We start from the raw sequence: 52,493 nt of genomic DNA, 5'->3' as shown, positions 1-52,493 counted from the left end.
CCAGTCCTCTCCAATGTATACAGACCCCCCCCCCCACACACACCAGTCCTCTCCACTGTATACAGACCCCACACACACACCAGCCCTCTCCCCTGTATACAGACTCCACACACACCAGCCCTCTCCCCTATATACAGACCCCACACACACACACCAGTCCTCTCCCCTATATACAGACCCCACACACACCTGTCCTCTCCCCCTGTATACAGACCCAACACACCTGTCCTCTACCCCAGTATACAGACCCCACACACCAGTCCTCTACCCCAGTATACAGACCCCACACACCAGTCCTCTCCCCTGTATACAGACCCCATACACCAGTACTCTCCCCCAGTATACAGACCCCACACACCAGTCCTCTCCCCTGTATACAGACCCCACACACACACACACACCAGCCCTCTCCCCTGTATAGACTCCACACACACCAGTCCTCTCCCCTGTATACAGACCCCCCCCCACACACACCAGTCCTCTCCCCTGTATACAGACTCCACACACACCAGTCATCTCCCCTGTATACAGACCCCACACACCAGTCCTCTCCCCTGTATACAGACCCCCCACACACACACACCAGTCCTCTCCCCTGTATACAGACCCCACACACACACCAGTCCTCTCCCCTGTATACAGACCCCACACACACACCAGTCCTCTCCCCTGTATACAGACCCCACACACACACACCAGTCCTCTCCCTGTATACAGACCCCACACACCAGTCCTCTCCCCCTGTATACAGACCCCACACACCAGTCCTCTCCCCCTGTATACAGAACCCACACACCAGTCCTCTCCCCTGTATACAGACCCCACACACCAGTCCTCTCCCCCTGTATACAGAACCCACACACTAGTCCTCTCCCCCAGTATTCCCCATGTTGCTGCGAATATTGGAGCTTCTTTTCCTCTGTTTCTACACGAGTGAATAGTGCAGTATCTCACTGCTTCCTACTTCCTGTTAGCAAGAGCAACACTACTGGAAGAGGCCCCGCCCCCTGCTGACATCACACTGAGAGGATAGCATACTCTGTAGCATCTCCCGGCTTTTCCCCGCCCCTGTAAGAGGAAAACAGGAAGAAGCAGGTGATGTGCAGCCGGCAGAGGAGCTGCAGCAGCGGCGACCAGAACAGCCAGAGAACCCGCAGCATCGGATGAGTCCTCCCAACCAGTGAGTACCCTATAGCTGTGTGTGTGATATAGGGGCGCCCACCAGGGAGCGCTGTGGGCGGGGGCAGCGCTATCAGTGTATGTAGTGTCTGACAGAGGGGTCTCCACACAGGCACTGCTACAGCAAAAGCATCCACATATAGGAGACCAGTGTGTACCCCCTGCAAATAGAAGACCAGTGTGTGCCCCCCGCATATAGGAGACCAGTGTGTGCCCCCCACATATAGGAGACCAGTGTGTGCCCCCCGCATATAGGAGACCAGTGTGTGCCCCCCGCATATAGGAGACCACTGTGTGCCCCCCACATATAGGAGACCAGTGTGTGCCCCCCGCATATAGGAGACCAGTGTGTGCCCCCCGCATATAGGAGACCAGTGTGTGCCCCCCACATATAGGAGACCAGTGTGTGCCCCCCGCATATAGGAGACCAGTGTGTGCCCCCCGCATATAGGAGACCACTGTGTGCCCCCCACATATAGGAGACCAGTGTGTGCCCCCCGCATATAGGAGACCAGTGTGTGCCCCCCGCATATAGGAGACCAGTGTGTGCCCCTCGCATATAGGAGACCAGTGTGTGCCCCCCGCATATAGGAGACCAGTGTATGCCCCCCGCATATAGGAGACCAGTGTGTGCCCCTCGCATATAGGAGACCAGTGTGTGCCCCCCGCATATAGGAGACCAGTGTGTGCCCCCCGCATATAGGAGACCAGTGTGTGCCCCCCGCATATAGGAGACCAGTGTGTGCCCCCCGCATATAGGAGACCAGTGTGTGCCCCCCGCATATAGGAGACCAGTGTGTGCCCCCCGCATATAGGAGACCAGTGTGTGCCCCCCGCATATAGGAGACCAGTGTGTGCCCCCCGCATATAGGAGACCAGTGTGTGCCCCCCGCATATAGGAGACCAGTGTGTGCCCCCCGCATATAGGAGACCAGTGTGTGCCCCCTGCATATAGGAGACCACTGTGTGCCCTGCATATAGGAGACCATTGTGTACCTTACACATAGGAGACCAGTGTCTACCCCCTGCATATAGGAGACCACCGTGTGCCCCGCATATAGACCACTATGCCCCACATCTGTGTGTCAGGCATCCTATGCCCTCTCTGCGGGCTCTGTCATTACCAGGACAATTGTGCAAACTAATTCTTATTAAAACTTGGAACTTTTCTCATCACTTTCCAGCTTTTACAAGTGTTAAAGCGACTCTGTACTCACAATCTGACCCCCCCCCCCCTCCCCCCCCCCCTCCCCTCCCCCCCCCCCCCCCTCAAACCACTTGTACCTTCAGATAGCTGCTTTTAATCGAAGATCTGTCCTGTGGTCCGTTTGGCAGATGATGCAGTTATTGTCCAAAAGACAACGCTTAAACTTACAACCCCGTGCCCTACGGGAGTATCTGTGGCCTTACTTAGCACCACCCCTCCGTTCCTTCTCCCCACCCTCTTAATCATTAGGAATGCCACTGGAACATTTTCTCCATGCTGAACATTGCACAGGTGCTTAATGATCCAGCCCCTGTGCCGGGCTCTCACAGCTGACGAATAGTAGGCAATCTGCCAGGAGCATTCCTAATGATGAGGAGGGCGGGGGGAGGGACAGAGAGGGTGTGACAGCCTAATGCATACACAATCTAGGCCACTCCCGTAGGGCACGGGGCTGCCAGTTTAAAAGTAAATTTTTTGCACAATAACTGCATCACCTGCCAAACGGACCGCAGGACAGATCTTGGATTAAAAGCAGCTATCCGAAGGTACAAGTGGTTTGGGGGGGGGGGGCAGATTGTGGGTACAGAGTCGCTTTAAGCGGGTACTCCAGAGAGTAATAAGTTTTTTTTCTTATGAATATATTTCCTTATTGCAGGTGTATAACTTTGTAATATAACTTCATTAAAGGTATATTATTGTATTTATACATCTTTATAAGCTGAGTGACAGCAGTAGGGGGAGACACCGGCCTCTCTGCTGCCACCATCGTTTGCATGCAGAACTGCAGGTCTATGCCCTGCTCCTGCCTCCATTGCTTTGTGTCAGTATTGTTGTGCAGTAGCACTGGATTAGAGAAGGGGAGTAGGGACCAGGGCATAGACCTGCAGTTCCCCATAAAAGCGATAGTGGCAGCAGAGAGGCCCATGTCGCCCTTACTGCTGTCACTCAGCATACAGTGTTACCTCTGTTCTCAAACTGCTTGGAACTCAAAAAGTTCAGATCTCAAACAGTATTTTCAAGGAAAGTTTGCTTTGGTTCTCAAACTCTTGCTCGGTTCTCAAACACTTTTTGGTCAGCCAGTCCTAAGTTACTGAAGCACAGACGTACTGCGGTATTTGAAAATTTACCTGGAAGTAACGTTCAGAATTCAAACTTTGCCCAGTATCTGAACGTTTTTGCGAGCATGGATGGTTGGTTGTACCTGGTGAGTTTAACACTGGTGAGGATTCACATACAGTAAAGTACGTTATAAGACTGCTGGAGTGCATATACAGCACAGTAGTAGTACAGTCAGTGCACCACCATCTTCCATACTTTACAGTGCTGGGGGGTGGGGGCTGATGAGTGAGGAGTTGGTGACTACTGGACTATAATTGCTGGTTTTGTTGAATGTTTCTTGTGTAAAATGTCCTGTACAGTATAGTGCTGCTTTGTAATGTCCTGTACAGTATAGTGCTGCTCTGTACTGTACTCTTCTGTAATGTAGTGTACAGTATAGTGCTGTACTGTATGGATTACATTGGGCACTATTCAATGTAATCAGTATTGTGGGTGCTGGAACCAATTAAACACATTTAGGGTGCCTTCACATGTACCGGATCCACAGCGGATCTCAGTTCTGCAGATTCGAAGCGAGAACCGCTGCGGATCCGGTATCAATTCACCCCTATGATAGCACATATTTGCAGCAGGATTGACATCCCGCTGTGAATATGTGCTTTAACTCCCTGGTGCCCACAGCCCCGCCAACGCATCCCCCATGCCCGGCGGCGGCACATCCCCCCATTTCGGCCACATCCCCCCATCAGCCCATCTCCGGCCCGCCGCCGCGAGCATACATTACCTGCTCTGTGGCGCGGCTGCAGATTGAGGCTCCCGGCTCAGATCAGCTGAGCGGGACCGGAACCGGCAGCCTCACTTCAGCCGCGCCGCCGAGCAGGTACTGTATGCTCTCGGCGGCGGCGGGCTGGGGGTGGGCTGATGGAGGGATGTGGCCGGGATGGGGGGGATGCGACGGGGATGCGACGGCGGGGCTGTGGGCACCAGGGAGTCAAAGCACATATTCACAGCGGGATGTCAATCCCGCTGCGAATATGTGCTATCATAGGGGTGAATTGATACCGGATCCGCAGCGATTCTCGCTTCGAATCCGCAGAAGTGAGATCCGCTGTGGATCCTGTAGGTGTGAAGGCACCCTTAGAGTGCCTTCACACTTACCGGATCCGCAGCGGATCCTCACGCTGCAGATTCGCAACGAGATCCACTGCGGATCCGGTACCATTCACCCTAATGATAGCACATACCTGCAGCGGGATTGACATCCCGCTGTGAGTATGAGCTTTAACCTCCTGGCGCCCGCAGCCCCGCCACATCCCCGCCTCCTGCAGCTCCACCACTGCCCCCATCAGCCCCGGCGCCCGCATCCCCAATCGCCGCACGCAGCCTGCACGCATTCCCCATCATCCCCGCAGCCCGCCCGCATCATCCCAGCAGCTGCACCGAGGAGCAGGTAATGTATGCTCTCGGCGGCGGCCGGCGGGCTGCGGGGATGATGCTGGCGGGCTTCGGGCAGCGATCGGGGATGCGTGCCAGCTGCGGGGATGATCGGGGCTGCGGGGATGATCGAGGATGCGTGCGGGCGGCGATTGGGGATGCGGGCGCCGGGGCTGATGGGGGCAGCGGCGGGGATGCGGTGGGGCTGCGGGCGCCAGGGGGTTAAAGCTCATACTCACAGCGGGATGTCAATCCCGCTGCGGGTATGTGCTATCATTAGGGTGAATGGTACCGGATCCGCAGTGGATATCACTGTGAATCCACAGCGTGAGGATCCGCTGCGCATCAGGTAAGTGTGAAGGCACCCTTACATTATTTCCTATGGGAAGACACTGCTCAGTTCTCAAACTGCCTTCCTGGACCAATTAAGTTCAAGAACCAAGGTATCACTGTATAATGATGTATAAATATAAAATTTATAAATTTATTTTAATCAGGTTATATTACAAAGTACGGTAATATAGTTTTAATAATTTTATGTATAAAAATGAAAAAGCATTACTCTCTGGAGTACTCATTTCCACAGGTATATGTCTGATGTATTGTTGGTGCTCATCCTGCGGCCAGTCATCGCTGAGCAGGCACTTTTCATTTTTCCTTATACCTTAGAGACTATACCTTTTTAAAGGCTAACTATCGTTTTGAAAATACTTGACATGGCATAATGACACGTTAGAAGGTTTGATTGGGGGGGTTGGGGTGTCTGGGCTAGTGATACATGATGTACCGAAATATCGATACTCCAGGCAAAAAAAGAACACGGCTCGGCACCAGGATTTTCTTAATATTCGATACTTTTATGTTAAATTGCGTAATAGTACGGCTTAACATAAAGTATAGTACGGGCTACTTTCCTGTTCCTTCACTGTCCTAAACTCTTTATTCACTCTTAAAAAGTACTGAAAGTCTTTGAGACGGCTCTCGGAAGTAACTAGTTACACGCTGTAATAGAAACGGGGAAAACAGAAAAGGAGAGACAAGAGGCTACAGCTTGTAAGGTTATATGTCATCCCATTTCTGGATTTACAGCTTAGGCTGGGTTCACAGTGCATTTTTTCTATCTGTTTAACATATCTGTTTTTAATTGGTTACTTTTAACGGACAGAAAAACGTAGTCAACACTATTTTTGTGTACGTAAAAAGAAAAATGCATCTGTTTCAATCTTTTTTTTGTTTTGTTTTTTTTTAATAATGGAAGTTAATGGAAAAGGGATCCAAAGGGATGGCACTCAATTGCATCTGTTTTTGCTTCTTTTTTTTTTTTTTTTTTTTTTTTTTTTTTCCCCTCACAAAACGGATATGTTAAATGGATAGGAAAAATGCAGTGTGAACCTAGCCTTACACTGCACAGTACTGCTCTGGCATGCCCTCTATGCTATTGATGTTCTATTAAGATATAGGGGAGCAGGATCCCCTCTTCTGTGTGTATGCAGTGTATGGGGGACATCATGGAGGCTCCCCCCACTAGCAGCACTGCGATAGCTAAAAATTACTGAGGGGAAAACTGGTGAAAATGCAAAATGCAAGTTGCGTAGTGTTTAATGGTGTATTTTCTTCTTATCTGATGATTGGACTTGGCTTTGGAATTGTGTTGTGTTATTTCATTTCTTTGTTTTTTTATACATACAGTGTCCGAGGATCATTTATCCAGCACAAACTCTTTTTATGGTTCGCCGGACACAAGTCTCCACTCAGGGGGAGAAGAAGACCCTCTCATGGAGGAGCACAAAATAAACAAGCACTATTCTCGAAAACCAGTGGACCATTATAATGGGACGTATATTATATTTTTTATATTGGGAGTGGGTTCTTCACTCCCTTGGAATTTTATTTGCACAGCAAAACACTATTGGATATACAAACTGAGGAACTGTTCAGATCTCCCAGTCATAGAAAGTCCTAAAAGTTCAGACTTGGGTGTAAGTATCCTTTAAGATTTCTGCTATCACACCTAGGGTACTTTAGTATTGCAATACTATAGATCAGCTAAGCTGCTTGGTTCAGGTCTAGGCACAATGGATTGCACATCACAAATTTTCATCAATTTATAAGTGAATAAAGTGTAAAAACCCTGTTCACATGCACCGAAAATAATCACCGTGGAGTGGATTTTAAAATCTGGAGCATGCAGAGGACCACAGCGGAGAACTGGCGTGAGAATAGTCAGCAGCAGCGGTGGCCCCGTGTGTGTTTGTGTATGTGTATATATATATATATATATATATATATATATATATATATATATATATATATATGTGTATATAGTAACTTAGATCTGAAACAATCAAATACAGCTTTGGCTGGTTTGTCACACTTGCACATTAGAGTGTGTTATGAACAGGAGGGCAAAGGACCTTATAAGCCCTCCCCCTGATGACACTCTCTAATGAGCGAAACTAGTTGACGGGCTATGCTGTGTTTATTTTAAACTATCACTCTGTCACTACCCAAAGATAAATAAGTCAGTAGTCTGCAGCCTATTTGGCTTTTGTCACATGCCAGCATGACGGTTATTACACATAATATCAGTTAGTGCGTTTTTATTATTTCATTTTTCACATTTTCAATTTTAGTAAGATCCATTAAAAGTTATATGTTATGTTGGTGGGAGCATAGAAGGCGTGTATTAGGGCTTTTGGCCCTTATAAATGGTGATCGGTTGTATATTCAGCCTTAATTACAAAATTAAAAACACATCACAAAGTTATATAACTTTGTAATATGCTTCAATCACCTATCTGCCCCCCTTCCCCATTTTTTCCCCGCTCAAATCCCCACCAGGAAGTAAAGTAGACTCATTCTTACCTAATGACTGTTGACCCCAGGCTTTTCTGTGGCAGCCATTTTGTGACAATGACTTCATCAAGAAGGCGGGTCTAAGCCCTGTTAAGCCTGCCTCTCTTTTTTAGATGAAACAGGTTGCTCAGCTCTGATTGACTTACAAGATGTAAGCCATCTAATGACCGCTAAATGGCTGAACTGCCTTGAGAGATCACGTCTCAAGCCGCAGCTTAGACCAGGAAGCCGCAGCCGGACGGGAGAGCGGGGTGGCGCGATCTGGGACTCGGCGCTGGAACCGGGGTGTTAAGTGACCGGTGGCTTCTATATCCACCACCTCCCCGGCCGTACACTGAAAATACACATAGCCCAAAGTATCCCTTTAACTCTTCTTATTGGACACATAGGTGTTTGCTTCTGGCCTGGTGCCCCAGTTTTCCCTTTTTCTCCCTTTCATACAGGACTCTGTGAGTGTTAATACATCTTGTTACAGATGTGCTGCTGTGCCTGCATAAACAGGGAAGGGGATTGCTTTCATTGTCTTGTCAGTTGGGGGCCGCACAACTATGGATCATCACAGATCAGACATGATTAGAGATGACTGAACTTATAGGAGTTTCCAAATCTCAAACTACAATGGTCCATTTGTGATATATAGTGATGTCTTGGATTACCAGCATAATTCGTTCCGGGACCGTGCTTGTAATTCAAATCACTCTTAAACCAAAGCAAAATGACCCTTAAGAAATCATTGAAATATTGAAAATTGGTTCCTTGCCCCTAAAAGTAATAATTTTTTTTTTTTATTCTGAATAACATGTAAAACAAATGAAATATTATATGTTACTGTACAGTATAGCAATCAGCATGTGGAGTATAATGTATAGTAAGTGCATAATCCTGATAACGCAGCAGCAGTTTTTAGGTGCATAATGGAACTGCAGATCCCCATAATGCAGTAGCATAGTACAACCAGGGCTGTGGAGTCAGTAAGCCGCAGCTCCGCCTCCTGAATTTTATCAGGGCCGACTTTGACTCCTGACTCCGAATCCTGCTCCTTCATAAATAGACAGTTATATACCAGGGGAGTTATTTATCACACTGGCTCAGCAGCTTCCCCCTAATGCCCTACATGATCCTGGGACGACTTCTGAGCGAATGAGGATATAAAGCAGATTATCCTGTGTGTGTGCAGTGGATGCCGCCAGTCTCCAGCCTCCATGTCCTGACATACTCACAACTAGACTAGATGGAGCTGGTGGTCTTTTCCTGCAGACAATCTTGTATGTTTCTAACTAAATATTCACCATGCACACAGAAACACTGCTAACAATGCCCAATTCCTGTAATATAGAGGTCAGCCATAATCATATGGAAGGGGTCACACATAGTGATATAGAGGGGGCACTGTGGGTGTGGGGGCACGCCATAGCACACACACACACACACATACTCACCCAGCCTGCTGCAGCCATAGCACACACACCCAGCCTGCTGCAGCCATAGCACACACACCCAGCCTGCTGCAGCCATAGCACACACACACAGCCTGCTGCAGCCATAGCGCACACACACACAGCCTGCTGCGTGTCCTGCTGAGGACAGAGGTTACTGCTAGACTTCTCCTCCTCCTCTATATTACACAGGATATGTTCATATTACACTGCTGCTCAAATACAATCACCCAGCATCCAGGGAGAGAACAGCACAGATCTCCCCCCACACAATGGACTCTTCCAGCTCAGAAACAAATTGCCAAATAGCGACCGACCACTTTTCCTCGACCACCCTTATCTAATAGGGCCAGTGTCCTATTAGAATGTTGCTCATAATATATATCGATGAGCAAAACTCTAACTCCGATTCCAGCCAAACTAGCTTTGACTCCTACTCCACAGCCCTGAGTACAACAGGCTAGCATAGAGAAGCGTGGCTGCTGTCAGAGGTCTATATGGTCACATGACAGCAATAGGAAAGGGGTGTGTGTTCAACATGGACCAATCAGGAAGTGAGAATCACAGAGCTGTGCAGGAGGACAGTGACAGAGTGTAAGTGCAGGCACATTATAGTAGAAATGGAGAGGATGGGAAACACAAGGGCTGACAGAGACTGCTGGAAGGATGAAGAACTGAGCAGGGCTGCTGTCAGTGGTCTGTGTGGTCAAATGACAGCATTGGGAAAGGGTGAGGGAGACTTCCTGGGTCAGAGTACAGTGCTGTATACCCTGCTATGCAGACCATGCCCCTCCCCCTCCCACCCAGTACAGGAAGCTCTTAAACCAAAGCAATGCTCTTCTTCCAAAATGATCTCAATCCAGGTTACTCTTAAACCAAGATACCACTCTATCCCTCCCTTTTTATCTATCTATCTATCTATCTATCTATCTATCTATCTATGTGTGTGTATATATATTATATCTCAGGATCCGCTACTGGGTAGATAATAATACTTCCTTAGTTTGTTATGTTTTGAAGAAGGTTTACTTGACCATCTCCCTAACACGGTAAAATATAGAAAGAGGAAAGGTAAGCAGGAGTCTCTCATTCTAGCAATCTGTGGGTTTCTCAACAGGTAAAAAACTAGCTAAAAAGTATCATCTAACCATATAATAGTGGGATCATCTCTAACACATTAAGAAGTGAATTGCCCTCTTTTCGGAAATGGGAGATCTCCAGTATAAGTGCTGCTTTTTATTCATTGATTATATCCTGTAGAGAGACATCTGGCTTGAGCAGCAAAAGCCTAGTCAGTAGGTAGAGAAGCTGTGCTATAAATATGGGACATTTGACATTTTAGAAACCATGTTTGTCAATGGTGGATAATGTATAGGTTATACGAAGTTATATTAAAATGCCTGGGGGGATCCCTTACAATGAAACTAATATTCCAGAAATTGATCTAATGAACACTGTAATCTAATGGACACAGGCAATTTTAATTTTTACATTGTTCTATCTGTCCTCACTTTACTGTACCACTGTAGTTTGATATTTCAGTAGCTACGGTGTAACCGGGGTTGTAGCTAATGGGGCCAGTGGTTCAACAGCCTACGCCTTAGCCCCAAGTGAGGTGAGAAAGCATCACTACAACTCTCATTATGAGAATAATTGCACTAAAAACACTATAATAAGAAAAGGGCTTTAAAAAAAAAAGTTACACATTTTGGATAGCTCCTTTAAGCTGCGTTGCTGTGTAGCCAGGTTTGTGCACATGGTTAGGGGTAGTGGTTTAGGGGAGAAAGTCAACACTTAGAGCATGTGTCTGCCTGGTGTTGATAGTACACACTGCTGTATATATCCCCTTACTGGAAAATAATATTGTTTTCTAATTATATCTTCTGATTATTCTGCTTAGTATTATAATCATGTGTATAAATATACAGCGAACTATATTAAAGGTAACCTTGAGAAGTATATCTTCTTTTTCCATGACTCTTTTTAGCGTGCTTAGTGAAAGGACACGGTTGCTCCAATAGAGCAGAGCTTGGACCATTTGTATTTTCCACAAGAGCAGTCCAGAGCTCCACTGCTGGGACAGACTGTACTATAGGAAAAGTGTTACCTAAACATATCGTACAGTGAATGCACTCTTATAATTGCATTTTGTCTAGAAGTGGGAGTTTATGCAATAATTCACCTCACGACAGCAATTTATTTCACCCTCACCTAGGAGAAAGGTGACACCTGTGAAGATTAATACAAAACCACATATTGTATCTTTCTAGCAGCCCTTCCCTCTAGCCAAAGGGTGGTCTGCTGCTCTGGACCTTATCGTAATTCAGTTTAAAGATTGGATAAGTCTGTTTGGCAAAATTCCTCTCAGTAGTTAGCAGTGTTAGGCTGGGTTCACACTACGTTTTTGCAAAAGACGGATGGAAAAAACGGATGCATGTGTGTGCATCTGTTTTCATCCTTTTTTTCCATTGAATCCCATTAAAAAAAAAGGATCAAAACGGATCCGTTTTTTTTTAACATGCACAAAAATGTAGTCGCCTGATTTTTGTGTCTGTAAAAAAAAAAAAGATTTTTTTTTTTTTTTTTTTTTAAATAATGGAATTCAATGGAAAAACGGATTGCAAAAACGTAGTGTGAACCAAGCCTTACCTTGCAGAAGCAGGGTTCTGAGTTCAAATCCAACCAACTGCATGAAGTTTGTTTGTGCTTCCCATTGCTTGAATAGGTTTAGGTACTCTGGTTTCCTCCCATAATCCAAAAAGGATAGATTGTGAGTCCTAGTGAGGACAGGTACTGATGTTATAATCTTTTTATATAGTGCTACTAAATAGGTCAGGGCTATATAAGTAAAAAAAAAAAATTCTGGTCAATGCAAAGGACATCCTGTTGACTATGTACTTGGTGCTAGGACCTGCATGTCCTCATTATTACCTTTCTGGAAGATTTTCTTCTATTTCCACCTTACCACAATAAAAACTTGTTTGGAATAAAAAATTAGTTACAAATGGCACCCTATACCCCAATCTAACTGGTGATCCAACATTCTTATTGGGAGATGACAAGATATCTGCAGTGATGTCAATGTTTTCCCAGTGTATATATTAGGGAAATTTATCACCAAAAAGAATAAATCATGGCAAAAATTTACTCCATCAGCCTTAGAGTCGCTGGATTTACTGAGATGTGCACCTCTCAAATCCAGTGTGGGATATAGGAGTGGAGATTTAGTTAGGACCTGCAAACAGATACACTGGTCTTGATAAATCCTTGCCACGGAGGACGTACACAAGGTTAGACAAATCTCAGGAACTGGGTTGCCAGTGTACCTTGGAAAATTCTGTTACAACTTCTTAGGTCATTTATCATTTTCATTTACATAGCAGCAACATATTCCACAGTACCAGGGGTGGAGCTAGGATTTACAGGGCCCCATAGCAAAAAATATTTAAGAGGGCCCCCCTCCCCTACATGTGTGTGTGTGTGTATATATATATATATATATATATATATATATATATATATATATATATATATATATATATATAATGCTTTACTGCTGGTGCACTGATAACCCCTGACCTCTGCATGGAGCTTTGTACATTTTCCTTTCCTACTTGCCAGAGGTCAGAAGTTATCAGAGCAGGGAACAGGGAAGCAGAGATCTGTCTTCTGCTTAACACTTTTTTTTGCGTTGCAGCATGTAAGTAAACATTGGATCACTTACACCCTGCAGTACATAAGGGTTAGGCAGAAGGACACACACTTTTACCTTCTCCCACGGGCCCCCCTACTGCACGTGCCCCATAGCAACTGCCTACCCAGCCTTTATGGTAGCTACACCACTGCACAGTACTACACACAGGTTGTTGTTGTTCACATACTTACTTACTCATAGCAAAATAAATGGAATGGGCTCCTAGGCTTTTGGGTCTAAAGTATTGAGATCCACACTAGCGTTAAATCAAAGACAAATCTAGCACAAGAGCTAAAACTTTACCAAGCATTGGAAGGAATTCCTATTGGTTGTGACAAATTCTTAATCTAATAATGATAATCAGGATAATTGACTTAGATCTTTTCTAGTTAACTATTTGACGTCAATAGGCAGAATTGGGAAGCGCGGTCCTATTAGTTAAACAATAAAGCCTTCAGAAGTCTGGAATGGAGAAGGAAGGCGGATTCCCATAACTACTTTGCCCTTCCTGTGTCAGCTGCCTACACACAATCTACAATGTCTAAATAGGTTAGATTATGAAATTTTTGCTATTTTGCTAGTTTTGTAATGTGGAACTTAACATAGTACAGTAAAACATTTATGTCTAACAACACTTTTCTTAACCTTTACCTTTCAGGACTACTTTGAGAGTTACTTTTCAATTGCCACAGCAGTACCTTCTGTGCCATGCCTCATACTGAATTTCTACCTTGTAAACAGGTAAAGTCTACGTGAGTCAGTTCTGAAATTTTACCATAATGTTTTGGTTTTCCCAAAGTCTTAAAGCAACAGAAATGACTGGAAGATATAGCTTAAAGGGATTATTCATGTATATAGGTAATTTTAAATATTGAAATTATGCTTTCATATTATTGGAGTCCTACATGTGTCAGCGTGTCTTCTTTTTGCAGACACGCACATGTGTTTGCGGACACTAACATGTGTTTACACTATAGCATCTTATATTCATGTGGCAGCTATCTAGATCTATCACATAAATAGTTAGGATCCTATTACACTGACTGATAAGCAGGAACAAGCGAGCACCGACCTGTCAGGTCACTGTTTGCTTGCTCCTAGTTCCCTGCTTGCTGCCGGCCCTATTACCTGCTCGCTGTTGGCGTGTGTAAGAAAACCATCAGCTGACATCGCACATGTTGGCTGATTGTTGCCTTTTATTACACAAAGCGATTATCGACTGTAATGGCCTATAATCGGCCAAATACGGCCGATAATCCCTTTGTGTAATAGGACCTTTACTCAGACAAAGTCTTATATGATTACAGTAGCAGAGTATGGTACTATGGTGACACTTGTGTGTATTACATGGGCAGCAATTTACTTGAATCTGCAGCATGCACTACTACATTTTTCCTGCCATAGATGGTGTTTACCTGGTGTCGACCACTGATACCAGGAGCTGGATTCAAAGTGATTGACTGATAATTGGCCTGGGTATTCTGAAGAACAGGCTGTCTTTAGGAAACATCCCTTTGTATTAATTCGAATATACCATCATCCGGAACATTGCTTCAAGGTTTTTACATCAATAGACCGGAGCGTGGATGCCGGTAGTGTGGTCCTTTTTTTTTTTTTTAACTGCGGCCCGGTTCCAGCGCACGGTGGCGGTCTATTCCCGGGCACCAGCCTGGCCTTAAGCACTGGGGGCTGGCCCGACAGCAAAGGCATTTTTGCCTTTTAGAGGAGTGCTTTGAATTAATTTGATTTATTTTTTGTAGGCTACATACAGTATAATGTTCAGATTAGTCTTCCATTGCCCAAATTGTTTCTTTATCTTTATTTTACCTACTTTGCCTTTTGGATTGCACCCTATCTTTCCTTGCTCATAGATGGATCAGTCGTCCATTGTCCAAATTGTTGTTGTGAACAAGTCATTTAGAAAATGAAAATCCAAAATCTCTGAAGTATAGCCAACTTTAGCCCAATATGGTGTATCTGCCCATGATACTGTAGGTCAATCGTTGTGAATGATAGGGTTGTTCGGTATTTTACAGTCCCTCCAATGGACTATGGGTATATTTGTACAGGTATTAAAGGAAGAGGGAATATGAGAGCAGAATTACTAAATCCTAAAGATCCTGAGGAGAGTGGATGTTAGAGAAAAGTATAGGAGATAGACGCATCCTAATAGAAGGCCTCAATACTTTCTAGAGGGGTGTAAGTGTGAAGCCGCAGTGATGTACTTCGAGGCCAAGGTGAAGAATATAAGTGAGATGTTTATCAGAAAATTATAAAGTTTGTTTGTCTTGTTTTCTTCCCTATTTTACCTTTTGGAGAGCACCCCATATTTCCTTGCTTTCCAGACAGCTCATTATCGGCACTGATGGTAGACATGGCAATGCACTTAGACCTGGATCTGCATTCCCCCAGCACAGGTTATTAACAACCTGCGGCTGTCACAGCAAGAAATGCCTTAAAATAGGTATGGAGCTTACTAGTGCAAGAAGGGGGCCTAAAATAACACCTAGCAACAATGTAATTGTGGTGAAGCAGCAAATCAAGATATGGCCTATATTTTTTTTTTCTTTTTGCTATAAACAACATTACAAGAAAGAATTGTATTTATTTACTTGCTATAATTGGCTGTCATTAAAATGATGGAAGTGTCATTCTGTGCCTGGCCCTACTGACTCACAGGGAAGGGAAGGAAATTACATTACCATTTAACTCTGCACTTAATGTCAGGTCCTTGCTATGAGAATGTATCTCTCCCAACAGCTCAGACAGTGAGGTACACCTGAAAGACTGGTTAGGGTGCAGTGTACTGTACGTGTATATTGTTTTGACTACAGATTCTATGTAGATCTAAACCAAAGTTGTATAACTTTGTAAATGACATTAATCTCTGTTCTGATCTTGATTTACAACCTCTAAGAGTCCACAACTATAAGCTGTAAATTCTGTGGGTGGTTGTTGTTGAAACCAGGAAACATGCCTGATCAACCAGCAGTTTTACTCTTCTCCTACGTGTTTAGTATCTCCTATAGCAGATATTGTACTTGTCTGCTGTAAAAATGATCCCCAGATTATAAATCACCGGAGCATGGTCTGTACTGACGCACAGCCAGCAAGGATAGTACAAAGATTTAAATGGAATTCATTACTGATAGATGACCTATAACTTTAAGTTTTCATATTTCAAAATTTTTGGTGATGGGTTTTTTTTTCTTCTCATTTTCCTATTTTTTTTTTTTCTATTTTTTTTTTTTATTATTTTAATAATATAAAATCCTTACATCTTTCAGTTTTCGGTCTGGCCACTAGGCCTAACATTAGAAAAGGGTTTCCCACCTTTCCTCCAGTCTGTTGGGCTTATATTCAGGGCTGTGGAGTCGGTAAGCCGCAGCTCCGACTCCAACTCCGACTCCTGCTCCTTCATAAATGGCCAATCATATACCAGGGGAGTTATTTATCACACTGGCTCAACAGCTTCTCCCTAATGTCCTACATGATCCTGGGGCGACTTCTGAGTGAATAAAGGAATACTGTGTATAAAGCAGATGCAGCCAGTCTCCAGCCTCCATGTCCAGAACTACACACAACTAGACTAGATGGAGCATGTGGTCTTTTCCTGCTGACAGTCTTCTATGTTTCTAACTAAATATTTACCATACTTAAAGGGAATCTGTCAGCACCTTTTTGGCTTCTGAGGTGCTGACATTGTGGGGAAGGTGTGTGTGTATTACCTTTTTTTTTCCGGTAGCTGCTGTACTTTTTTCATAATCTGATCTGTAACTTGCGGCACAAGTGCCAAAGAGGAGTCTTGCTGCTGCGTTTGTGCCGCACTTCATCCCGCCTCCAACTACCTCCTCCTCCCAGCTTCACCTGAATATTCATTGGGGGCTGGCTGCAGCCTTCCTGGCAACGTCATCTGACGGCAAAGGCCCCGCACACACTTGTCAGTTCGCAGTCACGCTGAGGGCCATAGCCTATCCCCACAGTTGATTTGCACAGTGCGCCTGCGCCACCCTGATGCTCTACGGCGCATGCGCAGTTTGTTCATTAGGGGGGGCGCGGGGCCTTTGGTGTCAGATGACGTCGCCAGAAAGGCTGCAGCCAGCCCCCAATGAATATTCAGGTAAAGCTGGGAGGAGGAGGTAGTTGGAGGCAGGACGAAGTTACAGAACAGTTTATGGAAAAAGTACAGCAGCTACCAAAAAAAGAAAGGTAATACACACACTAACAAACACACACACACACACACACACATATACATACATACATACATGCATGCATGCATACATACATACATACATACACACACACACACACCTTCCTCACAATGTGAGCACCTCAGAAGCCGAAAAGGTGCTGAAAGGTCCACACAGCCTGCTGCAGCTATAGTACACACAGCTTGCTGCAGCTATAGCGCACACCACACACACACACACACACTCACACTCGGCTTGCTGCGGCCATAGCACACGTACACACAGCCTGCTGCAGCCAGTGCACACGCACACATAGTACAGGCGATTTTAAGAAACTTTGTAATTGGGTTTATTAGCCAAAAATTTTTTATCATGAAAAAGCAGTTTGAAGCTCTCCCTCTGTCTTAATGATTTTCCTATGGAGGAGAAAGTAGAGGCAGCAAAACAGGAAAACCAAAGAGTTAATTTACATTCACATCAGGGCTCTCTCCTTTGCAGTCACCACTGACCTCTCTGACCTCTGAATAGCACTGTGAATAGCTCCCCCACTGAGTAATCCTTTGTTCTCAGCTCTCAACTGCTGTCTAATCCCCCTCCCTCCTCCCCCCTCCCCTCTTCATAGACCAGACAGATCCGACTGATGAAAAAACTGTCGAGATTTCCTGATTCTGAGCAGTGGATGACAGAAAGGAGAGGAGAGGGGGACCTGGGAAAATCTTTTTACATGCAGATTATGGTATATTTGGCTAATAAACACAATTACAAAGTTTCTTAAAATCGCCTGGACTATTAATTTCTGCAAAAAAAATTTTTAATGACAGTGACTCTGGTATACCTGTGAAGTGGCCTTTAGTACCTAACCATCGTACAGGTTAACAAGAACCTGTCAGCTGGATTTGGCCCATTAGGCTGACTCCAGTACATTCAGAAATGTGTAGCAGTAATGGAAGTGACCATGTCTGTTTGTGTGTGGATACCAGCAATAAGGATATGGCACAGGCACCAGTCAAGATGTTTTTTTGTTTTTTTTGTTTTCTGTGAATTGAGGTCAGTGTGAAGGCCATATCCAGCTGGAAGGTCCCCTTTCAATACACTTGCCATACTGCAGCGGGGTCAGATAACCTCACATCACCTTTACCTTGTTTATCTGTAGCCATGACTATGTGTCTTATTCCCAATTGCTCCTTAATCTCATGGAATGTTCAGCCTTCCATGTATGAGATTGTGGGTAGGACATGTGCCCCCTGGCCAGCCTTATATACCCATGTGTAAATGCTTTTACCTACCATACAGGTAAATACATCTCATCAAATACATCTTTTTTTTTTTTTTTTTTTCTTTTAGGATTTCATCTCAGACCAGAGTATTGTCATCCTTAGTCGTCATGCTGCTCATGTTTATATTCACTACAGTGCTGGTGAAAGTAGATACTTCATTTTGGACTCAGCAGTTCTTTGCCCTGACTTTGATATGTGTCGCCATTCTCAGCGGAGCATCAAACATCCTTACTGCCAGTGTTTTTGGTGTGACCGGACGTTTCCCAATGAAACATTCCCAGTCATTAATATCAGGTAAATACTTTTTAAATATTTTTTTTATAAAATTATATAATTTTTTTTTTTTTTTTTTGCTAGCCATACTCTGACAAACCTGTAAACCAGTTTCCTGTCTTACTTACCCTTTTATACAATGAATTGGAGAGCTGGGAAACTTGTAAAGGTGACTTCATGCCGAAGTCAGCCAACAGCATAAGGTGTAATGGGGCGTGATGCACTTGAACTGTCTGTCCTTTGGCTCTTGGCGCTAGAGCTGCTCTGGCTGCGGCTTAGGAAACACATGAATATTTGCCAAATGTTTGTGTATGGGGAAATAATTGGACTTACGGCTATTGAAGGTGTTTCAGCACCTGAAAACCAAGGAAGCAAGGAGCTGCTAGCTTCAACCCCTCATTCAGAAATCAGCCTTCTGGAAAATGCTGTACTGCATATACTCTTAACCCTTTGAGGACCAGGCCCAAAATGACCCAGTGGACCACGCAAATTTCGATCTTTGCCCTTTTATTTTTCCCTCCTCCCCTTCTAAGAGCTCTAGCACTTTCAGTTTTCTACCTACAAGGCCATGTAATGGCTTGTTTGTTACAGGAATAGTTGTACTTTAGAAACACACGTTCCAATGGGTATTAGCAATTAATTGTCAATTATGGCTCTATTCCTTTATACCCATATCTTTCTTAACCCAATACAAAATATCCAATAAAAAAAAGCCTATTATGTTAAAAATTATAGTATACAAAAAGAGCGAAAACAAGGCTTCAGCTGAAATTCATAATTTAATTTTCACATTAAAATTTAAAAACAACGTGTATCACATAATTCAAAAAAATTACAAAAGATTACAAAATGGCGTCCTACAAACACACCGCTTCTACTCATGAAATACTAGGTTAAAAATGCCTAATGTCTGGAGTCAATTGTGTGTTACTATCTCTAATACATAATAGAAGGCCTCCCAAAATAGGAATAAAACATGATTCTGGCCACTATCTAAACACAAATCTATCAGATCATATTGACTCACCCATGGCAGTGTGGTAGTACTACCACACTGCCATGGGCGAGTCAATATAATCTGATAGATTTGATCACTTTTGATCACTTTTTATTAATTTTTTTTTAATATATCATGTAACATAAAATCGGTAATCCGCGCATTTTTTCCCCTCTTTTCGTCTACGCTGTTCGCAATGACGCTTGTTATATTTTAATAGATCGGACAATTACGCACGCTACAGTATATTATATGTTTATTTATTTTTATATGTTTTATTTATATAATGGGGAAGGGGGGTGATTTAAACTTTTATTGGGGGAGGGGCTTTGGGGTAGTGTGTTAAGTGATTTTAACTTTTTTTTTTTTTTTTTTTTTATACATTTTAAGTCCCTTTGGGGGACTTGTAGATCGATTTATGTTCTTTTTATACACTGATCATTGCTATGCCATCATCATACATACATACATACATACATACATACATCACCCAGCAGTGCTACCAGATACAGTGCTACCAGCTGCCGTTCTACCATGCTACCAGCTACAGTGCTACCAGCTGTGCAGGGAGGGTTGGCTGGGCCAAAATGACCTTAGGTAGCACACAGAAATAATATAACTTCTCACAAATATTAGCGGATGTATGATACATGTTACTTTACAGATAGGTGAAGTGTTGCGGAATCTGTGTGCACTATACAAATAAAAGTATTATTATTATCATTATTATTATTATTATTATTATTATTATTATTATTATTATTATTATTAACTTTGTAAGTTTTGCCATATGTGCATTTTCTCTTATTCAAAGAATTATTGTGAGGAAGCAAAATGTGTAAAGAAACCTAGAGACACATGCTTTCCTGTGTTGAGCAACACAGCCATTAGCCACAGCCTTTTGTGGTGGTGATAGCCTCGTATTAACCCTGTCAGCACACTCTGCATATTAGTAGACCATGAGCTATTGCAGTTATTTTATCTTTGGAGCACAGACCTTTAGCTAGAATGGTTGGATTATTATTAAAACAATAAGTTTAGTATGACCTTTGTTATCACCATATAGTAGGCATTTGTTGGGTAGAGCAACTGTAGTTAGTTTATCATGACCTTTAGTTGCCTGTGCTCTATTATATTGTCTTAAAAGCAAAGCCAAACTCTTGGAATATGTAGTATTGTATATACAATAGGGATAGATTGTGGCCTTTAGTTTTGTGCCATGATTGAAGTCTAAACGCTCAGATAGAAAAGGCCCCAGTTATGTTCCCTTTAAAGGGGCTGTACTCTGATGTCCTAATATCATGGCTTCTGTGGCAGTTGTCAATGGAATTAGGAGACGTTCCAATAATAATACTGTATTTATGGCATTGGTACCCAAAGCCATACTATTACACCAGACAACTATCAGGCTTACCTGGCCGATTGTTTAGTGTAATAGTTCAAGCTTCAAGGCAACGATCAGCTGACATGCACAGTGTCGGCTGTTCTTTTTAAAACATGAACCAAAATCCCGATCCTGATGGTCTGCTGGCCCTCTGCTCCGTGTGATAGAAGCAGCGGGAGCAGACCGCGTCTATCTTCTAAGGAATGTCCTGGCAGCTCCTCACAGCCCCCCTGCTCCTCCCCACCCAATGTTTGTGTGTGTAACAACACAGAAAGCGAGCGGGGAACAAAGAGCAAACACTGACCTGACAGGTCGGCACTCGCTTGCTCCTAAACATCAGGCTGCCTAATACGGCCCAAAGGGAGGTGTCAGTTTTTACTTGTATAAGCTAATCCTTATGCATAATATGCCCCGCTTTTTGTTATCCAGCCAAACATTGGTATGTATTTGGAATGAGGTGGAAAGGGTAATGGCTGCAAGAAAATACAATTTTGAACAGTTGCGTTATGTTGCACTGTGAAAACTCATTGATATGACCACCTAAAATTGCATTGAAACATGTTCATTATAGACATGGTCTCCTTGACAATTAGCAGTATGTATAACATGAAATCAGGTCTAGTTGAAGGGGTGGTCTTCTCGAAGAAGTGGATATTGGATAGGACTCACTGAGGTAAGTCGGCCCTTTTAAACTGATCAGTGAGAGTGTAAGTGTTTTGTAAGTTGTGAAGAAACATATAAGGGAATGGCGCTGAGGTAAGAAGACGTGGGCCAGCCATGGGCATATGAGTCCTCGCAGTCATCCTTGTGCTTTTGTAATGACATTAGGCTTTTCTGGGATCAGCCTTATTTGCATGTTTGATAAGTTAGTAATGCATTTCTTTGAATGATGAGTCCCCTGCAGGATTTTATATGGTGTTGTTTTGTTCTGTGCTTCTTTTTTCACTCAACATTTGTCAAGTTAACAGACACTTATATTCTTTATTATTTGTGAATGTCTCCCTCAGGAAAGAAATGGGACATTTTAATGCATTTGCTTTAGATTTTTGGCACGCTTTGTTTTTACCCCATGTTGTGAATATATATATATATATATAATATATATATATATATATATATATATATAAAATATATATATATTTTTTTAAATGAGTTCAAAAAGAAATTCCCTAGAAAACAAGCAACCGGGGTGCCGCGGCACACTGGTGTGCCGGAAGAACCCGCCTGGGGTGCCGTGGGATCCCGGCGGGAAATGTGCGCTGTCTCTTTAAGCATCCCGAGAAGCTGCACCCGCGCAGCTTCTCTGGATGCACGGATCACTATCATGTTCCGCCTGCACTATGAGCGGGCGGAACAACAAAGTAAGCAGAATATAGGAGCAGGAAGTGTCGGCATCCTGCTCCTATATTCACTCCCATAGGCCGCCGGCACTTCATGCCAGCAGCCTATGGGAGGCCGGGACATGACCTCTCCGGCAGGCGTGATCATGTGACGTCATCACGCCTGCCGGAAGTCCCGTCCCTGCGGCTCGCAAGACGGAGCCAGCGCGGATTAGGTGAGTAGGATGTTTTTTTTTTTTTTAAGGGGCAGAGCAGGGGGCATTATTTGTTCATGGGGGGCACCTCTCAGGGCATTATTAGTATATGGGGGCATCTCTGGGGGCATTATTAGTACATGGGGGCACCTCTGGGGGCATTATTAGTATATAGCGGCACCTCTGGGGGCATTATTAGTTCATGGGGGCACCTCTGGGGGCATTATTAGTATATGGGGGCACCTCTGGGGGCATTATTAGCTCATGGGGGAACCTCTGGGGGCATTATTAGTATATGGGGGCACCTCTGGGGGCATTATTAGTTCATGGGGGCACCTCTGGGGGCATTATTAGTATATGGGGGCACCTCTGGGGGCATTATTAGTTCATGGGGGCACCTCTGGGGGCATTATTAGCTCATGGGGGCACCTCTGGGGGCATTATTAGTATATGGAGGCCACCCCTGGGGCATTATTAGTTCATGGGGGCACCTCTGGGGGCATTATTAGTTCATGGGGGCACCTCTGGGGGCATTATTAGTTCATGGGGGAACCTCTGGGGGTATTATTAGCTCATGGGGGCACAGCGGGGGATCCTACATACAGGGGGCATCCCACATTCCTACTCGCTTTACTGCACATAACACCAAACAGCGCAGTTACTTTGGGAGCCGAAAGGGGGGAGAAAGGATAGGAAGTTGCTAGAAATCATTATGGCGGATGGAGAGGGAAAGGGAAAGTGACGCCTCAGATCAAAGAAGACGTCACCTGTGAGTCACTGTATGACACTTTTCTTATTTTGTAGAACATTATTTAGTAGGGGTGCCCCGAGGAAATTTTTTTTTCCAAGGTGTGCCCCGAGGTGGAAAAGGTTGGGAAGCACTGCTCTAGGTATTAAGGTAATGGCTTGTTATATATACTTCTCACCGATAAATGCTGTGCATGGTCTATCCCCGAACACTGAAAATAACTGAACTGCAGGTCACATCCCATTGTAATGATATCCTAGAGTGAAAAGAGCTGTCAAGGCTCCTTTCATCTGAGCCATAGGAACAGCATATTAAATACTACTAAATAACTTTCCATGCACAACATTTTTTTTCTCTTGGTCAATCAATCGTTATCTTCGAGTGCTTTTACACAAAGATATTTATCTGACAGATTTTTGAAGCCAAAGCCAGGAACAGACTATAAACAGAGAACAGGTTATAAAGGAAAGACTTAGATTTCTCCTCTTTTCAAATCCATCCCTGGCTTTGGCTTCAATGATCTGTCAGATAAATCTCTCTGTGTAAAGGCACCCTTAGTATAATAATTGATATACTTTGTGCTTGAAGTCTAACCACAAACCTGGAAAGAAGTTTGTGCTGCCAATGTTTTATAGAAAATTCATTTTTGAAATCTACAATAGTGTTCCTATTTACTGGAAGCAGAGACTTCAATAACAGTGAGGAATTGAAACATAAAGTGCGTTGGAAACTTGCATAATTTTTTACCTGACAAGAATAAAGCTTTGTTTACAAAAAAATTTTAATTAATGGAAAATCCCTTTAATAATTTTGATGTTTGATGTCTAATGCACAAGTGTCAAAACTGCAGGCCTCTTGCTGTTGGGAAAACTAAAACTTCCATCATGTCTGGATAGCCAACATTTTGCTGACCAGTAATGGGGGGAATGGTAGTTTTGTAACAACTGGCAGGCCACAGTTTTCACACCTGTCGTCTAAAAGTGTGGTATTTATTTGTTTATTTTTTTAACTGCGGCCACCAGTCCTCATAATAAGTCTGGTGTTACACAACAGTGACGGTTTTAACGCTTTAAAATGCAAACCACCTGCAGTTTATCTGAAGTGGACATTCATCATCACAGTAGACAGTACGGAGTTTACCTGTGGGAAGTCTGGGTGTTGCAGCTGTTACACAGACACCAAAATGCGGTCATGTATCTGAATCATACATGATAGGAAGTAACATCGGTGAAATGGAACATGGATCAGGTGTACCCAACTAGAAATATATCATTGAGGTTTTTGTAGAGAAAAAGGCATGGAATATCATGAACATAAAGTTCAATAGGTAGATCTTAAATATACAGAACATTTGGACTACCACATGGGGTATGGTGTACAATGTCCATTAAATAAAATAGAAACGAACAACAAAAAGATTACAAGTAAGGATGAGCTGTTATACACAGAGTGAAGGCTGACCAGGAATGCTTTTTGGGCAACTTGGTTGTATTTTAGCTACCAGATCTGGCTAGATACAACATGGCACCTTGGGCACTTTGAACAACAAATAAATCAGTATACATTTAAAGCAGTGCTTCTCAAACTTTTTCTACTGGAGCCTTACCCAACAGACCAAGGCAATGCCTGGGCCTCACCAGACTGACCAAGAGGGTGCCTGGGCCTCACCATCTGTGGTGAAAGTCAATTCAAAATCTGTAAATAATGCTAGGGCTAACTCGTCACCCATCTCCTAAGCTCTATATGCTAATAAAGCAAGTACAAAATAAATTAATAATTTAGCTAAAATGGAGGACTGTGCAGATCAAAGTTACTTTCATAAAAACTGTCTCCCCAGCTGGGCCTCACCAACAACTAGGGGGCGCCTCACTGGTGAGGCCCGCCTCACAGTTTGAGAAGCACTGATTTAAAGGATTCTAGAATGTGCCTCAGTTTAGAAATAAAGTGCAAAAAACAATATTAATTTAGGTGACATGACTTTCATAGCTCTCATAACACATTTTAGTACACGATAAAAGGAGTTTCGCAGACAGGGAATTGTTCCAGGACGTGGGCAGTTCCTGCTAACACAAAACGCCTTAGGAAGAAGGAAGAACAGGACCACAGCAGGGACTGGGCACCCAGGTAAACAGCAGCTGTGGAGGATGGTGGCGGCTAACTATACTTTTCTTTAACTTTTACTGCAGACTACTGCAGAGCTACTTGATACTAAAAAACCCTCCTTGTATAAAGAACCCCATTAATAACACTAGAGCTGTCCGGCACCAGTTATAGCTGGTAGGTGGGGATGGGGAGGCTGTCATTACAATACGCTCAGAGGACAAAGGATCCTGCCACTCTGACACTTCAGAAGCCAGCGTCTGGGACATTATAAAGCACTTACTGGCAGTGCAAGCTACATCACCCAGAGCACATGTATGGATCCTCTCCTCTGCTTGATGGCACCTTAGGGCTATCAGCAGTTGTCATAACTCAGAATGAATGACAGTTTCTCTTTAACAGGTTAAAAACTTTGTTGCTTTTAGAACATTATTGGTAATACTCAATTGTGGAAATATCTACAAACATAACAGTCCTGGAGTTCTGGAGTTTTCATAGATTCAGTGGTTTAACAGATTAATGCGCAAGAAAACAAATCAAACTTTACAGACTTAAAAAGCTTCTTTTCATTGCCTAATACTCGATGTACTAGAATAAGAGGCACTTCTGCTAATATTTATTATGCTCAATAGATTTTATTTTAATTCACTATAATAAGCTACAGTCATAAAGTAAAATTTCAGGGTTTTCTAATCCCACTGCAAAAGTACTTATCACAAAAAACGCAGCAGATGAGAAGAATAATGCAAAAATAGGCCGTTATGATGGGGATTATGTGTTTTAGTACTGTATGTTAGCTTGAAAGTTCTTTTCATGGTAAAAACATCCTAGCTGCAAGGATCCATTTACTTTTGGTCTTATTGATTGTATGTAATGTACGGCTGGAGTAGTAGTCCCAGTTCTATTGTTGCAAAAGTGAGGAAAGTGGTTTTTGGGCCTATTACACGTCCTGATTATCATTTAGCAAGGGCTGCACAGATATCGTTAGTAGAGATGAGCGAACCTCGAGCATGCTCGAGTTCATCCGAACCTGAAGGTTCGGCATTTGATTAGCGGGGGCTTCTGAAGTTGGATAAAGCTCTAGGGTTGTCTGAAAAACATGGATACAGCTTATGACTATATCCATGTTTTCTACATAGCCTTAGGGCTTTATCCAACTTCAGCAGCCACCGCTAATCAAATGCCGAATGATCTGGTTCGGATGAATTCGAGCATGCTCGAGGTTCACTCATCTCTAATCATTAGCGATGTCCGTGCAGCCTTTGCCCAAACAGTTCACATTCCCTGTCCATGTTCCCGATCTCCTCCTGCTTTCCACTTCCTCCCTGGTTGTGCGGGCTGCAGCTTCAGAGCAGCCTGTCTGAGCTGACACTCCGCTTGGCCACTTACTGGCTGGTTTTCTTGCTAAAAAGTGCATCTTATTGTCCCAAAATACAAGTCAATAAAATTGTAAGCTACTCTAAGTACAGTACATCATAGCCTGTATTTCATATATTACTACACAAAATCATATATATATATATACTTTTTTATTTTTATTCTTTTTTTTTTTTTTTTTTTTTTTTTTTTTTTATAGGTCAGGCAATGGGAGGCACAATCAGTGCTTTGGCAGCAATATTGGACCTGTCCATAGCATCTAATGTTACAGATAGTGCTCTTGCTTATTTCCTTACTGCCGATGTCTTCATTCTGATATGCATTGTTGTCTATCTCATCCTTCCCAGGATAGAGTACTCCAGGTAAGATTTTACTGTTGTGTGTGAACAAAAATGAATGTATAACCAGCACTCCTATAGCCAATAAAAGCAACACTGTCAATCCCATTCACTGAAGTCCACTGTGTTCAGTCTCCGGTCCATATACAAACAAATGTAGGAACGTGTACACTGACTTAAACTTCTTATTTGCCATACTACTAAGAGTACTCACGGTTCTGTTGTCTTCACCAAGATTCTTTTATTTCATGCACATGAGGAAGGAGCTGTGTTCCTCCAAAAGGTCCGCAGCAGTGCGGCATCGCTGGGTGTTTTGAAAAGTGAGACTTCTGAGCTGATATTTATTGTATCTGACTATTATTCTTATTAAGTAAAAAAAATCTTGGGGAAGACAACAGAATCGTGAGTGCTATATAATGTATGGCAAATGAGAAGCAGATTACATCAGTGTGCATATTTCTATATTTGTTTGTATATGGCCATACTAGTAAGCAATCATGATAGAACAGTGACCGACATGTATGATGGTGGTCATGCTTTTAATGTCTTTTCACTGTTTCTTCACTGGGATTGAGAACTTGGCTGAATCTAAATGCTTCACTGACTACATTATCTCCATTAAAGGTGACATTGAGAGTAACATTAAACCTCATAATGACGGATGAAAGCAAGCAGGAAATTAACTGTACAAATTTACCATAAATATTCACAAAACTAATACAATATACTTCTCAGGGAGATTTGCTGGAAGCTATGATGGTGCGGAAAGGATTAGGAGTCTTGTGCATTTATCTTCACCTGATGTATAAAGGAGCAGCTTGCTTTACAGAAGCATGCTTATAGTGCATGTAGCACACACAGAGAGCAATAGACTACATACAGTACGAAAAGATAGAAGTATAGCACCCCTAGTAGATTGTTCGCTGGTTGTAATGCACAGCTGGTAGGCAGTTATGATAGAAGTAATCATGTGACTGGTATGTTAGACATAATCATCAAAATATTAGGTCACATGAGAAATACATATATATATATATTTTTTAATCGCCAAATGTATTCTTGAGAAAATACCTTTAGATTTGTTACAGCAAGAATACACCCTGCCTTTGAGATTCTGCATTCTCCAAAAATCAATCCAACCCAACTATGTAGAAATACATATAAATAAGTGTGTGATATATATATATATATATATATATATATATATATATATATATATATATATATATATATATATTGCCTTCTGTTAAACAATATTTAGCCTTTTACCTAGATTTCTGCATTTAGAGTGAAAACCACAGGGTGAAACTTGAGTTTCGGCCTCAGATTACATCTGTCACAGTTTGATCATGCTTGTTCCTTCAGAAACCAAAAGAGAAGTGTAATTCACAAGCAAGAACAAACAATCAACTCAACAGAAAGATGACTGAGGATTGTTTCTCAATAAGTAGCATATGAGCCAGGTCTCTGGAGCCGCTGAACGCAGCACAAACGCATTTCAGAAATTCAAAATATACTGTATATACATAAAGAAGACATGATTGCTATTAGAGATGAGCGAATTTACAGTAATATAACAAAGTGAACCGCTTTATTTCTGCAAGCCGCTCATCAGCCTGCTGCGGTTTAACTCAATGCCGCTCCATGCCACTTTTCACCGGGTGCTGAGGAAAGCAGGATCCAGTCCTGGGACACTTCTTCCAATGTCCCAGGACTGGATCCAGCTTTTCCAAGCATGGAACGGCACTGAGTTAAAAGGCAGCAGACTGATGAGCAGATTTCAGAGATAATTAAGCGCTTCACTTCCTTATTACCATAAATTCACTCATCTCTAATTGCAATACTAAAAATGACAGCGCTAGTGACACAAGCTGCTTCACCAAGTGTTATGTCCATTTTTTAGGGCTAACATGCATTAGAATAGACACCAGGGAAGGCTCTATGTAACTTTGTTGGGACCAGGGCTTGTGAAATTCCCCACACTGCCATTAGTGGCAGCAGAGGAGCCCTGTTGTCCTTTAATTGTTGATATTTAATATAAAACAATAAAAAAAAGGTACATTTTCTTTAATAAGGTTATATTACAAAGTTTTTGTTGTATGTACAAATGAGAAAAAAAATTAGCTGGAATACCACTTTAAAGCATTATACATGCATAGACTACTCATCCTTGTGTAGTCATTTTTCTCATGAATCACTTTTATTCAACTCATCCAAAATGGATGTATTGTCTCTCAAGGGGGAGTAGCTCATATAACAAGTGATCTTCTAGCCCTGGTCAACACTTCTGCAATTCAGGATCTGTAAGGTGTGAGACAAAAAGAAATTGGTTCTGCTGGTTCTCTTTTATTATGTTATCGTTCTGTTCACACTGGTATTATGAATTCTGTTTTTAAAGGATATGTAATAAATAGATGTCAGATCCTTGAAGACATCTTTTATTCCGATGCGTGAGGCCAGGAGAGGGGTGGGAATGAGTCATCTGGGCGAGGAGCCACCCATGGCTAGTCGCAGCTCTTTGCCTGTCAGCACACTCTGTGAGGATGATTGACAGGCAGAGAGGTGACTAACGGGTGACTGGTTCCCTTTAACATGGCAAGTTCCTTTTACATCTCTTTATTTTTTCATTACCATAATTGTACTGATATAATAAAATTATTAGGAATACTGGACTTTCAATCTGTAGTATAGGAACAAACCAGCTGTAGTTCTTTTTGTTGTCAGTAGGTGGCACTGCACTGCTTCTACTGTAAAAACCTACTGAAAATATATTCTGTATGAAATTCAAGGGAAAGTATAGCATCATTTAGTCATGTTCACACTTGCCTCACTTTGATATGTTACTACATAGGGATTACCTGCTCAGACCTCCTAATTGTTAACCCTGTAATTCAGTATTTACCTAATACTAAAGGTGTATTGTGGATGTCCGGGCAGTTTTATCTCAGGTTGGCATGATTTTTCAAATTTATTATCAGGATGAGGATAGAGACAAATTACCTCGGCTCAGGGGGTCATTGGTTCTCTCTCTGCCATTCTCTGGGATCACACAGTGGGGGTTTCTTAAATGAGTTGTCCAGCAAAACAAATACTTTTTTAAATGACCTAGGCTATCTTAAAAAAAGAAAAGGTGGTTACTCTTCTGCCTGATCTCCTGCCACTGCTGTGATGCAACCCGGGTTCCTGCTGATCCCTACTTCCTGGTGCCTGCGTAACTGGTCACAGGCTGAGGTGGGTTAGCACTGTGTAGATTGTAGGGATTTGTTTTAGGGATGTTTAACAAAGCCATAATGTGCAGCTATAATTACATACAGGCAATAGAATAAAAAAGTATGCATGCAAATGAATAAAAAACAGATTAAAGAAAATAAATATGTATTGGCACCTGGTTTTGGTAAAGCAATATTAACTAATTAGTGTACCCATCATTAGAGTGAGTTCCATACACAAGCACTATTTAATCAGAAAAGGGCTCATACGCAGAACTCCCCATGGCGTGGTCATCTCTGTGATTACCCAATTAAATATATTTGTTTAATTGGGTCACAAACTCAGTTGACATCCGGCATGGCCAAGGTTGTCTGTATTAGGCTTAGTTCACACAGCATTTTGGCAACCCGTTTTTTTCATCCGTTTTTGCAAAAAACGGATGTAGTTGTGTGCATCCATTTTGATCCATTTTTTTCCATTGGCTTCCATTATAAAATGATCAAAACGCATCTGTTTTTTTAACATTCAAAAAATAAGATTTAGTAATTTTTTGTGTACATTAAAAAAACTGATGCATTTTGATCCATTTTTTATTTTTCTTATAATAGAAGTCAATGGAAAATTGGATCAGAACTGATGCACACAATTCTATCCGTTTTTTTTTTTTTTTTTTTTTTTTAATGGATGAAAAAAGCAGATGAAAAAAATGCAGTGTGAACCCAGCCTTAATGATAAATGTCTGTGTTGTGTTTGTACATGTAGTATATGAATAACAATGTATATTTCTTTTAAGCTATTACTTGAATCTACTTGAAGAGAGACCTGAAGTTTCACAAGGAGAAGGTTCTGTGGAAACAAGGGACACTTCTCCCAAGACCAACTCACCACCAATACTTCCCATTCTGAAGAGAGTCAAAGTTTTGGCTGCTTGCTTATTTTACACATTTTTCATTAGTATCATCATCTTCCCAGCCATCTCTGCTGGCATTGAGTCTGTTGAGAAATCTTCGGGTAGCGTGTGGACCAATAAGTATTTCACTCCCATGACATGTTTCCTGACTTATAACTTTGCTGACTGGAGCGGACGGCAGATCACAACCTGGATTCAGAGCCCAGGACCTAACAGCAAGCTCCTACCAACACTGATTTTCCTACGAACTTTTCTTATACCCCTATTTATGTTCTGTAACTACCAGCCCAGAAAACATATATACCAAGTCTTCTTCCAGAGTGATGTCTATCCAATTATTTTCATCACTGTGCTGGGATTCAGCAATGGTTACTTAGGGACACTTGCCATGGTGTATGGTCCTAAGGTAGTTCCCAAAGAACAGAGCGAAGGCACAGCAATAGTAATGTCTTTCTTCTTAGGCTTAGGATTAGCAATAGGGTCAGCTTTCTCCTCACTTGTTCACTTAATTTAACCAGAATTTGTTTTACACTATTAGCTAGACTTTTTATCCGGACACTTTGGAACGAAATGCAATCTGTTTAATCTTTATAGAAGATGGATTTTTAAAGCTTTTTTTTTTTTTTTTAAGAACTTGAAAATGTTTTTATTTGTTTACTTGTGTTTCACCTAAGGGTCTAATTGTCCAATACTTTAATGCATGAAAGTAAGATTTTTTTTTTCTTTTAGGGTACAAACCCACTTGACGTATTTGCTGCGTTAATCAGTCTTAAAAATAAGCAGGCAAAACGCAGGTTGGCTTTATACGATTGTTCTGCGTTAAAATACGCAATTGCGTATTTTTGAAGCATGAAGCTTGTTGTTAGCAAAGCATCAGTTGTTAACAACCTGTGCGAAAAACGCATGTAGCTTCATGCTTCAAAAATACGCGATTGCGTATTTTAACACAGAACAATTGTATAAAGCCAACCTGCGTTTTGCCTGCTTATTTTTAAGACTGATTCACGCAGCAAATACGTCAAGTGGGTTTGTACCCTTAAAGCGAATAAGTTATAATAAGCATAATATGAGTAGGAGTTATACAATACAGCAGACCCACTTTCCTACATTCGACTATCGTTCATAAATGGCTTCTATGTGCCAATTTTTAGAATCATCTTGCCTTACTACCCTGTTTTGAAACAGGACTGCATGGTCTTATAAAAGATCTGCTTTACATGTGCTTTTATAACGGTACCACTGGATTCTTATTGTTCATGCTGACCAGTTAGTCTGTTGCCAATAATGTATGTTATATAGTAACACCACTAGGTGTGGTGCGTTTTTAAATCTGCTGGACACAGATCCCAGTGTTGGAGTTTCAGTATGTTTACTGTATATTTAAAACTCATAAAAACTTTCAATTTGACATCTGTCTCATGTCTTATTTAAGTGGTAGATTCATCTCTCTTGAAATCTGGCCGAGTGAGGTTATAATATATAATCTGTATCTTTTGATAATTTTTTTTTCTCCTAATTTTAACATTATAAACATTAGTCTGCATCATTTTGCTTTGAGTCAAACGTAATAAAAAGGGTGCATGTATATAAAGCACAATCGGTTACATAGAATCAGAAAAGTGACTTAAAGACCACGGCTGTACATTTACACCCCCGCTGCCTGGGCCTTGGTGCAGGAGGACGTAAATGTACGACCTGACGGGGTCCCGGGCTCAGGAGCTGAGCTCGCTCCATAGCTGCTGAGGACCGGCTGCTATCTGCAGCCAGGCCCTCACCCTCAATGGTGGGCCGCCACGATTGCGCGGCTGCCCGCCATTAACCCCTTAAATGCAGCGACCGCAGTGTTTAAGGGTAAGTGACAGGAGCATCATGGTATGGCCTGACTGCCGGAGGTGTACTCCTTACCTCCGTGCAGTCTGATCTTTTGATAGTCTGCTACAGAAGATATCACAGATAAAACTGATCCCTGCTATGCTATGGCATAGCAGTGATCAGTGTATGAAATCTAATGTATTGATGCAAAAATGTAAAAAGAAAAAAAAACAACAACAACAACAGTTTTCAAAAATGTCCCAAAGCCCCTCCCCCAATAAAAGTGAAAATCACCCCCCTTCCCAGTCTCTACATAAAACACATAAAAATAATAAAGTTAATTAACATATAATATACTGTAGCATGCGTAATAGCCCGATCTATTAAAATTAAACATTATTATTCCTGCGTAGTAAACTGCGTGAACAGGAAGTGGTAAGTTTATAAAAAGCGATCAATACGTTTGATCTAGAAAAATATGTTACTAATAAAAACTATAGATCATGGTGCAAAAAATGAGGCCCCATATGACCCCATAGATGAAAAAATAAGTCACAATAGGGCCATTTTAAATATACTGATTTGCAAAAAAAAAAAAAAAGTTTTGCTGCTAATAGAAAAAAGTAAAACGTTAGAAAACCTAGTAAACATGCATATTGCTGTGTTCAAAACGACCTACAGAATAAAGAACAAATTTCAGTTTTACAGTAAAGTGCATTACGTAAACATGGAAGCCCCTCAAAATTTGCGGAATCGCATTTTTGGATGCATATTCACACTATGGATGATATTTTGGGGGTTCCGTCATTAATTTTATGGCAGATTGAAAATGAAAGAGTTATGGGTCTTAGAAAGAGAGGAGGAAAAAAATGGAAGCACAAAAGTGACAACTGGCCTGGTCCTTGAGGGCTTAAACGCTCACTGTCATTATAAATAACTTTTGACATGTCATCAGGCCTAAAGAGAGAAGTCCAACGGCATCTGTAAGTGATCAGGTATCCGCACTTCAATACATCAACAGGTACAACAATGCAACGTTGCGACCTTCCTCAGGCATCAGTATTAGAATTGGAAGCTTCCCCCCCCCCAAAAAAAAAAACAAACCAAAAAAAAACAGTTGACAGATGTGGAACTCGTTTTGCAAGAAAGTGGCAGTGTTTTTTCTAATACAGAATAACCATTTTGACCTGCGTCTTGTATAAAGTTAGGGGGAAAAAAGGCAAATTCTTTCGAAAGGACAAGTTTGCACCCAGAAGTCCAGTATTAGGTTACTCCATAATGGATTATTAGAAACAACCAAACAAAACTGAATGTAATAAGATACCTGCATAAATAGATAGATAGAAAATATGCCATATATTATAAGTATGTGAATGTTGTATACCCCAGTCGTTTAATAGTGGATTTCTGATAAGAACTGACGTCGGATACTGCAGTTAGGAAAGAAGAAAACAGAATAGTAACAAGTCATAACAATCTAGAAAATATGTCCAAGTAGCTCTGGATCTTACACAGTTATATCGATAATTTAATCAAATTCTTTAATAATTTGGAATCTAGCCTCTTGATGCTGCATCCTTTTCCTTTGTGCATTAATTTGATTATGCCCTCTTGTATTGAATTACACTGCTTTGAGAGACCATTATTACAGATATAGGCTGGGTTCACACACAGTATATTTCAGGCAGTTTTTGGTCCTCATAGCAACCAAAACCAGGAGTGGATTGAAAACACAGAAAGGCTAATTATAATTATGTTCACATAATGTTGTAATTGAGTGGATGGCCATCATTTAATGGCAAATATTTGCTGTTATCTTAAAACAACGGCTGTTGTATTGAAATAATGTCCGTTATATGGCAGCCATCCACTCAATTTCAACATTGTGTAAACATAGCCTTTCTGTGTCTTTAATCCACTCCTGGTTTTGGTTGCTATGAGGACCACAATACTGACTGAAATATACGTAGTGTGAACCCAGCCATAGCTTGTATAATGTAATCATGATACGTATTTATATATTACAGATGGTCTTACGGAAGGTCCTAAGACTGAAACTATTCCCCACTGTGCTTTGGATTGTCCAGTGCTTTGTGAATAAAAATGTTGCTGTGTTGACATCTGGTTGTGTGTTGACATTCAGCATATGCACCAGGAAGCTGCCTCTATGTATCCATATGAACCTTTGCCCATCACAATCATAGCTCTGTTTTCATTTTCCAAGCTGTATAGGAAATATACAATATGCACTCTTTTCTGCTTTGTTCATCAAGGTCACTTTTTCTCAGGAAATATAGATCTTTTTCTATTGGTATCATCTATGGGGATTTACTCTATCATGTCTGATAGTGTATACATCACTTCTGTTGTATAAAGGAAATAATACAGTTATAGGGGTTTAACATAATTCACGATTTTTGTTTTTTTCCCCATCACGTACTGTGTTTCAGCATGGTCTTTACTGACAGCTTTCATCTCAGAACATTACCTAAATGATTACAAGACCAATATATCCCTGTGCACCAGGCAATAAAGATTCATGTTTCCAAAATTTTCTGCATATCTTAACATCTAATGTATAAATAGGATTATGTTGGTGGTCATGGTGCAGTGTTACAACCTTCTGCAATAAAATTGCCTTCTGATATTACATTGTGGATGGTGTGAAGATGTTTTTAGGTCTCAGCTCACAAGAAGTAATTCTGTTTTTAGATCCTGGTTGTGCCCAGAACACATTATACAAAAAAAAACAAAAAAAAAACTTTCTTTCTTGTATTAGGACCAAGGTGAGCAGTAGATGCATCAAAATGCTGGACCCCAGAATTTAATTTCACTGCTCATTGCTGGAATGTGTGTTGAAGAGTAGCAAGTTTTCTTCAGCTTGGTTGGGTCAGATAAAGTATTACTTTAGACAGAAGGTAATTGGATTGTGAAATAGGCTGCGGTGAGATGTAGCAGACACTCTGGCAGCATTAAAACGATTCAAAAACAGTTTAGATAAGTACGGAACATAGAGATCACTAAGTAGAACTGCTGCCACAGCAAAATGATGACCTAGTCTTCCGGTGACCTTAAGGGAAAAGTGGCCATTTAGAATTCAAGTTAAGCTAAGATAGCGCTGCAGATTTTCAGTTGGTGAAGGTGGCTTTTCACCTCCTGAGTAGTTTCCATGGAGAATTTATCACATAATGACTGAATTAAGGGCATGTGGTATTTAAAGCCCAAATTATTTATAGTCACTATGACTATTAGAGTACATTAACATGCTGCAGAAATGTATTGTATAATACACGTGGATAGGATTGTAAATTACATTCAAATGTTCTGGAGAAAATGCTGATTTTTCAATCCACTGCACGCCAGGCCTTCTACCAAGCATAGGGCAAAATCCCAAGCAAAAAGCACGTCAGATGTGGAAAGATCCGGAGCAGGAAAAGTAGAGGGGGGTGGGGGGGGTATCAATGTTTTTTGTTAAAGTCGTAGATAAATTGACAGTGTTAAACAAAAATTAGCAACTTTTGTTTAAACTGGTTTTCTGATATAGCCTTGAAAATTCCCCCATAGTATGTAAATTCTTCGTAAGGGTTTGTTCACACTACAGACTGGTGCGGAATTTCAAGCGGAGTTAGCGCCACGGACTGCTTGAAGTTCCGCCTGTCCAATTGATTCAACAGGCTGTCTTGGGCGCACTCCTCCATCCACCCAAACAATTGACATGACCATTCTTTGGACGCATGGTGGAGTGTGTGTGAGACATCCTATTGAATCAGTGGGACTAGGGGAACTTCATGCGGAGTCTGTGATGCAAACTCTGCTTGAAATACCACATCGAGACCGAAGACCCTATTTACATCACCAGGGCTTTGTTGAGGGGATACCGTCTGTGGAAGTGTGTGGCCATGATACAGGTATACACCAATCTAGAACAGTAAAATATTTCATGTTTTTATAGTTTGCATTGTCAATATGTAATCTTTCTGCCTGTTCTAAGCAGTTATTTGAATGCTTTCTTTCATTATTAAGTACATTTTATAAATTCATAACATTGGGATATCCATAGCAACTGATAGATTATCACCATTAAAGCTAACCTCCACTTACATTGGCAGATTTCTCCATGTCTAGTATAGGGATAGATAAGTGTTATTATACACTACTCACAAAAAAAGTTAGGGATATTTGGCTTGTGGGTGAAATTTATGGGAAATGTTAAAAGTTCAGGCTACAGTGATATTATATCATGAATGAAGGGGCATGTAAGTAGAGGCATGCAATGGTCATTTCCTTATCTCAAAAAACAAAAACAAAAAAACAACGGTGGGTATACCCTAACAAAAAATGTCACTCTAACAATAACTTTTCATGTACCCTTAAGCTTCAGATACAACTTGACAACAAAGTCTCATGCCGCTCACAAGTCGACTTATTGTCGGCTGAGGCATGGCATCCCAATCTTCTGGAATGGTGGCCCTCAGTTCATTGAGGTTCTGGGGTAAAGAGTTACCACCTCTATACAATGACTATTGCCATAAGTTTTTTGGGGATTTAGGTCTGGATACAGTACAGGCCACTACATTTAAAGTAGCCCATTCTCCAGCAGCTGTTCCCTAATGATTCAATCTTGATGATCTGGATTACTATCGTCCATGCAGATGAAATGAGGCCAGTGTTGTTCATGCAGAGGCATGATGACATGGTTTATGATGTTATTGAAGTAGTATGGACTTGTCACTGTACCATTCACAAAATGTAGGGCCGTCCTGTATAAATTAGACACGCCTCCCCACACTGTAACTCTACCACCACAGATTTGTCTGGCGACAACATTGGGTGATGCATAGCATTCTCCTTGACGTCTCCAGCGTTTCCATTGTCATTTCTGCTCATTGTTAATAGCTTTTTAGCAGCGAACAGAAAAAATGTGGAAAGTAAAATCAAAACTAACAGCATATATAAGGCAAGCATTAACTATATATTCGCTGGATTTTTTAAAATATGTCATGATACTTTGAAATGACTGCTTGGTGATAAATCATGAAGAACTTAGTATTGACTGGAGATTATCCACTGTTCCGCATGTCATTGGCACTGAGCATTCCGCAGATAAACCATAGTTCCTATAATTATAGACTAAATTTACTTGTCTGTTGTTTCTGTCTATTTTCATCTTCTTTTAACATAACAATTGCGCCTATTGATCATAGCAGGATTTTATTTTGTTCCAAAATTTCTTCACTTCCATTGTTTGTTGTCATGGTGACAAACACTGTTTATGACAGACAGGCAAATGGTTCTCGTGCCTCTTACTGAAATGACGCCTGTCATCCTAAATGATCTGAAAAGTGGCCCCATCTGACAGAGCAATGAGTTGAAACAGTGGATGACATACATTTTTGTTTGTACGTTGTTATATTAATGTCAGAGTAAAAAATAGATTAAAAACTGGCATCCCATTGACATTCACAATGTGTGTGCCCCATAAGGAGGCTTATCAAGGTGCGTTAGGGCCTCATACAAGTCACGGGGTTCACCAGTTGCAGAAAACTACAACTAAGGTGGTAATAGAGTTGTGTGCTGGTTCCTTACTGTGCCAAATAACCCTCTTCTCTGATAATAGAAAGGTACCAAGGACCTGAACCTGTGTCAATGGGCAGGGAGGCAACATGGATTTATTGCCTTCATTGCAGTTCTATCCTTTTCCTTACAGTCCTACATATATAGAATTGCTGTACGTATGTGCACTGCCCTAATTCCTAATTGTAGAGTCACCAAAAGTAAATGACTTGCATAGGACAGCTCAGACCTCCCAACAGATATCACATGTTTAGCAACAGTTACAAAATAATCCAGAATGATTGCTGAGGCTTTACCAGATCATCATTGTTTAAGTTGAGTCATACATTTTCCTAGACACTGTAACTTACTCTTAAGCAATAGTAACATAAATGCTATATTTGCTTCATCAGCAGCAGTGACACTTTGTGATGCCTCATAATCTAATTCTGAGAAAAATAGAAGATATTACAGAGTGCTATAGCTTGAACTCATTAAGGCCCATTAATAATACTCTTTGTTGGCCAGACCTGTTAATATAACTATGCTTCAGTCACTTCTTATCTGTCTATCATATAGACAGGTAAGTTTTAAAGGTACCTGCTATTAGATCCTTTACTATTTGTTTGCTTTGACTGTAATATGTTACATTATCTGTTACCCATTCACATAGTTGCCAACTTTTGACATTTTTTAATTTCTAATTAGAATTTGACAGTCAGCACAAAAGGAGCATTACACACCCCAGTGTCAGTCCCCCAGTATATTACACAACCCACCTAAGAGCAGCATACAGGCTGCTCTACTGACTGACTGTATGTACTGGTAGTTTTTGCCCATATAATGCATCTGCACCCCATATCATCATACTACTACCCCCTTCAATTCTGCCCCTCCATTATCATATTATTACCCCATTCAACCTCCTGCCCCTCCATCATCATACTACTGCCTCCTTCATTGTACTACTACCCCTTCATCCCCTGCCCCCTCCATCATCATACTACTACCCCCTTTATCCTCCTCCTTCATCATCATCATCCTCCTACCCCCTTTATCATCCTCCTGCTCCTTCATCCTCATACCACTACCCCCTTCATCTGTGATTTAAACAAAAAAAAGCTCTACTCACCTGTGTATTTCCTCTAGTCCCCAAGCAACTTCTCTACCTGCTCTACATGAGTGATGTCACTCATGCTGGTTGCCAGGAGGAGAGAGCGTCCCCTTGTGGCTTGAGGCAGATACTGTCTGCAGCCATAAGAGATACTGTGACAGCGGGAGATTATGGTTCCCTGCTGTGTCAGTACACTGTTAACTATAAGCTATATAGCTAAAGGAATGGGGGAAGACAGGGGACGGGACTTCCCATGGTGGGGGGTGGAGCTTCCTGGGACACACCCGGGACATGTTTTTGCTGGGACTGTCACCTCAAAATCGTGACATAACTGGGACTTTTGGCAACTATGCATTCACAGTGGTAAATTCAGCAGTAGGTTCACAATAGTCAGTGAGTGATCAGTAATTCAGTATGTGATCCATGGGGTTAGCAGCACTCTCCCTTCACTGCATCCTGCTCCACTATTCATTCTGTTAGGCTGCAGGTACTTCAGGCCTATACCCTATGAGCCACCAGGATGTGATGCCGTCATTAGTCATGCCGTTGTGCCCTTTCTCTTCTGATCTTTATGGAATCTCAAAAGGTTGTGTCCCTACACTTTCTGACACTATAAACGCTGATTGGACAGTGTCAGTGTGTAAATGGGCCTAGCCCCCAATTGGAAATAGATGTCAGTTGATACATAGACTTCTAATAAGAATACCAAGAACAGCACCATGTAGAGGTCTAAGTAAAGGTATTCCATTATTGTTACAATATGAGCATTACAATCTTTGACTAAAACAGATGTGAGAAGAGCCATCAGGTCCTCTTTAACCCCTTGCCGCAAAATGACGTTCCTGGAACGTCATGTAAAGCAGGTAGTTCCCGCAACATGACGTTCCAGGAACGTCATGGCTTCCCTGCCTCCCCCCGCTGTCCCTATAGAAGATCGGGCAGCAGGAGGAGGCTATGTCACACAGCATCCCCCTGCTGCCTCTGCCCGGAGGGGAGCCGCGCTCCCCCCGGGCAGTTAACCCCATAAACGCCGCGGTCAATGCGACCGCAGCGTCTATGGGGAGATCGGGCGATCGGGCGGCGGGGGGAGGCTGCAGCACGTTGCCTCCCCCCACCGCCACAACTAGTATGTCCCCCGGCCCCCTCCCCTTGTCCCCCGATACCGGAGATCACCGCTATTACCGTTATAGCGGTGATCTCCGGTACCGGGAATTACCGGCGCCGCCGAGAGCTTTCATCTCCCCCCACCGTGAATCCACGGTGGGAGGAGATGAAAAATATCCCCTCAGACCCCAGATCAGCCCCCCGATCAGACCCCAGATCCCCGTACCCGGGCGGCCATCAGATCCAAGATGGCCGCCCCCATCCCTGCGATGTTTGTTCGCAGGGATGGATATAAAATAATGATCAAAGCCCCATGCTCTCCGCCACCGGAGGTAGCGGAGAGCATGGGGCAGTGATCGGGGACCCCCCCGTGTGGTCCCGGAGCAGGCGATCGGCGGTATATACTATATCCCGCCGATCGCCTGTTCCCAGTGCTGCCCGGCACTTTTTATCCCCTGTCACCATAAATCATTGGTGACAGGGGATAAAAACTGTCACTGTGCCCCCCCCCCCCAAGTCGCCCCCCACCCCCCCTGTCACCCCCGTCCCCCAGTCACCCCCCCCTTCCCCATATACTCACCGGATCCTGGAGCTCCGTCCTCCTCGACGTCCTGACTGCTTCTGATGTGCGCATGCGCGTCAGAAGCAGTTAGCTCTGAAAATTTAAAGTGACAGAGACCAATTTGGTCTCTGTCACTAAACTATGATTACTGTGATAGAAAATATCACAGTAATCATAGTAATACAGTGAAAATGAAAGTGAAAAAAGAACAAGTGAAAAAGTGTAAATGTGAAAAAGTGAAAAACATACAAACAAAATAAAACACACTTTTTATTATAGTAATAATTGCGGTTTACTCCCAGATTACCCGTAACCACCGCAGGTTGCCCGTATCCGCCCCAGTTTGCCCGTAACCGCCGCAGGTAGCCCGTAAACACGGCAGATTACATGTAACCACCGCACGTTGCCCATAACCACCACATCTTGACCGTAACCACCCCAAATTGCCAGTGACCCCCTCCAGATTGCCCGTAACTACCGCACGCTGCCTCTGACCACCGCACGTTGCCCCTGACCACCGCACGCTGCCTCTGACCACCGCACGTTGCCATTGACCACCACACGCTGCCTCTGACCACCGCACGCTGCCTCTAACCACCGCACGCTGCCTCTGACCACCGCACGTTGCCCCTGACCACAGCACGTTGCCCCTGACCACCGCACGTTGCCTCTAACCACCGCACGCTGCCTCTGACCACCGCACGTTGCCCCTGACCACAGCACGTTGCCCCTGACCACCGCACATTGCCTCTAACCACCGCACGCTGCCTCTGACCACCGCACGCTGCCTCTAACCACCGCACGTTGCCCCTAACCACCGCACGTTGCCCCTAACCACCGCACGTTGCCCCTGACCACCGCAGGTTGCCCCTGACCACCGCACATTGCCCCTGACCACAGCACGTTGCCCCTGACCACCGCACGTTGCCTATAATCACCGCACGTTGCCTCTGACCACCGCACGTTGCCCCTGACCACCGCACATTGCCTCTAACCACCGCACGTTGCCCCTGACCACCGCACGTTGCCCCTGACCACCGCACGTTGCCCCTGACCACCGCACGTTGCCCCTGACCACCGCACGTTGCCCCTGACCACCGCACGTTGCCCCTAACCACCGCACGTTGCCTATAACCACCGCACGTTGCCTATAACCACCGCAGGTTGCCTCTAACCACCCCAAATTGCCAGTGACCCTCTCCAGATTGCCCGTAACCACGCCAGATTGCCTGTAACGACCCCAAATTACAGGTATCCATCCCAGATTACCTATAAGCACTTCAGTTTATCCGTTACCACCCCACGTTGCCCGTTACCACCCCGCGTTGCCCGTAACCACCCCGCGTTGCCTGTAACCACCCCACGTTGCCCGTAACCACCCCACGTTGCCCGTAACCACCCCAGATTCTCTGTAACCACCCCAGGTTGCCCATAACCACCCCAGGTTGCCCGTGACCACCCCAGGTTGCCCGTGACCACCCCAGGTTGCCCGTGACCACTCCAGGTTGCCCGTGACCACCCCACATTACCTGTAATCTAATTTTTTATTGTATTTTAGTAACTGCGCTATTCTTATAACTATTACTAGCTGCGGTTTTGCTCCAGCAAATTGGCGCTCCCTTCCTTCTGAGCCCTGCTGTGTGCCCATACAGTGATTTATGCCCATGTATGGGGTACCGTTGTACTCAGGAGAACCTGCGTTACAGATTTTGGGGTACGTTTTCTCTCCTGTTCCTCGTGAAATTAAGAAATTTTTAACTAAACAAACATATTATTGGAAATATTCGAGTTTTTCATTTTTACTGTCTTATTTTGAATACTTTCCTCTAATACCTGTGGGGTCAAACCGCTCACTGCACCCCAAGATGAATTCTTTCAGGGGTGTACTTTCCTAAATGGGGTGACTTTTGCTGGGGTTCTATTCTTCTGACACTACAGGGGCTCTGCAAACGCACCTGGCACTCAGAAACTTCTTCGTAAAAATCTGCACTGAAAATGCTAATTGGCGCTCCTTCCCTTCTGAGCCCGGCTGGGTGCCCATACAGTGGTTTATGCCCACATATGGGGTACCGTTCTACTCAGGAGAACCTGCGTTACAGATTTTGGCATGCAGCTTCTCCCCTGTTCTTAGTGAAATTGAGAAATTTCAAACTAAACGAACATATTATTGGAAAAATTCTAGTTTTTCAATTTTACTGTCTTATTTTGAATACTTTCCTCTAATAACTTTGGGGTCAAAATGGTCACCACACCCCAAGATGAATTATTTGAGGGGTGTACTTTCCAAAATGGGTGGACTTTTGGGGGGGTTCTCTTCTGCTGACACTACAGGGGCTCTGCAAACACACCTGGCGCTCAGAAACTTCTTCAGCAAAATCTGAACTGAAAATGCTAATTTGCGCTCCCTTCCTTCTGAGCCCTCCTGTGTGGCGATACAGTGGTTTATGCCCACATATGGGGTACCGTTGTATTCAGGAGAACCTTCTTTACAAATTTGTGGGTACTTTTTTTCTCTTGTTCCTCGTGAAATTGAGAAATTTCAAACTAAACAAACATATTATAGGAAAAATTCAAGTTTTTCATTTTTACTGTCTAATTTTAAATACTTTCCTCTAATACCTGTGGGGTCAAAATGGTCACCACACACCAAGACGAATTCTTTGAGGGGTGCACTTTCCAAAATGGGGTGACTTTTGGGGGGTTTCTCTTCTGCGGACACTACAGGGGCGCTGCAAATGCACCTGGCGCTCAGAAACTTCTTCAGCAAAATCTGCATTGAAAAAGCTAATTGGCGCTCCTTCCCTTCTGAGCCCTCCTGTGTGCCCATGCAGTGGTTTACGCCCACATATGGGGTACCGTTGTATTCAGGAGAACCTTCTTTACAAATTTTGGGGTACTTTTTTTCTCTTGTTCCTCGTGAAATTGAGAAATTTCAAACTAAACAAACATATTATAGGAAAAATTCAAGTTTTTCATTTTTACTGTCTAATTTTAAATACTTTCCTCTAATACCTGTGGGGTCAAAATGGTCACCACACACCAAGACGAATTCTTTGAGGGGTGCACTTTCCAAAATGGGGTGACTTTTGGGGGGTTTCTCTTCTGCGGACACTACAGGGGCGCTGCAAATGCACCTGGCGCTCAGAAACTTCTTCAGCAAAATCTGCATTGAAAAAGCTAATTGGCGCTCCTTTACTTCTGAGCCCGGCTGTGTGCCCATACAGTGGTTTACGCCCACATATGGGGTACCGTTGTATTCAGGAGAACCTTCTTTACAAATTTTGGGGTACTTTTTTTCTCTTGTTCCTCGTGAAATTGAAAAAATTCAAACTAAACAAACATATTATTGGAAAAATTCGTGTTTTTCATTTTTACTGTGTAATTTTGAATACTTTCCTCTAATGCATGTGGGGTCAAAATGCTCATCCTACCCAAAGATGATTTCTTTGAGGGGTGTACTTTCGAAAATGGGGTGACTTTTGGGGGGATTCTATTCTGCGGACACTACAGGGGCTCTGCAAATGCACCTGGCGCTCAGAAACTTCTTCAGCAAAATCTGCATTAAAAAAGCTAATTGGCGCTCCTTTACTTCTGAGCCCGGCTGTGTGCCCATACAGTGGTTTACGCCCACATATGGGGTACCGTTGTACTCAAGAGAACCTGCGTTACAAATTTTGGCATGCTTTTTTTCTCATGTTCCTTTTGAAAATGAGAAACTTTAATCTAAACGTATATATTATTTGAAAATTTAAATTTTCGATTTTTTTACTGCCTAATTGTGAATACTTTCCTCCAGCCCCTGTAGGGTTAAAATGCTCATTATACCCCTAGATTAATTCTTTAAGGTGTCTAGTTTCCAAAATGGGGTCACTTATGGGGGTTTCCAGTATACAAGCCTTCTAAATCCATTTAAAAAAAGAACTGGTCCCTAAAAAAAAATCAGTTTTGGAAATTTTCACAAAATGTGATAATTTGCTCATAAATTTCTAAGCCCCGTAACACCCTAAAAAAGTAAAATATGTTTCCCAAATTATGCAAGAATAAAGAGGACATATTGGTAATGTGATTTAGTAACTAATTTATGTGCTATGACTTCCTTTTTTAGAAGCAGAGAATTTCAGAAGTTCATAAAATGCAAAATTTTCACATTTTTCTTGATATTTTGATGTTTTTCACAAAAAATACACAAAGTAGTGACCAAATTTTGCTACTAATATAAAGTGTCATATGTGACGAAAAAACAATCTCAGAATCGCTAGCATACGTTAAAGCATCACTGAGCTATAAGAGCATAAAGTGAGACAGGTCAGATTTTGAAAAATGAGCCTGGTCATTAAGGCCAAAACAGGCTTTAGAGGCAAGGGGTTAAAGAAGTCCGGCCTCCATTTTTTTTTTTTTTAATTTTAGGGGCACGGGGGGGAATAACAAAGGGTCCTGACTCACCTCTCCCCATGCCTCTTCATTGCCAGATTGCCGCTTTGGGCTCCCCGCTGGGCTCCAGGATCTCCAGCACGCTCCCAATGTCACAACCCGGCTGATGTACTGGATGCTTAGCTAGTCAGTGACTGGGGCGGGACGCTGCTTTAATCACTGGTTGGCTGAGTGTGCTGGCCATCAGCATGGACTGGCATTTTTCCCTGAGTCGTGACATCATCACAACTTGGGGCAAAGTGCCTTCCGGCAGGGTCCCGGGGCCAGTCAGGTGCTGCATTGCAGGCACGGGAAGAGGTAAAAAATGCTTAATTGTTACAAAATCTCCTGCCCTGCCGCCTGTCAAAAATGATCTCAGTCTGGACTTCTCCTTTAAGCTGTTCCCAAATATTTTAATAAAACTCTATAAGCATTTAGGGCTTGTTTGTGTGCTTTTGTAAAGCATAAGTTTATTGCACTTCTTCCTGCTGTTGTGGCTGGATTGCCAATGAATATTTCAGTGTAGGAATGTCTGCTATCTATAAACTATATTCTCATATAATTGAGCATTAACATTTATTAGTTTGTAAATAGAGCCCAGATATTAGTGGCATATTCTATCCAATACATAAAACCTCCAGTACAATGTACACACATTAGCCAGTTACAAATGTGAAATATTTACAAGCTGAAGCAATGGCTGCTAGAAGTGTCCTGTAGTGTTAATACACAGGTGCTGCTGAATGCATGTGGGGGTGGACTGTTCAGAGCAGCATGCATTGGGACCATTTCCTGCATTAGCAATTGTTACCATTGATTTAACAACACATAAACATGTGCTGACATTCTTCTGTATGGGAAACAGAGCCACGGGGGCCTAAACACACAGAAAGCAAGTAAAAGATATCATGTACACTGTGCCGCATGTGCTGTCAGTATTGTCTGTAAGAGCTAAAAGAGAAATGGGCTGAAATGGCTCTATAAGTAACAATGATGCATGCAGAGAGCCAGGTAGACATGTGTCTGTACCCTTCCCTAGGGAAGAGCCCGTCAATAGAAGAAATGTAAATCTTGTATTGTGCTCCTATAGTAGCAAAGCAACAAGCATGACCTCCATATGGCAGCACGTCTCTAGGCACAGTTTGATGCCATTACATAGCGCTGTGTTCTCTCCTAGTAGCAATTCTTCTCTATTATGACAGAAACTTGTTAAAGGTTTCGATTGGTCAGGGTCTAACTATTCAGACCTCACTGATCTCTAAAACACTTACTACATAAGGTAAGCTCCATAGACAGTGGCTTACGAAAATGTTCATGGACAGATCCTCCAGTCTTTGCTTGGGAACTATGCAGCTCCTTCAGGGCTACCTTTGGTCTCTGTGCTGCCTCTCTGATTAATGCCCGATTTGAGCGTTTTGGTGGGCGGCCCCCTCTTGGCAGGTGTGTTACCATGTGTTTGATACCGTGTTTTTTTCATTTCATGGTAATGGATTTGATGGTGCTCCGAGGGATCATCAGAGATTTAGATATATTTTTATAATCCAACCCTGACTTGTACTTCTCACCAACTTTGTCCCTGACTTGTTTGGATATTGGTCTTAATGGTGGTGTTTGGTAAGTGCTGCCTTTTGTTTAAAGGTGTTGCAGCACAAGATGTGTAGACACTGACATATCATGTGTCACTTTATTACCCAAAGGGGAACTTTATTTCAAAAGCTTGAGACATCTGGAGGAAATTGGTTGCACCAGAACTTTTTAGGGGCTTCATAGCAAAAGCTATAAATAGACAACTTTCAGTTTTTTATTTCCATAATTATTTCATGCATTTTTCACTTTATCTTAGACTATTTTGTGCAGATGCATCACAAAATGCTCAAGCTGTATCTTTAGGCGCACAGGCCTTGATGAATCTACACATTTTCTAGTTTGCTTTTGTAGCAGTTTCTTTGGCCTGAAAAGCTAAAAAAAAAGTAGCTATCCTAAATTACCCCCCCCCCCCAGCAGCCATCACAGACTGCTCAAAAGTAGTGCAAATGCCTTGATAATGTGTAAAAGCTACACTGTGCACAAAAACACCAAATTGGCCCTAAAAATGATGCAAATAAGTGTGCCCCTTAGTCTTAAGTGGAACGTCAGTGCAAAGGCCCATGATACTTTTTCACCATGAGGCTGGACATCCGTCGCGGATTCCGCAGCAAACCATAGAATGAAGCCTATGTTAGCAGCGTAAATGCGTGCAGCCGCAAGCGAGTGCGAGCTGCCGAATCTGCAACAAGTGTTCTGTCGGGATTCCATAATATGCAGATACCCTAAGAATCTCTTAGAGAGAAGTAGTGTTACCATGTAAGGCTATGTTCACACTCCATAAGTTACGTAATAATCACGGCCATTGTTGCCGATTTGCAACATGATTACTAGGAAACTTACGTAGTGCTCTCATCTATGTAATTCCGGCTGTATACACTCCTACCGGGAACCCTAGCGGCGCCGCAAAAAACTGACATGTCAGTTTTCTGCAGCCGCTATTCATTGAATAGCAGCCACAGAAAACCTGTCAGTGCACACAATAAAGCATGCAGCTCCAGCCGCACGCTCCATTGGGTGCAGCGGGGAATTGAGATACAGGCGCACTGATGCTCCTGCATCCCAATTCATCAAAAGTGAAGATCATCCATCCGGTACTGACACCATCCCATCTGTGACCCGGCTGGTGTCTTACGCCATGTGAACATGGCCTAAAGGTTTAACCCCATATGAAGTGGTACATGCTAGGGTCTGAGTAATGCTAAGAATTATTAAAAAGCCACCATTTTAAAGTAATTGTGACCTTAAGTTTGTTTTGGCTCTATATATTATGCAACAGATTTACAGTAAATTGAATTGTTTTGTCATGATGAATCATTGACTTAGAACAGCAAAGACTGGCAATATGGAAGATGGAACAGCTGCTAGCAATAAAATAAATATTTCCCAAAAATGGTCCCATGGCATCCATTACAAAACTGACAGGCACTTCAGAGCCCGTAAATTGATCTATTCATAAATTAATACAAATGAACACAAGAGGTACAATAAGCACTACAGAGGAAATGTAAAAGTCATGCAAAATATGTAAAATAAAAGTCATCAGTCTCATAAAGCATGCATATATCAGACTGTACTCATTACACTTAGCAGGAAAACTTTACTGTTGTTTAATACTTTGGTGTCTAGACATGCAAAGACCCAGGATAATGCAAATGACACTGAAACTTCAGTGGCTTAAAGCGACTATGTACCCACAAATTCCGCCCCCCCCCCCAAACCACTTGTACCTTCGGATAGCTGCTTTCACTCCAAGATCTGTCCTGGGGTCCGTTCGGCAGGTGATGCAGTTATTGTCCTAAAAAACAACTTTTAAACCTGCTGCCCTGTGCTAACCTTGCACTACCCCTCCATCCCTCCTCCTCACCCTCTTCATCATTAGGAATGACACTGGCAGAATATTTCCTATTCCTCTGCAGTGAAAACTACACAGGTGCCTTAACGATCCAGCCCATGTGTCGTGCTGACACAGGTGAGGAAAAGAAGAAAATCTGCCTGGAGCATTCCTAATGATGAGGAGGGTGGTGAGGAGGGATGGAGAGGTTGTGCCAGCCTAATGCACACACACTCTAGGCCACGGCCGCTTGGCACAGGGCTGCAGGTTTAAAAGTTGTTTTTTAGGACAATAATTGCATCACCTGCCGAACGGACCCCAGAACAGATCTTGGATTAAAAGCAGCTATCTGAAGGTACAAGTGATTTCGGGGGATCAGATTGTGGATAAAGAGTCCCTTTAAAAAAGGCTGAAGGTTGTGGTGCTTAATAAATCAGTGGGGCAGAGTCCAGATCTCCATACAGTTGTTAAAGTGTACCTGTCCCAATGGGGTGCTTCCAGATCAGTTGCGGGATCCACTGCTAATCTGGAAGTTCGATCTCCATGGATACAAAGAGTGTGCAACCCCCAATGGGGGTTGCATGCTTTACAGTCTCATTGCATTTCTATATCCATGGAGACTGAACTTAGGGATTAGCAGTGGATCTTGCTGCTGATGCCGAAGGTGGCAGGTACACTTTAAAGTATGTCACCAGCATTGGCTTCCCACCCATTTAGCAATAATTAGCGCTGGGAAACTCGTCTCATGCTGGATGATACAGAAACTTGTCTCATGCTGGATGATACAATTGCTGTGGCAACAAAACATCACTCAGCATGTTTTCTGTATGTGCCCTTTTTTTGGTGAACAGGGATCATACATGTGACCTTTGTCTTTAAGCACCAGGGCCGCTTTAACCAGAGGGCACGTGGCGCACGTGCTCCGGGCCCACTGGTTACAGGGGTCCACCCTGAGCAGGGCCGGCCTTTGCTCTGTGCGACCATTGCGGTCGCACAGGGCTCCGGCCACCAGCCTGCCAGGAAGGGTGCCATCGAGATGGGTAAGTTACCCATCCATGGCGCCCCCTGCAGGCCCCCCCCTGCGGCGCTCTGTACTGTAGCTATGAGCGCTTAAATGAGCGCTCACAGGCACAGGCGGCAGCAGCAGCGGCGCTGACAGGTCGGGAGCCATTGGCTCCCTCCCTGTCAGTCATCCTTGTGGCCACAGGCAGTGCTTTACTTGTGGTCACAAGCCGCTTTCCGGCAGTTGTATCAGCGCTGAGTGACGTCACTCAGCGCCGACACCGCGCGAGGGGAGAGCGGCCTCTTGTGACCGCAGGTAAAGTACTTTCTGCGGCCATAAGAGTGAGGTGAGGTGAAGAGAAGAGGAACGCGCGGACCCAGGTGAGTATAAAGTGTTTTTTTTTTTTGATAATTGCTATATGGGAGGGGGAAGCACAAAGGGGGGCTATATAACAGGGGGCAGCACACAGGGGGGGGGGCTATATACTACTGGGGGGGATGGGGTGCACATGGGGTATATTTAATTGGGGGGCACACAGGAAGTATATTTAAACTGGGAGCGCACAGTGACGGGGGGATTATATAAAAGGTGGTGCACAGTGGGTTATATATATATCTGGGGGCACACAGGGGGTGTATATATATAACTGGGGGCACACAGAGGGTGTATATATATAACTGGGGGGTGCACAGGGGGATTATATAAAGGGGGTATATATAACTTGGGAAGCACACGGGGGTATATATAACTTGGGGGGCACACAGGGGGTTATATATATATATAACTGGGGGCACACAGGGGATATATATATATATAACGGGGTGCACAGGGGGATTATATAAAAGGGGGTATATATAACTTGGGGAGCACACAGGGGGTATATATATATATATATATATTTAACTGGGGGCACATAGGGGGTATATATATATAACTGGGGGGGCACACAGGGGTATGTATATAACTGGGGCCACACGGGATATATATAACGGGGGTGCACAGGGGGATTATATAAAAGGGGGGTGCATAGGGGGTATATATAAGTCAGGGAGCACACAGGGGGCTATATAGGGGTGCACAGGGGATATTAATACTACTGGGGGGTGAACAGGGGGACTATATACTACTTGGGGGAGCACAGGGGATATATATATACTACTGTGGGGTGCACAGGGGGACTATATACTACTTGGGGGAGCATAGGGGATATATATATATATATATATATATATATATACTACTGTGGGGTGCACAGGGGGACTATATACTACTTGGGGGAGCATAGGGGATATATATATACTACTGTGGGGTGCACAGGGGGACTATATACTACTTGGGGGAGCACAGGGGATATATATACTACTGTGGGGTGCACAGGGGACTATATACTACTTGGGGGAGCACAGGGGATATATATACTACTGGGGGGGTGCACGGGGGTATATATACTACTGGGGGATGCACAGTGGCAGGTATATATAACTGGGGGAGCACAGAGGGGGCTATATACTAATGGGAGCAGCAACTAGTGGTCTATAGTACTAGGGGCAGCACACAAGGGGTCTATATACTACTGGGGGCAGCACCTAATGGTCTATATACTACTGGGAGCAGTGCACAAGGGGTCTATATACTACTGGGGGATGCACAGAGGGGCTATATACTAATGGGGGCAGCACCTAGTGGTCTATAGTACTAGGGGCAGAACACAAGGGGTCTATATACTACTGGGGGCAGCACCTAGTGGTCTATATACTACTGGGGGCAGTGCACAAGGGGTCTATATACTACTGGGGGCAGTACAATGGGGTCTATATACTACTGGGGGCAGCACACAGGGGGTCTATATACTACTGGGGGTAGCACACAGCTCTATATACTACTGGGGGCAGCACACAGCTCTATATACTACTGGGGGCAGCACACAGCCTATACTAACATTGGGGCTGCACAGAGGGGCCTATACTATATAGGGACCTTACTACTATATTGGGGCACAGAGCATACCTAATTATTAAGTGGGAGCACAGAGGGGTGTAACTACTAAATAGGGGCACAGAGGGGGGGTAACTACTATATAGGGGTACATAGGGGGTAACTACTATAGAGAGGTACAGAGGGGTGTAACTACTATATAGGGGCACAGAGGGGTATAACTACTATGTAGGAGCACAGAGGGGTGTAACTACTATATAGGGGCACAGAGGGGTGTAACTACTATATAGGGGCACAGAGGGGGGTGACTACTGTATAGGGGTACAGGGGACCTTACTACTGTATGTGTTGGAGCCTAAAATGTTTCTCTGGCAGA

At 43.0% G+C, this 52,493-nt stretch overlaps 1 protein-coding gene across 2 annotated transcripts; it reads left to right on the top strand.

Moving 5' to 3' along the window:
- Positions 1 to 1,022: 1,022 nt before the first annotated feature.
- On the top strand, positions 1,023 to 31,928 carry SLC29A3 (solute carrier family 29 member 3). 2 transcript variants are annotated; one of them, XM_069979174.1, is made up of 6 exons: positions 1,023 to 1,180; positions 6,569 to 6,858; positions 13,524 to 13,606; positions 18,403 to 18,629; positions 26,948 to 27,110; positions 31,090 to 31,928. In XM_069979174.1, coding segments are annotated over exons 1-6 (1,395 nt in total). In that variant the 5' UTR covers positions 1,023 to 1,179; the 3' UTR covers positions 31,721 to 31,928. The 2 variants fall into 2 exon arrangements, with proteins under 2 accessions (XP_069835275.1, XP_069835276.1); XM_069979175.1 differs by lacking the exon at positions 1,023 to 1,180 and adding an exon at positions 3,491 to 3,590.
- The last annotated feature ends 20,565 nt before the right edge of the window (positions 31,929 to 52,493 follow it).

The sequence above is a fragment of the Dendropsophus ebraccatus genome, chromosome 8 (assembly GCF_027789765.1).
Source record: "Dendropsophus ebraccatus isolate aDenEbr1 chromosome 8, aDenEbr1.pat, whole genome shotgun sequence".
Taxonomy (NCBI): Eukaryota; Metazoa; Chordata; class Amphibia; order Anura; family Hylidae; genus Dendropsophus; species Dendropsophus ebraccatus.
The sequence above is the reverse complement of the archived record's forward strand: the minus strand, read 5'-3'. Positions and strand labels throughout refer to the sequence as shown.

Excerpts from the sequence above, each read along its gene's own strand:
- SLC29A3 (XM_069979174.1), top strand. Across the intron at positions 6,859-13,523 it reads CTAAAAGTTCAGACTTGGGT|GACTACTTTGAGAGTTACTT; the intron begins GTAAGTATCCTT and ends TTTACCTTTCAG. Across the intron at positions 18,630-26,947 it reads TTCCCAGTCATTAATATCAG|GTCAGGCAATGGGAGGCACA; the intron begins GTAAATACTTTT and ends TTTTTTTTATAG.